Source organism: Pelophylax lessonae (genome assembly GCF_965119305.1).
Source record: "Pelophylax lessonae genome assembly, chromosome: 3".
In the NCBI taxonomy this organism is placed as follows: Eukaryota; Metazoa; Chordata; class Amphibia; order Anura; family Ranidae; genus Pelophylax; species Pelophylax lessonae.
In genome coordinates this window covers 639,177,329-639,249,417 of record NC_138770.1, presented here as the reverse complement: position 1 = coordinate 639,249,417, position 72,089 = coordinate 639,177,329, and positions in this window count along the sequence as shown.

Here is a 72,089-nt window from a genome sequence, read left to right as displayed (position 1 = left end):
GTTTGTGCAGTGCTTTACATAAACAGTATATTGTATATTTACATTAGTCCCTGCCCTCGAGGAGCTTACAACCTAAGGTCCCTAATTTACATTCATACATACACATACTAGGGCCAATTTAGACAGAAATCAGTTAGCCTACCAGCATGTCTTTGGAGTGTTGGGGAAAACCAGAGGAATCCCATGCAGACACAGAGAGAACATGCAAATTCCAAACAGGTAGAGCCACGGTTGGGATTCAAATCAATGCCCCTAATGCTTTTAGGCCGTAGTATGAACTAGTGATCGTGATCGACCGTATAGTTTTTTAATGCCGATACCGATATTATGGTCATCGGATATTGGTATCGGCCGATATCGGCCGATATTTTCAGACATGTAAAAAAAATCTATATATATATATTTTTTTTCAAAGGTACTCCTTGTGGAGGGATCTGGGGGTCTAAAAGACCCTAAACCCCTCCTCGGCACTGAAAAGCATTCAAAACACCAAGTTTGGCTGTTTTAAATGCTGTCAGTTTTTTTTAATTCGGCGCCGAGTACCCGGAAGTGATGTCATGACATCACATCCGGGTTTTTTACATAGAGACCCAATCAGAGCCGAATGCGGCTTTGATCGGGTCTTCTCTTCGGTGGCGGTGGAGGTAGGATGCCCGGGTCTCCCGGTGGGACAGGAAACCCGGGCGAGCTGCGGAAGGCGGCGGGAGGGGGGACATCCCCTCCGGCACCTTGTATTGACAGCCAATCGGCTTCTCAGCCGCATCGGTTGTCACTACAAGTCTGCCAACCGTCAGCTATGGACACCGGTACCGGGGTGATGCCTCTAGTTGCAGGCATCACTCCGGTACAAGCTCTTTCCCAAAATATTGGCAATATCGGTAACCTCAGGGGCCGATTCCGATATATCAGGGAAAGTACATATCGGCCCCCGATATATCTTTGTTGCCCATAATCGGTCGATCTCTAGTACGAACCACTTAGCCACTGTTTTGTCTGCACAAAGAACATTTTTAGCAAGTACAGAAAATACCTGTTGATATTTCCGGAAATGCAGTGAGAAAAAAAAAAACTGAAAAATAGTTGCAAGGGAGATGGGAGAGTGGGGGTTAGGGGATGCCAGATTTAAATTGAGATGCGATTTTTAACAAAACTGTGCCATATATGGCAAAGCAACAGTTAAATTGTTAGACCATTCCTGAGTGGAAGAGGCAGCCCTGTGCATCCTTTGATTAGATCCCAGTTAGAGTTTAGACAAAGCAAGGACTAAAACCCCGTACACACGCACCGATTGTTGGCCGTAAATTTTCGGCCAACGTCCGATCGGCCGATTGTCGGCTTGTTAGTATGATGCTTCCGACAACCGACTGCGACTTTTCGGCCGAACAAAATCTGGTGTGCATGCTATAAAGTTTTTGTTGGCCGTCACCAGAACGGCCGATTGTTCGTCAGTCAGTACAGATTTCGGCGGACAAAAGTCAGATGAGCAAGACTGGGCATGCTCAGAGAAGAAAAAACACACAAAAAGTAGACCAGAACATGACATCACTTCTGCAGTTGGTTGTTGTTGGCCGACAAAATTTGTGTGCAGTCTAGAGCACATTCCAACCAACACAACAACACTGGACAAAAGATGGCCGATCGGTCGGCCAACAATCGGTGCGTATGTACGAGGCTTTATGCTATATGACAACACTGGGTGCCTGACCAGCCTATCACCAATGCTGTTACATGTTAGGAAGGAGAGCAAGTTAAATGGTCCACTATGTAGCAGGTATTTCTCCTCACATCCAGCAGAAAAAGATATACCACTGAGGAAGGAGTTTAGGGCAAGGTGAGTATATGCAGAAGACTGTTGCCTTGACCTGTGTTCAAAAAGTCTTCTGCTAGTATGATTTCATTCCATTATACTTGCCATTAAAAGGTAAAATGGCACTTGTACAAAAACATATCTGAATTTCCTAGCATATACTGTGCACATGATTAAGTAACTAGATGATTACTGTTTGCTATTTTGCTGTAAAAATCACTTAGACGTTTTATTGATTTATTGATTGCTGCAATTTTCTATAGATGGAAAAAGTCCTTTGGAGAATAGGTTCTGGATAATATCCCCGCAATTCATTAAAGAACGTCAGCCTAGTGGAAAAGCAGGAAACCAATGGCTCTTATATAATCGCTATCACTAAAGGTAAACACTTAAAGGGCAATTCTCCCAAGCCTGATATTTCATCTACAATCACGTGCTGCTATAAAGAAGGACGGATTCACTCCAGTATAAAGAAACCAGCGTGGGCTCATGAGTGTATGCATACTGCTACTCATAGCTCTGTGCATAGAGCAAATGCCAGATGTGTAAGGCTCCATGTACACGGGACATTGTTAAAAGTCCCTTTGAATGCTGGCATTTTTAGGACATTTGAAACGTCCGTTAGGTCGCGTTTGCACCCGCGTTTAGCGGGCGTTTGCAGGCGTTTGCGTTTAGAACCGTTCCTAGAGGTCAAAAAAATTATTCCCCTTTAAAATGGAAAAACGCGAACGCTAAACGCGGGTCATCGCGTTTGGTCGCGTTCGGTCGCGTTTTTGCGTTTGAAACGCCGGGAAACACACGTTCGAACGCAAATAATTGCGTTCCAAAAAACGTCCCTGAACGCAACTGCCTGCAAATGACTGTAAACGACCTGGTGTACATGGACAGATAAGATAAAATATAGATGGGTTCAGGGGCTTCTGAAAAAAAAAACCCAACTGCTCCTAAACGGCCATTTCCAGCGTCCCGTGTACATGGAGCCTAATGCTTGTGCAAACTCAACATTGTTATTGGCATCCAGCAGCATGCCTCCTGACCTGCCTCTAGACTTTAGCCTCTTTTTTGTGACCTCAGGTGTCTGTCGTGTCCCCCCCCCCCCCCACCATAGGCCCTCAACCTAGTTCCCATAACCTGCTCTGGTACCCCAGTGATCCTGCACTTGGTTCTTGTTCCTTATCCTCATCCCTCACAGTCTCTTTCATCACTTTCAGGAGTGTTGGGCAGAAGGAACAAGAGGAGACCCCATTTAGTTGGTCTCAACCTCAATAATAGTTACCTCTGACTACAAGGCAAGGCCCATAAGACGTTAAATGCTCCCCCTAAAGAATCTCAGTAATGCAGAAAGAGAGACTAACTGCAAGAGTGGGACATCTTATTTTGGCCTTGTCAGAGCATGTTATTTGAAGGAATAATGCTTGCTTAGTCTAAACCTAAATGCACCAAATGGCTGGTGGATATTTTTAAAAAAATGTTGTTTTTGCATTGGTATGGTCCTGGACGGGGCTGCAGTCTACCACATCTGGGTTTAATAGCTGGAAGTGATCTGATGTAATCTGTGTACGGCTTTCTGCTGTGCTGTTAAGCTCCCTTTGGACAGCACTCAGAGTTTCAAGGGCAGAGGATCTCCATATGGGCTGAGAGCAGTGATATCTTTCTACATGTATTAATTTGTGTCTTTTATATTTGCCTGGAATTCAGCTATAACATGTTAAGGATTAAATTAGATAGTTTAAAGCATTTTTACCCCAACACGTCCTGATATGTGGCTGCTGTACCAGGTACTTGTATTAGAAAGCATCCTGTTCTCTTTGTATTGCTTCCTTTGTATTAAATCCCTGCTGTTCCTGCCAGTCCCTCTGCTTTCCTATTAAAAACTGACCACACTAAGCAGGAGAGTACACCATGGTCAGTTTTCTAGCTATGCTGGGAACGCAGTGTGCTCTCCTCCAATGATCAGACATGTCCTGACACGCCCCACGCTGCACAGCCATTCACTGGGAAGTTCAGTGTGCTGCTGCTGCTGCTTCTCCTCCCCCAGCTTTTATGCAGTTGGAAACAGAGGGAATGTGATCACTTATAAAAAAGAGAAAAAAGTATATTAAATGTTTTTTTTATAGCTATAAAAATGTTTTGCCTTTCATTTCTATTTTAAACTGAATGGGTTGTTTTACAAGGTGATCATTTATAATCACTTTTACTTCTAACACGGAAGACATTGAAAGGGCTAGTCCACTAAAAAACAATGTTTCTGTTTTGGTAGACTCCAGAATTGAGCTACTGGTGGTTTATCCAACTTTTAATGGACTCTGCTGTCAAGATCTCTGTGCACAAGTTTCCAGGTCTGCAAAAGTCTCACACTTTCCTGTTAGATTTTGTAATAATTTTACATTTAAAAATGCAACTTCAATAGTAATATTACTCTTAGAAACTCCAAGGTAGGCAGGAAGAGAGCCAATAAACCTGGAAATTATCTCCACAGGAATACCAAAAAGATACATTACCACTTGATGACTTAAAGTGTTACTACACCCAGGAACCTGCATTCACTATATCTGCTCTCCTACAGTACACAGAACATAGAAATGCAATTATTTTAGTAAATATAAACAGATGAATGCCTTTTTTATCAGCTGTATATAGCAATCAGCAACCGTCTTTAATATTGTTTAGACCCTGGGCAAGCATTTTCTTGGGCCCTCCTCCCCATACTTTTTCGCTCTCTAGCCCAAAATCCCAAAAGAACAAAAACATACTTTGTACCCACCTGTCCGCAGCCACCTCTGTACCTCCCAGTCAATAGCCACCTCTGTACCCCTCCCAACCCCATCCAGAGCCACCTCGGTATCCCCCCCTCCAAAGCCACCTCTGTATCCTTCATTCACAGCCTCTTCTGTATCCCCCCTCTCCACAGCCACCTCTGTATCCTCCACCCACAGCCACCTCTGTATCCCCCCCATGTCCACGGCAACCTCTGTACCCCCCCTCCCGTCCACAGCCACCTCTGTATTCCCCCCTGTCCACAGCCACCTCTGTACCACACTGTCCACAGCCACCTCTGTACCCTCCCTGTCCACAGCCACCTCTGTATCCTCCATCCACAGCCACCTCTGTATTCTCTCATGTCCACAGCCACCTCTGTACCCCCCTCCCCACAGCCACCTCTGTATCCTCCGTCCACCACCACCTCTGTATCCCCCCCTGTCCACAGCCACCTCTGTACCCCTCCGTCCACAGCCATCTTTTTACCCCTTGTCCACAGCGACATCTGTACCTCTCCATCCACAGCCACCTCTGTACTCCCCCATCCAAAGCCACCTCTGTACCCTCCCTGTCCACAGCCACCTTTGTAACCAATGTCCACAGCCACCTCTGTACCCCCCCCCGGCCACAGCGCCACAGCCAACTCTTTACACCCCCTGTCCACAACCACCTCTGTACCCCCCCATCCAATGCCACCTTGGTATCCCCTCCCCCTGTCCACAGCCACCTCGGTATCCCCTCCCCCGTCCACAGCCACCTCTGTATCCTCCATCCACAGCCACCTCTGTACCTCCTCTATCCACAGCCACCTCTGTATCCTACGTCCACAACTAACTCTGTACTCCCCCTGTCCACAGCCACCTCTGTGCCACCCTGTCCACAGCCACCTCAGTAACTCTCCTTTCCACAGCCACCTCTCTACTCCCCCATCCACAGCCACCTCTGTACCCTCCCTGTCCACAACCACCTTTGTACCCCCTGTCCACAGCCGCCTCTGTACCCCCCTGTGCACAGCCGCCTCTGTACCCCCTGGCCACAGCCAACTCTATACCCCCCGTGTCCACAGCCACCTCTGTACCCCCCCTTTCCAATGACACCTTGATATCCCCTCCCCCTGTCCACAGCTACCTCAGTATCCCCTCCCCCTGTCCACAGCCACCTCTGTATTCTCCATCCACAGCCACCTCTGTACCCCCTCTGTCCACAGCCGCCTCTGTATCCTCCATCCACAACTAACTCTGTACTCCCCCTGTCCACAGCCACCTACCTCTGTACCCCCCTGTCCACAGCCACCTCTTTACGCTCCCTGTCCACAGCCACCTCAGTAACTCCCCTTTCCACAGCCACCTCTGTACCCTCTGTCCACAGACACCTCTGTATCCCCTCCATGTCCACAGCCACCTCTGTATCCCCCTGTCCACAGCCACTTCTGTATCCTCTGTCTACCGCCACCTCTGTATCCCTCCCTTTCCACAGCCACCTCTGTACCCCCCCCACCTGTTCACAGCCACCTTTTTACCTCCCCCTGTCCACAGCCACCTCTGTACCCCCCCTGTCCACAGCCACCTCTGTACTCCCCCATCCACAGCCACCTCTGTACCCTCCCTGTCCACAGCCACCTCTGTACCTCCCCTGTACACAGCCACCTCTGTACCCCCCCTGTGTACAGCGACCTCCGTACTCCTCCATCCACAGTCACCTCTGTACCCACCCATCCACAGCCACCTCTGTACCCCCCCATCCACAGCCACCTCTGTACCCCCCATCCACAGCCACCTCTGTACCCCCCCAGGCCACAGCCACCTAAGTATCCCTCCAGACCCCAGGCACCTCTGTACCCCCGTATCCACAGCCACCTCTGTATCCCCCTGTCCACAGCCACTTCTGTATCCTCTGTCTACCGCCACCTCTGTATCCCTCCCTGTCCACAGCCACCTCTGTACCCCCCCCCACCACCTGTCCACAGCCACCTTTTTACCCCCCCTGTCCACAGCCACCTCTGTACCCCCCCCAGGCCACAGCCACCTCTGTACTCCCCTGTCCACAGCCACCTCTGTACCCTCCCTGTCCACAGTCACCTCTGTACCTCCCCTGTCCACAGCCACCTCTGTAACCCCCCTGTACACAGCCACCTTTGTACCCCCCCTGTCCACAGCAACCTCCGTACTCCTTCATCCACAGTCACCTCTGTACCCACCCATCCACAGCCACCTCTGTACCCCCCCCCATCCACAGCCACCTCTGTACCCCCCCATCCACAGCCACCTCTGTACCCCCAGGCCACAGCCACCTAAGTACCCCTCCAGACCCCAGGCACCTCTGTACCCCCGTATCCACAGCCACCTCAGTACCCCCCCCTGTCCACAGCCACCTCTGTACCCCCACCCCACTTTACAGTTCTAACCTCTTTTCACAAATTCACCCCCCTCCTTCTCACAGTTCTCATCCTCACAGTGATGTTGCATCATTCTGTTATGTGTGTGCATGCTCTTTTTCCAACAAACACACACACTACAGTCTCCCTGTCCACAGCCACCACTGTACCCCCAACCCCCCCCCCCCTATCCACAGCCACCTCTGTATCCTCTGTCCACAGATTTCTCTATATCCCTCCCATGTCCACAGCCACCTCTGTATCCCCCTGTCCACCGCCACCTCTGTATCCCCCCCATCCCCAGCCACCTCTGTACACCCCCCTCCTGTCCACAGCCACCTTTTAACTCGCCCTGTCCACAGCCACCTCTGTACCCCACCTGTCCATAGCCACCTCTGTACTCCCCTGTCCACAGCCACCTCTGTACCCCCTCCACAGCCACCTCTGTACTCCCTCCACAGCCATCTCTGTATCCCCCCCTGTCCACAGCCACCTCTGTACTCCTCCGTCCACAGTCACATCTGTACCCCCACATGCACAGGCCAATCCCTCCTTTGGTCTGCGGGCGGGAAACAAAATATAGACCAATATTGTTCCACAGTATTTTCCATACAGCAAATGGGATTGATAAAAGGTCTTTGATAAAAAAAAATTCACACTGCCTGCATCACATAATTTCTACTCTTATGTCCTTACCACTGCTCCACAGTGGTATGAAAACAAGATGGTGGAAGATCTCCCCACCTCACATACTGTAAGTGAACGAGGAGGTGACTTTTGTGAAGGAATTATCCCATTATGCATGTGTTGAATTTGTTCTATTGCATCCCCCAAGTCTACCAAGAAGCACTGCAGTGTTATTGAGCAGACTCATCACATGTGTACCTATTGAGAGAGCAGGTGCTTAAAGAGAAAGAATCCCAAAATATTGAGTATTTCCTGAATTTCCCTTGAAGACTTACCATGCATACTCTATTTATAATAAAAGCATCACTTTTGGATGAATAATCCTTTAAAATGCTTAAACTTCAAAATCAGTATAGATTCCATAAAGCCATATGTCTGAGCTGTGTACAGACAGTATGGAATATCTTCACTTCTAGGCTCTGTTAGCTTTTTCTTCCTGAATTACATTGCTGTAAAATAAGATGATGACCAAAACATAGCCATTCCGCATGAATATTTGCTATCCTGCTGCTCTGTATATTTAGCTCTTATCATCAATATGTAACCCTGCTGGGTTCCCATCTCTATCTCAACATATATTTCATTCAAATTTCTATTCACATTTATCTCCTCACCAACTGTGTAGCTTGGAGGCTCTTTTCATAGCACAAATAAGGTTTTATTGAAGTACAACTCTAAAATCTTCAGCTGACCATTAGAGCCTCCAGCGTTCATCCATGATCTTGACTTCTTTATTATTATTTTTTTTGAAACAAAAAATATGTAAGTTGAGTTAACCTTAGGGTAAGAAACAATAGGAGACTGAACAAGTGTAGCCCAACACTTTACCAACCTCAGAATGACCTTCTTCATTTAAAAAGAGGAAACACAATAAAAATAAACAGACAAATGACATTCTTCTTTCTTAAATAGCTGTAACCCACTTGGCAAACATCCAGATGGATTGGGAATCTATTATTAGTTATAAGGGTCTTTTCAGGGGAAAATTGTACAATAGCCATTACACTGCACATTTATATTGTATATGAAGAGTATGCAGATGTTTAAATGACCCCATCATTTAGTCGAAAAAAAAAAATTCTAGATTCAATTTTCTGCAATAGAAGAATATACGCTTATCTAATGTTTTTTAATTTCTGTTTGGTCCAGCACTGCAGCCTCAATTAAAATGTTAGCATTTGTAACTTCCAGGAGTGTCAGGTACCTGTGTTCCCCAACTTCATCCTCTGATGTCTACATCACCATCATGTCCTATAGTGATGTGGGGATCAAAGAGTAGAAGCATGGAGGGAGCATTGGCTTCTGATACTACTGGAAATGTGGAATGATGAAGAGTCTGATAGAGGCTACAGTGCTGGAAAAAAGAGGAGTTAAGCCCCGTACACACGTACCGAATGTCGGCCGAACGATCGGCCGTCTTTTGTCCGGTGCTGTCCTGTCGGTTGAAAAGTGCTAAAGACTGCACGCGAATCTTGTCAGCCAACAACAGCCGACTGCTGAAGTGATGCCATGTGATGGTTAACTTTCCATGTGTTTTTTCTTCTCTGAGCATGCCCAGTCTTGCTAATCTGCTGTTTGTCGGCCGAATTCTGTACTGACTTGCGAACAATCGGCTGTTCTGGTGACGGCCAACAAAAATTTTATAGCCTGCACACCCGATTCTGTTCGGCCGAAAAGTTGCTGTCGGTTGTCGGAAGCATCATACTAACAAGCCGACAATCGGCCGATCGTTCAGCGGCCGAATATTTACGGCTGTCAATCGCTACGTGTGTACGGGCCTATAGGAGACACGGGTGGCCCAGAAGGTGATCATAATATTTCTTCTATTCTAGGGAACAGTTTTCTGGATTTTTTTTTATACAACTGCCACATTCAAATAAATTACAGTAAACCCCCCTCCATTGCGGGGGTTACGTTCCGGACCCAGCCGCGAAAAGTGAAATTCCGCGAAATAGAAAAACCCTATTAAAATGCATTGTAGGCATGTTTATTTTACTGTCACTGTACATGTAGAAGCATTTTAAGGTCTTTAAACACACTTTTAAAACAATAGAAACTCATTTAAACACATAAAAGATACTGAGAGACATAGCAAGAGCTATGGAAAACACAAAAATATTTCATTTTTAATGATTTATATAGTAAAATAACATTACAAAAAAAAAACGCGAATTACCGGGACCGCAAAAACTGAACCGCGATGTAACGGGGGATTACTGTACAATTAAAATTAAATTAAATTAAATTAATCTCAATTAATCTCACTTTTCTTCTTTTCTTTCTGGTGTGTGTAATAGCTGTGGACTGATAGAAGTAAAAGTTATTTCCAATGGATCTACCTTATGGCCCGTACACACGATCCGAAAATCGGACGAAAAATAACGCTTGTGAAAAGATCGGACGATAATCTGATCGTTAGTACACAGCTTACGAGAGGCGATCACGACAGTTCGCCCGATATTATCCGATCGTGCAAGCATAAAAATTTTGATCGTATTATAACACATCGTATGATAATCGTATTATCAGTATGTTGTTCGTCCGAAAAAAATGGTGAGCAGTAGACAGCGCATGAGCAGTAGACATCATTTCCCCTCACACGCTACAGCGTGGTTACGCATACCGGCAGCTTTTGAATCATGGTCCGAGAAAATTCGTATCGTAAGTAACCTCTTCCATTTGCGAATATAATTGAGAGTTCCTAGCAACCAAACAAAAATGGACGGAACGTCGTCCGATTTTCGGATCGTGTGTACTGGGCATTAAGGGGATTTTTTGCTTCAAAGAAGCAGATCCATTGCTGAACCATTGTATAGGTGGACCCTGTTCTAGCCTTAGGCTGCTACCTTTCTGATAGCAACAAAGGAAGTGTTTGGCAAATGGTAAATACTTAGATATGTTCTAAGGAGCGCGTGGTACAAAGGTACATGTCACTTAACCACTTAAGCCCCGGAGGATTTTCCTGCTAAAAGACCAGGGGGTATTTTGCAATTCGGCACTGCGTGACTTTAACGGACAATTGCGCGGTCGTGCGATGCTGTACCTAAACGAATTTGACGTCCTTTTTTTCCCACAAACAAAGCTTTCTTTTGGTGGAATTTGATCACCTGTGCGATTTTTACTTTTTGCGCTATAAACAAAAAAAGAGCGTAAATTTTGCAAAAATAACAATATTTTTCACATTTTTTTATATGAAATTCCCCCCAAAAAAAATGTAAAAATCAAAATTTTTTAACATTTTCGGCCAATTTGTTTTATCCTACCTATGTTTGGTAAAAAAAATCGCAAAAAGCGTATTTTTATTGGTTTGCGCAAAAGTTATCGCGTTTACTAACAAAGGGAAAGATTTTTGTCATTTTTGTTGTTTTTTTTTAACGCGTAATGGCGGCGATCTGCGATTTTTTTTGCGGTACTGCGACATTGCGGCGGACAGATCGGACCCTTGACTGACATTTTTGACACTTTTGGGGTTACCAGTGACATTTCTACAGTAATCAGTGCTATATATATGCACTGTTACTGTAAAAATACACTGGTAGTGAAGGGGTTAACTTTATTTGGGAGGGAGGGGCTGTGTGTGTCCCTAGGGGCGTGCTTTCTACTGTGATTGGCTGTGGCTTGAGCTGTATGGACACTGATCAACGGATCTACATAGTAGATCCGTGTGATCAGTGTCTTTACACCGAGGAGAATGACAGGTGGCTTGTTTACACAAGCCGCCTGACTTTCTCCCTCTCCCCCGCCGATCGCCGAGTGACCGGCGGACATCGGGTCCGCCAGTCACACGCGCGGGGGGTCCGTGACCGCGCGGGAGCGCGCCTCCGCGGGCGCGCACTCGCTCCCCAGACCCTCCCAGGCTAGTGACGTTAATTAACGTCACTCTGCCTGGCAGGGGCTGACCGCCGCAGTAAATCTACTTGCGGCGGTCGGCAAGCGGTTAAAGGACTTTTTGTAACATGTATTGGTTAAAAGCAATAAACACAGCAAACTCTGCTTCTCACAAGGAGAGGAAGTGAATCTCTCCTCTCCCGTGGGACTGACTCTTATACCGCTTTATTGCGGTTATCATTGGACTCCCCCTTTTGGATGTACACTTGTAGGAACAGTATTACATAATGGAACATTCCAATACATCTCATTTTGCCCCGATCAATATTGGGTGAAAAAAGTCTCCACCTTGCGGTCTTACTGGGATGTGGTATTACTCTTTTTGGTGGGCTAAGCCCCTCCTATATCCCCCAACTTGGCAGAAATGTTGTGCACTTGGTAAAAACTTTGGAACCTATATACTATGTGATTGAATTCTGGATGGGTCTGTGTTATAGAGACCTCTACTATACGAAATGGGACAACAATACTCCCCTGATGAAGAATTGAACTACAAGTTCATTTAAAATATTCGAAACGCGTTGGACACTTCCTCTTATGGATATCTCCTCCCTATGGAGGTGTTTTGAGTCCCCTTTAACCATCTGGTACAAACAATTGTTTGATTTTATGGTTGTACTTTAATATTGATGTTGTCAGCACCATTTATACACTTTTTTGTCTTTTTTGATACATGATTACCTCCAAAATCCCAACTAAAGAGGAGAAAAAATGTGTTTATTTGTAACTGTTATATGGGATGATGGCAACTTTTTACCACCGCTGATCTGAGATATTATTTGTATTCTATAACCCGTTTCGGGGGGCTCATTTTTTTTCCAGGGCTTTAGCAGTCAATGTTGATAAAATCCCAAAATAATCCATTATGGGGCTTGTGTTGAAGCAGAACTATAGGCAAAACATTTATTTTTCTTTTTGGATAGTAAGGGAGGGTTATATCCCCTGTAAGGTTTATTTTTGCCATCTTTGTCCTATCGGAGGGGGAGATTTACCTTTACATCTTGTCCCATAGCCAAACAGGAAGTGATAGGAAATCTCTGCAGATTAAGGGAATCTCTTGGGAACCCCCAGTTCACTAGAAGTAATGTCCCCAAAGGAATACTTTCCCTTTTTTACTTTTTGGAGACAACCCAAAATTTGGGATTTTATTTTACATTCACTTTCAATGAAAATGGTAAAAAGGACAAATAGAGAGATTGAATTTTCCTAACGGGGGCATAGAGAGCAATAAAACCTGACAAGGTGTTCTAATCCATCTCCCCTCTATCCAAAACGAAAAAAAAAATGTACCTTTAGTTATACTTTAAGGCTTGATGAAGACTAAGTTCTCCTGTTGGCATTAAAGGCAGCTGGCATTGACCATGAAATGTTTTTACCCAATAAATGTTCTAAATAGTCCCTGAAGGAAGATTAACTTTTGTACCTGTTGCTCCTCAATATCAGTGTTAATTTTGGCAGCAAATTTCAATTTAGTTTTAGTCTTAGTCTTAGGACTAAAAAGGCATTTTAGTTTTAGTCCCATTTTAGTCTTCTGCAAGTGTTTTAGTTTTAGTCGTATTTAGTCGACTAAAACTCCAGTACATTTTAGTCGATTAAAACGTCCTACATTTTAGTCGACTAAAACTCATTTTAGTCATCTATAATCAAATGGGTGTAGTTCAATTGTAATTTGTAATGCATTATTTAAGCATTTCTCTACAATTTCTCATTATATACTACTGCTGGTCCTGGAGTGAAAAATCTAATATGTTATTATTGATGGTATTAAGCTTTAAGCATGCACCAGTGTTAATTTTGGCAGCAAATTTCGATTTAGTTTTAGTTATAGCCTTTTGACTAAAATGCCATTTTAGTTTTAGAGATATTTTAGTCTTAAGACTAAAATGCCATTTTAGTTTTAGTCGTATTTTAGTCATCTGAATTATTTTAGTTTTAGTCGTATTTTAGTCGACTAAAATTGTGTTAATGTAGTCGACGACAACATTTTAGTCGGTTTTAGACGACGGAATTAACACTGCTCAATACACATCATGTTTTTCCAATACAAGGAGTCTAACCATTCTACAATACCATAGATAATATCTGCTCTACTAAAAATGATTATTTTTAATTTAGTTTGCCTCCCTATGGTAGAGCTATCCTGTTACTTATTGGCCCTCTGCCTCTTTGTCACTGGGCCAGGAAATGAGGTCAAATCTCCCCAATGGGAACACAACAATTCTAGTGAAAATAGTAGCCAAACTAGCCTATTCCTACTTTAATAAATGTAATATAATTTCTCTGATGGCTACTTCGTTATGGCAGGAAAATCAATGCTCACATACAAGTAAAGTAGCAGTAAAAATGCTTAACCACAAATTAAATTTATTTAGCTTTATTTTCCTTCTAATATCGTTCATGGCCATTTAAAAGACGGCAGGGTCTTGCAACATGCATCTGTCATTAAATCATCAATAAAGCTGTTTTTCTTTGGTGATGGCTGTTATGACTGTATTGTGGATTATCTTTGAAGGGTAGATCAATACCAGCTATTTATTCATAAATTACCATTGCGGTGCACAGAGAAGTAAATAATCCACTTGTGATATTTTATTTCCTAATAAGACGGTACTTTTGGAAGTAATGCCTGCTGGTATATAACTGTTTCCCTGAATTATCTCTGTATAAGTACTGGTATGCTGCTAGTCCACTTTTTACCCATGCATAGACCACCCTACAATGCAGACTAAGCTGGTATATGGCACGGACACCTGGAGTGCGACCTAGGGGGATGTGATTGTTAAAAACATTGTGAGGCTAAAGATCTTCATTGTGTTACAACACTCATTACCAAAGTAATAATGCAAACTTTTGCAAGTGGTTGAATGAATAACCCTGGGGGCAATCTTAAGTTTGTCAGAATTATAGTGATGCTCAGCAGAGAGTGAAGCTGGCTGCTCCTGTCATTGGAACAAATTAGACTTTTTTTGTTAACCTGTTTTTCTATCTTACCCTAATTACCAGGAATCATTGCAGAGTGAACAGGACCTCTTGTAACAAGCAAATACTGTACTTAGTAATAAAGGAAAACTAAAGGAGCCCATTTGTTTCTTTGCAGTTCGTTAACGCCTCCTATTTCACATGTTAACATGCATTGCATTTAGGCTGCCCATTCAAACGGCAACACAATGCAGTGCATTGGCCTGTGTTGCATTAAAAAAAGGGTCATGTCTGATTTTAAGCACATTTGGGTGTGTTAGCAGCCTATTTAAATCAATGGGCTCCCAATGCACTTTAGATACATACATATTCCAAAAATGATATTCGCTAGCACACCATTGATCTTGCAAAAGCAGTCCAAAAACATTTTATTGCAGAAAGGATCACATCAGAAACAGTGCAACGTTTCGGAGTCACGTAGGACCTGTGACTCCGAAATGTTGCACTGTTTCTGATGTGATCCTTTCTGCAATAAAACATTTTTGGACTGCTTTTGCAAGATCCATGGTGTGCTGGCGAATATGTATGTGCCTGTGATAGATCCAGTGTCCAGCTGGTGATCGCTTCAGCACCCACAACATATGTGCCTATATTCAGGAAGGTGTGCGATGGGAATATGAACTTTACTTAATATAACATCCCATATGGAAGAAAAATATATTTCCAATATATTAAGGGAAAAAAATTTAGAAATATATTGAATATGGCCAAAATTGTAACATTTCAAATATATTTCCAATATATTTGGGAAAAATAAATTAAAAATGTTTTTTAAAATATATTTCAAATATATTTTTCTTCCATGTGGGCTATGACACTTTTTTGTTACACAATACAGGGTAAAGTGTTGCGTTGGCATTCAAAATGAATGGCTATGCAACACAATAACACTGATTACTTGCTTTACCACACTTTGAAGTAATGCACGCTGTAACACTCTTCATTGCAACATGAAAATGGGAATTCAGCCTAATAGTGTGGGTGAATTTATTTATTTATTTATTTTTTTAACTATACAGGGAAGGGGAACATGGATGAATTTTATTTTTAAAATTCTCACTTCAATGGTTTTTGGACAATTTTATTTTGAAGGTAAAAAAATCTTTTTGCCAATTTAATGGCAAGTTTAAATGGTCAGAGATTGTTTAGAAGTGCATTTGTGAGGTCAGGCACTGATGTGGACAAAGAGGCCTGGCTTGCAGTCTACGCTCTAATTAATCCCAAAGGTGTCCTATCGGGTTGAGGTCAGGACTCTGTGCAGGCCAGACAAGTTCCTCCACCCCAAACTCACTCATCCATGTCTTTATGGACCTTGCTTTGTACACTGGTGTGCAGTCATTTGGAAAAGGAAGGGCCAACCCCAAACTGTTCCCAAAATGTTGGGAGCATGAAATCATTCAAAATGTCTTGGTATGCTGATGCCTTAGGAGTTCCCTTCACTGGAACTAAGGGGCCAACCTCAACCCCTAAAAAACAACAATACACCATAATCCCCCTCCACCAAATAATTTGGACCAGTGCACAAGCAAGGTCCATAAAGACATGAATGAGCGAGTTTGGGGTGGAGGAACTTTACTGGCCTACACAGAGTCCTGACCTCAATGCGATAGAACACCTTTGGGATGAATTAGATTGGAGACTGTGAGCCAGGCCTTCTTTTCCATTATCAGTGCCTGACCTCACAAAATGTGCTCCTGGAAGAATGGTCAAACATTCCTATAGACACACTCCTAACCTTGTGGACAGCTTTCCCAGAAGAGTTGAAGCTGTTATAGCTGAAAAGGGTGGGCCAACTCAATATTGAACCTTACAGACTAAGACTATGATGCCATTAAAATGCATGTGCGTTTAAAGGCAAGAGTCCCAATATTTTTGGTAATATAGTATATATATATATATGCAAAGGTTATGGGCAGTAGAGCAGTGTTGACAGTATGATAGCGGTTAGTAAATCCAGAAAAAGAGCGTGAGTGCAGAGGGTATCACAGGAGAAGGATATGGAGTGTTTAACAAGAGGCAGTATGGGCAATAGAGCAATTGCAGACAGAATGACAGCGGGCAGTATGTGCAGGAGAAGGATGTAAAGGGTATAACAGCGAGAAGTATGTGCAGGAGAAGGGTAAGAAGAATATGACAGTGGAAAATATGAGCAGGAGAAGGATGTAAAAGGGTATGATAGTGGTCAGTATGCACAGGAGAAGGGTGTCAAGAATATGACAGTGGGAAATATGTGCAGGAGAAGGATGTAAAAGGGTATGACAGCGGGCAGTACGTGCAGGCGAAGAGTGTGAAGAATCTGACAGTGGTAACAGTGGTGTACCATGGGGGGGCACCCTTTTAGCTATATTGCCTGACTCCCAAACTGGTTGCTAGCCACCTGCCACCTGGCATCTAGCAACCAGTGACGTCAGGCACACAGACAGACACAACATGAGGCCGTGGCCCAAGCATTCACAGTGGAGGAGGATTTAACTTCCTTTTTCTCCACACCAAGTGCTTACCTTCACCTACCGCCTACCCTTCACAGGGTAGGCGGTAGGTGAAGCTGCAGGTACTTGGGTTGTGTGATCATCTTCCTCTGCTGACAGTGTTGAGATGGCTGCCTGTGCCAAACTTCTCCTACCCGCCCGAGTCCCGACTGAGGGATCTGAGAGTGAGAGAGGACATGATCGTTCTCATCACAGGGTGGGGGGCGTCATCACATGCCCAACTCCTCTCCACATCCAATGCAGGTTAACAGCCTGTTTTGTGTCAGTGATTTAGAGTAGTTTAAGTTTAGTTTAAGCATCGAGCTTAACATGACAGCCAGGCTACTAGTACCTCGAAAAAAGGTCAGCATTGGTATTTTAATGATGCGTGGTCAGTAGGCAGGTGTATTCTCATGTACAAACCCTATTAAAGTCTATGGAACTGGAATTTGAAAAATCAAAAGTCCCCATTTTGAAGGCTTATATGCAAGTTATTGGGCATAAAAAGGGTACGGGGGCCCGGGTACTCCCCTGGAGGACATGTACCAATGACATTTTTTTAAAATAGATAATTTTTAAAGAAGTAATTTTAATGATACTTAAAGTGAAACAAGAAAAATGAAAAATTCCTTTAACCATAGTGCCTGGTAGTCCCCTTAGTCTGCCTGTAAAGTGGTGCATCTGTGCCATGTATAGAACCTTCTGCAGCAAAAATGACATTTTGTTATGAAAAAAAATGACATTTAAAATGATTTTCCCAGCAAGCTTTTTTTATTTTGTAAACAACGGCTTGGGGAGCCAGTCTGTATGATAAGGCCACAAATGCTCTCAGAACAAGATTAGAGATTTTTTAAAATACATTCTTGTGTCTCTTTTGCAAATGGAAATAACAACGTTTTGCACCACAGTGAGCAAGCCTTATGTGAAGAAGCCAAATTAAAGGTACACTCAGGCACCAAGATTAATTTGATGCCCCTGACGAATAGTTGTGTAAAATTGGTCTTTGGGTGTTGGTGGTGCCTTCACACTGTAGCCCTACTGAGGTACTCTTGATGAAAGCAAGAATTGGCCTTGCTGCAAAAAATAGAAATAATATGCCCCGGTTAAACAGTTTGGAAAAATTGGTCTTTGGGTGTTGGTGGTGCCTTCACACTGTAACCTAAAAGAGGTACTCTTGATGAAATCAAGAATTGTTTTTGCTGTAAAAAAATTTAAATGATATGCACCTATTAAACAGGGTGATAATGGGTGTTAATTGTGCCCATGAACCTACACCAAAATATTACCGACCACAAAGCTAGGCAGCCTAGACAGTCTTTAAGAGATTTCAGATCCCAAAAACAAGTAATCAGAGACATCGGCATCAGGGGCTTGATAGCTGCTGCTAATCCAGGACTGATTCATTTTGCCAAATGGACAGGCACGCTCTTTAACCTGTCACAAAACTTCCTGCAGCCCTGAATGCCCATTTGGAAAGCACACTGGATGCAAGGCAGCCCAGTAGCTCATTTGCATACTGGGCAAGTTCTGGCCGTTGGGCTATTCTCATGACCCAGTAACCCAGTGGATTGTCTACTGGAAAGCTCTCCATGTCTGTTTTCGCCCCTAGATAATCTTCCACCATATGATGCAGATGCTGCCGATGGGATGTTGAAACTGACAACCATGGTCAGAGTTACCCAGTGTGCTGTGAACTATATATATTGTCCTCCCCCATGCTTGCTGGACTACAAATCAGAAGTACAGTAATGTGGACCTTGCTGCTTTCTGCCTTGCCCAACAATGCCAAAACATTGCCTTCCACGTAATGGTACAGAGCTAGAATGGCCTTACGTGCAAAGAAATAACGACTGGGAACTTACCATTGTAGTACAGCACATTATGCAAATTCCCCAAAGAGAGCAGAATCCACCAGATGGAAAGGTGGGAGTTGTAAAGCAAGCAATTTGGACAAGCTGGAATTTAGACTCTGGGCATGTGGGTGGCAGGGATTGTATTTTGGGGCAGAGAAATTTGCCTGCTATGCTCTACAGCTGGTGATGTACTGCTGGAAAATGTGCTGCAAGGACCTGTGACACCCTTTGCTATACCATCATCCCTGTCAGTTAAGGCTGCTAAGAGGTCATGAGATATAGCAGGGATAGGCATGAAAGGTGAGAAGTGAGGAGGAGAAGAATTGTGTCCCTTTTGTGTGGCTTTCAGGTTCTTTTGCCAACAGGCTAAGTGGTAGGAGGTTAAATGCCTTTGCAAGCATGTGGTACACAAATGGCTGGTGTTTTGCCGCTCTTAATCTGCTTGCGGCAGAGAATGCAAATTGCAACAGTGTGATCAGCTGCACATGTGCTAAAAAAGGCCCACAAAGCTGAGCTTTGGGAAGTGGGCCGGGAGATAACAGCTCCACAATCTGATGGAATAGGGTGGCTGCTCTCTACTCTTCCATACTTGCTGCTTTCTGCCTTGCCCAACAGTGCCAAAACATTGCCTTCCACGTAATGGTACAGAGCTAGAATGGCCTTACGTGCAAAGAAATAACGACTGGGAACTTACCATTGTAGTACAGCACATTATGCAAATGCCCCAAAGAGGGCAGAATCCACCAGATGGAAAGGCGGGAGTTGTAAAGCAAGCAATTTGGACAAGCTGGAATTTAGACTCTGGGCATGTGGGTGGCAGGGATTGTATTTTGGGGCAGAGAAATTTGCCTGCTATGCTCTACAGCTGGTGGTGTACTGCTGGAAAATGTGCTGCAAGGACCTGTGACACCCTTTGCTATACCATCATCCCTGTCAGTTAAGGCTGCTAAGAGGTCATGAGATATAGCAGGGATAGGCATGAAAGGTGAGAAGTGAGGAGGAGAAGAATTGTGTCCCTTTTGTGTGGCTTTCAGGTTCTTTTGCCAACAGGCTAAGTGGTAGGAGGTTAAATGCCTTTGCAAGCATGTGGTACACAAATGGCTGGTGTTTTGCCGCTCTTAATCTGCTTGCGGCAGAGAATGCAAATTGCAACAGTGTGATCAGCTGCACATGTGCTAAAAAAGGCCCACAAAGCTGAGCTTTGGGAAGTGGACCGGGAGATAACAGCTCCACAATCTGATGGAATAGGGTGGCTGCTCTCTACTCTTCCATGATGACTGCCTCTGGAGGACATCCTGACTCGTTGGGGTTGTCTCCCCCCTCACTTTCCTCCTCTGCATTATTCAGGCACCCAAGTCGCATCAGTGACCTCATCATTATCATCTCCGCCATCCTCATCATCACTAGAGCCAACTTGGCAAACGATGCGGCTGGGGGAACATGACTGCCAATTTGTTGTTTATCAGTCTTCTCCCCTCTCTGTAGGCTCATGTTCCTACCTTCTTCTACCTCAGAACCAACATCTGAATCAAGAAATGTCTGTGCATCACCAAGAAGCACGTGGCTGATGCTGTGTTTAAATATTTTAGCTGACTCCTCCATGCATGATGCTGGGGCTATGGCAGGAGTAGCTATGACAAGGAGGCAGAATAAGCAACCCTGGCAGCTGCAGTGGACTGCTCACTAGTGTCAGCTTGGGTCATAGAGGATGAGGAGGATGAGGATGGTTTAGTATCCATGCTGTGGCTGGATAGCACGGGCAACATCACTAAACAGAGACAAACATGCCCTGCCTGAGGACGGACCACGTCCACCTTTGCCTGTGCACACAGATGCTGCTGGCCCCCCATAGTGGCATTGGAACATCTGCCTCTCCTTTTTTTGCCTCTTAGACATAATGGGTGAGGGGGGTTATCACCCAAACTTAATAGAAACTGGGAAATGTGTGATTGGATGCACTTTTTTGAATGAAAAGTGGTGTTTGGTGCACTTTTAATGTAAAACGCATAAAATTAAAAAGGGGGAGCACCAGCGTCGTAGTCAGAAAAGCTGCGACTGACAACTTAAAAAAAAGTGGGCAGGCATAGGACAGAAAAAAAAAGGTAAACAGCACTCTATACAGCACTAAATGTTATTTAATGCTGTGGTAAACACTGTACTATCCTAACACACTACACTGACACTATACTATACTCACATTTTACTGACACACGATACTGACTCACTATACTGACACACTACACTATACTCACACTATACTGACATACTACACTATACAAACACTATAGGTTGTGGAGGGGAAGATCATGGCTTATTAAGAAAATATGGATATAATGGCACCTTCCCCCAATAGGAAAAATTGCAAGAAAAAAGGGGTTTCCAGACCTACCATGGAAAGGTAGGGCTGGAAACAGGGGGGGGGGGGGGGTTTAAATGTGACTCTAGAACAAATATATGAAAAATACAAAAAAGTATAAAAACGTTACAAAGTTTATTAAATATGCATCAATAAAAAACATACATTACATCAAAAAACAAACAGTCTGAGTATGTCATGAATAGGACCAGAGAATCATTGTATTTTGATTAGCACAAAGGGGGCCTAATATAGATTTATCCATTGCTGGAACTACACGTTTCGCTACTACTGATGCTTCATCAGGGTCCAGCAATTTGTTTGGAAAAATTCACAATGTATATATACACATAATCCTTAAATACTGGCCAAAATAGACTCAAACTTATTCATCAGATGTTATATATTTATATAGGTTAGTATCAGATAAACGGAGCAGCCACAAATCCCCATGTGGTGACTGAAAAAAATAAAAAAATAACTTGGTGTCATGTATATGACAGTGAGAAACTGTTCATAAGGACTCACTGATATATCCGAAGAAAGGGAAAGAGGGAGGGGGGTGTTGAAACAGGGATATGCTAAGGGAAAATGAGCAAGTAAGTACCATCGTGTGGTTGTTCGACATATATCATGATTTGAACTCCAACCCTTTTTTTTAAAAAAAGAATCTCTGTAGATATTCTGTTAGTCCACAGCCCTGCTGCAAGGGTGAACAGACTGTTGTTATAACAGAATATCTACAGAGATTTTTTTTTAAAAAAAGGGTTGGAGTTCAAATCCTGATATATGTCGAACAACCACACGATGGACATGACTTTTACTTGCTAATTTTCCCTTAGCATATCCCTGTTTCAACACCCCCCCCCCCCCCCTGAATTTTTCCAAACAAATTGATGGACCCTGATGAAGCATCGGTAGTGAAACGCGTAGTTACAGCAATGGATAAATCTATATAAGGCCCCCTTTGTGCTAATCAAAATACAATGATCCTCTGGTCCTGTTCATGACATACTCAGACTGTTTGTTTTTTGATGTAATGTATGTTTTTTATTGAAGTACATTTGATAAACTTTGTTACGTTTTTATACTTTTTTGTATTTTTCATACATTTGTTCTAGAGGCACATTTAAACCCCCCCCCCCTGTTTCCAGCTCTACCTTTCCATGGTAGGTCTTGAAACCCCTTTTTTCTTGCAATTATACTCACAATATACTAACACTATACTCACACTAACACTACACTATACTCACACTATGCTCACACTACACTAATACTACACTAAAGCCCCGTACACACGTACCGATCGTCGGCCGAACGATCGGCCGTCTTTTGTCCAGGGCTGTCGGTGTCTGTTGAAAAGTGCAAAAGACTGCACAAGAATTTTGTCCGCCGACTACAGCCGACTGCAGAAGTGATGTCATGTAATGGTTAACTTTCCCTGTGTTTTTTCTTTTCTGAGCATGCCCAGTCTTGCAAATCTGCTGTCTGTCGGCTGAATTCGGTACTGACTGGCGAACAATCGGCCGTTCTGGTGTCGGCATACAAAAATTTTCATGCTTGCAAGACAGATTCTTTTCGGCCGAAAGTGCGCTGTCGGCTGTCGGAAGCATCATACTAACAAGCCGAAAATCGGCCGATCGTTCGGCGGCCGAACATTTTCGGCCGACAATCGGTACGTGTGTACGGGCCTTTACACTCTACACTCAGAGTCACAATATTACACTAACTTGCTAGTAGCAAACTGAGCGCTGCTCTATCTCTCTCCACTCTTACAACACAATGCATTGCTTCATCCAATTAGGGCCCTAAAATGCACCGTGCAGCGCACAGTGCATTGTGGGGACCTCGGCGGGCAAACATCCCTCTTAGTGCCCTGCAAATTCAGGGTATTCGCTGAATAGGCAAACAGACAATGTTTGGGCCGAACTTTTGCTCAGTCCAAACTACTCATCCAACTCTAGTTCCCATCTGTTCCAATTGGTACTCCTGTAGTTTGCAAATGTGAAATATGAAATATTTATTCAGATAATACTTTACAACTAACTTATTTTAAAGAAGCATGAAAAGATAAATTTTGCAACACAAAATATAAAACATGGAAACACAGCGATCAGCCATAACTTTATGACCAACCACCTAATATTAAGTTGGTTCCCCTATTTGCCACCAAAACAGCTTTGACCCATCGCGGCATGGAAACCACTAGGCCCTTATAGGTATTGTGCGGTGTCTGGCACCAAGCTGTTGGTAGCAGATTCCTTGAAGTCCTGTAAGTTGCAAGGTGGGGCCTACATGGATCAGACTTGTTTTCAAGCACATCCCATAGATGATCAACTTGATTAAGATCTGGAGAATTTGCAGACCAATTCAATACTTTTAACTTGTTATTTTCCTCAAACAATTCTTCAATCATTTTTGCACTTTATCTTACTGAATGAGACCACTGCCCTCAGGGAATACCCATTCCATGAAGGGCTGCACTTGGTCAGTAACAATGGGTAGGTAGATTATTCATTATTTCCCCAATGCCAGGAAATGGGGTTAGGCTATCAGCGCTCAACCACTCATGGAAAGTATGAATGATGATGAAGTTAAAAAAATAACCTATTGAATAAATGAAGACAATAATACAGACTAAAAATAATACAGACTAACATTGGGGGGGGGGGGGGGGGGACTTTATGAGCGGTTTGCCCTTAAACTAGACAAAAAGAACTGACGACCTAGGGGTGCTGCTGTCAAAACGGAGGTAAAACAAAGAGAGGGGAAGGCAGGGAGACGGTGCGACTACTGTGGTGTAGAAACTTCCAACAAGGCTTAATTACAAAGAGAAGTCAGAAATGAATACTTACAAAAATATAAAAACCACACATATATATATTGGAGTCCACCGGAGAGGGTGACCCTGTGGTGAAGGCACAGTGCTGAATGGGTGCAGCTGGATGGTTGGATGATGACATCAGTCAGTGGCACAAAGTCCGGATCTCTGTGCCACTGACTGATAATAGGGAAATAGCTCTGAAAGCCCGGCAAGTATGTGAAGTGCTGCGGCTTCCTTCTTCCCGGTGTCAATGTAATGTCCACCTGGAGTCCAGGGTCACATCCATGTATCCAGCTGCACCCTTTTAACCACTTAAGCCCTGGAAGATTTTACCCCCTTCCTGACCAGGGCCTATTTTGCGATTCGGCACTGCGTGATTTTAACGGACAATTGCGCGGTCGTGCGACACTGTACCTAAACGAATTTGATGTCCTTTTTTTCCCACAAACAGAGCTTTCTTTTGGTGGTATTTGATCACCTGTGCGATTTTTTGATCATGCGCTATAAACAAAAAAAAGAGCGTCAATTTTGCAAAAATAACAATATTTTTCCCATTTTTTTATATGAAATTCCCCCCAAATTTTTTTTAACATTTTCAGCCAATTTGTTTTATGCTACATATGTTTGGTAAAAAAAATTGCAAAAAGCATATTTTGATTGGTTTGCGCAAAAGTTATCGCGTTTACTAACAAAGGGAAAGATTTTTGTCGTTTTTTTTTTTTATAACGCGTAATGGCGGCGATCTGTGTTTTTTTTTGTTTTTTTGCGGTACTGCCACATTGCGGCGGACAGATCGGACCCTTGACTGACATTTTTGACACTTTTGGGGTTACCAGTGACATTACTACAGTAATCAGTGCTATACATATGCACTGTTACTGTAAAATGACACTGGCAGTGAAGGGGTTAACTTTTTTTTGAGAGGGAGGGGTTATGTGTCCCTAGGGGCGTGATTCTAACTGTGATTGGCTGTGGCTTGAGGTGTAGGAACAGTGATCAACGGTCCTACATAGTAGAACCGTATGATCACTATTCCTACACAGGGGAGAATGACAGGCGGCTTGTTTACATTAGCCGCCTGCCTTTCTCCCTCTCCGCCAACGATCGCAAGTGACCAGCGGACATCGGGTCGCACGCGCGGGGGGGGGGTCCGTGACCGCGCCGGGAGTGCGCCTCCGGCGGCGCACGCTCGCTCGCTCCCTAGACCCTCACAGGCTAGCAACGTAGTACTACGTCGCTTTGCCTGTGAGGGGCTGACCGCCGCAGTAAATAGTCGTGCGGCGGTCGGCAAGCGGTTAATTAAAATTTTTATAATTATACCTTGTATGAACTTCCTACACCACAGTGGCGGTCTCCCTCCCTTCCCCTCCCTTTGTTAGGTAGATTGTACGTGCCAAAGAAACATCCACATAAATGGCAAGACCCATGATTTCCCGGCGGAACATTGTTCTAAGCATTACATTGCCTCCACCAGCTTGTCTTCTACCCATATACATTCTTGTACCATCTCTTCCCCAGGAAGAGAGCGACACACACACATGGCCATCTACATGGTGTAAAAGAAAATGAGATTCATCAGACCAGGCCACCTCCTTCCATTGCTCTTGAGTCTGATGTTCTGATGCTTACTTACCCATTGTAGGTGCATTTGGGTGTGGGCACGGGTCAGCATGGGCTCCCTTACCGGTTTGCCACTACACAGCCCCATACACAACAAACTGCGTAGTCCATTTTTTCTTCTTTCAACACATCGGCTTCATGGCCAACATGTTTACTTGCTTCCTAAAATATCTCACCAACTTTCAGAAGCCATTGTAACGAGATACTCAATGGTATTATTGCTGATCAATGTATAGTGACAAAAGCATAAGGTTCCGTTTAATGTCCATGGCCTGGAAGTTTTTCCATTGCAGAAGAATTGCTTTTCTTGCATAGAAGATGAACAAAAAAAGTAATATCCTTGAAAGAATTCACAGTGTATAAAACCTTTTCATTGCAAGGAAACATAAATAAATAGACTTAAAATAGACTTGAAACTGTGAGACACAGTCTGGAGACTCGAAGACTTGAATGCAGGATAAGCCATTTGTGTTTCATGATCACTTCAGAAACATTTAGCACTAGAACCTTTAGGGCCCCGGTGCAAGAAACCATGAAGGGCCCCCCGGACCCCTGGCCGGGGTCCTTCCCTTCAAGCCTGGGGCTCTTCCCACTGATCCTGGGGCCCTTTACTCTCATTGCAAGGCCCTTTATTACGGTCCCCTTTCACATCTTGGGGCCTCCCCACAGTGGTGGAATGCCAGGGCCCGGTCGCAAGTGTGACCTTTTTGATCCTGGAAGTTCACCCACTGGTGTCAGTAGTTTTTATTTTTTGGTATTTTAATTGTTTTATTTTTATCATTTTATTTTATTTTTTTACAATGTCACTGACTATGACTCTGTCCATTCAGAAAAGGAAGGAGCTGGTAATTTACATATTTACTGACCCCTTCCTGGTTCTCTATAGTGACACATCCCCTGCAGCAGCAGGAGAAGGGAGGGAGCACAGTGGGGGGGGGGGGTCCAGGGGAGCACACAGGGGCCCAGAGACAGCAGGACACAAGTAAACTGGATAGGAGGAGCGGCGGGGGCAGCCTACAGAGGAACCAATCTCCTCCATTTTCCTCTTGCAGCTACAGGAGGAAAAAGGAGGACAGTGATTTATTTGCATGCTGCCCCCGCCGCCCCTCCTATCCAGGTGTACAGGGGAGCCGCACAGGCCCGTTGGAGCATGGGGCCTGGTTGCAATTTCAAGCCCTACAACCCCTGTAATTACGCCCCTGATTTAGCAATAATTACCATGACTGTTTTTTGCAAGGAATCCTGTGGTGTATAATACATTTACAGCATAAACGATTGGGGCATTGAGGGCATTGAGAGCATATTACTGTGTGGAGAATGTTTCTTTAACCACTTGCCGACCGCTCACTGTGCTTCTACTGCAGCACAGTGTCTCCCCTGGGTCCAGCGACGTAGACCTACGTCGCTGGACTCCTAGCTGTCTCCGTGGCGCGCGTGCCACCGGAGGCTCACTCCCACTGTGTTTAGACACAGAGGGAGTCGGGCTGGAGGAGGAGAGGTGGCAATCACCATCTCTCTTCCCCGATCATCGGGGAAAGTGTGAGAAGATCCGCCTGCTTGCATAAACAAAGCAGGCGGATCTTCTCTGTGACAGACAGGAGGAGATCACAGGATTCAGCATAGCTGAACCTGCGATCTCTGTCAGTGTCACAGAACCCCCTCCACCCACACATGTCAGTAAGCATGAGGCATACATTTACTTGATCCCCAACAGTGTTAACCCCTTCCCTGCCAGTGTCATTATTACAGTAACAGTGCATATTTATAGCCCCAAAAGTGTCAAAAATATCAGTTAGGGGTCCAATCTGTCCGCCGCAATGTCGCAGTCCCACAAAAAATTGCAGATCACCGCCATTACTAGTAAAAAAAAAAAAAAACAATAAAAATGACATAAATCTTTCCCGTAGTTAGTAAATGCGATAACCTTTGTTTTTTTTCTTCAAAATTGTCGCTCTTTTTTCAAAAATTAAAAATTGCACAGGTGATCAAATACCACCAAAAGAAAGCTCTATTTGTGGAAAAAAAAAGACGTAAATTTAATTTGGGTACAGCGTCGCACGACCGCGCAATTGTCTGTTAAAATAACGCAGTGCCGAATCGCAAAATATGGCCTTGTCAGGAGAGGGGAGTGGAAAAAATAGAGATTTTTTTTGTCAAAGACATGTAGCTAAATATATATGACACAAATTGAATATACAGTATTGTATATTTTTTAATAGTCAAAGTAGAAAATTGAAAAAAATAAAAATCGCACAGGTGATCAAATACCACCAAAAGAAAGCTCTGTTTGTGGGAAAAAAAGGACGTAAATTTTGTTTGGGTACAGCGTCGCACGACCACGCAAGTGTCAGTTAAAGTCACGCAGTGCCAAGTTGAAAAAAGTGACCTGGTCATTGAGCAGCAAAATCTTCCAGGGCTAAAGTGGTTAAAGTGAATGTAAATGGTGTAGACATGTGCAGAACAAAAAAAATTGTTTTGTTTAGTTTCGATTCGTTATTTGAATAAATTTGTTTAGTTTAATTTGGTAAATCTGTTCAATTCCTCTTCGGAATTCGTTTAGTTTTTTTGCATTCGAATGCATTCAAATTTTTCTAATTCGAATAGTTTTGAAATTATTTTTGAATAGCTTTTGAATTTGAATAGTTTTCGATTTGTTTTCCAATTTCCAAAGACAATAAAATAGCAAAGAAGATAAAGGAATAAAATAGAAAAAAATATAATATAATAGAGTAAAACAGAACAAAATAGAATAGAAAATAAAAGAACAGAATGGAATAGAATGAAAAAGAAAAGAATAAAATAGAAAGAAAATAACCATCTTCTGAAATTCGAATAGAAAACAATAGAATCCAAAAGAATAGAATTAAAATAACAATAGAATAGAATAGAAAATGAAAATAACAGAAAAGTTTAGAAAAAACAATATAATATAATAGAATAGAAAGAACATAATTAATTCTATTTGAATTTTAGAAAATGGTTATATTCATTCTAATCTATTCTATTCAACTGTTTTTTGAATTCTATTCTTTTTCTATTTGTTTATTAGATTATATTATTTTCTATTCTATTCTGTTCTTTTCTATTCTATTCTTTTCTATTCTAAAATTCTAAAGATGGTTATATTCCTTCTATTCTATTATATTCTATTCTATTCCATTTGATTCTATTCTATTCTAGTTTGTTGTTTTTTCTATACTATTCTTTTATTTTTCTATAATATTCTAATCTATTCTTTAAAAATTCGATTCAAATTTGAATTGCTTCTATTTGAATTTTGGGAAATGGTTATGTTCCTTTGATTCTATTCTATTCTGGTTTATTGTTTTTTTAATTCTATTATTTTCTATTATTGTATAGTCTATTCTATTCTTTTTTTCTTTTCTATTCTATCCTTTTCAATTCTATTCTTTACTTATGTTCTTGAATTATAATTTATTCTATTTGAAATCCGAATTTCAGAAGATGGGTATATTCTTTCCATTTTATTCTATTCTATTCTGTTTTATTTTTTTCTATTATTTTATATTCTCTTTGGAAATTAAAAAACAAATCCAAAACTATTTGAATTTGAAAACTTTTCAAATTCGAAAACTATTTGAATTTGAAAACTATTCAAAATGTATTCGAAAACAATTCAATTTGATTCGAATTTGAATTTCATCTGAACTTTTTTTTCGTTATTTTTTGGATTCGTGTAAATTCGGTGCTATTGTAATTCAAAAATTCTGGTTCATCCGAATTTCCGAAAACTGAAAATTCACCTGCATTTTATTTTGGAACGAAACGAACTGCACATGTTTAAAATGGTCACCTTGTAAAACAACCCATTTAGTTTAGCATAGAAATGAAAGGCGAAACATTTGTGTGTGTATATATATATATATATATATATATATATATATATATATATATATATATATAAAAAAACCTTTATAAACACCTTTTTTCAATTTTTTTTATAAATAATCACATTCCCTCAGTTCTTAGCTGCAAAAGAGCTGGGGGGAGGAGAAGCAGCAGTACACTGAGCTTCCCAGTGAATGGCTGTGCATGGGGGGGCATGTAAGGACAAGTCTGATCATTGGAGGAGAGGACAGTGAATTCCCAGCATAGCTAGAGAACTGACCATGCTGTGCTCTCTTGCTTGGTGTGGTCAGTTTTTTTTTATAGGGAAGCAGAGGGACTGTCAGGAACACCAGGGAATTCACCAACAGGAAGAAACACAAAGAGAACAGGATACTGTCTCATACAAGTACATGGTACAGCAGGCACATATCAGGAATAGGAAATATTGGGGTAACAAACGCTTTAAGCTTTCTAATTTAAGGTCAAGTGATTGACTTTTCTTGACCAACAGGGTGAGAACATTTCAGTTTCAAAATTTGGCTGCATTTGTAATTAATAACATTTTTTTTTGGAAAAAATGTCTGACTGGGCCTAAGAGGACTGCTGATGGTCTACAGCTAAAAACACGATATAGTCAAAAGTATTGGGACGCCTGCCTTTGCACACACATGAACTTTAATGGCATCCCAGTCTTCGTCCGTAGGGTTCAGTATTGAGTTGGCCCACCCTTCGCAGCTATAACAGCTTCAACTCTTCTGGGAAGGCTGTCCACAAGGTTTAGGAGTGTGTCTATGGGAATATTTGATCATTCTTCCAGAAGCGCATTTAGGAGGTCAAGCACTGACGTGGAAGAGAAAGCCTGGCTCACAGTCTCCACTCTAATTCATCCCAAAGGTGTTCTATCAGGTTGAGGTCAGGACTCTGTGCAGGCCAGTAAAGTTCCTCCACCCCAAACTTGCTCATCCATGGCTTTATGGACCTTGCTTTGTGCACTGGTGCGCAGTCATATTGGAACAAGAAGGGGCCATCCCCAAACTGTTCCCACAACGTTGGGAGCATGAAATTGTCCAAAATGTCTTGGTATGCTGACGTCTTAAGATTTCCCTTCACTGAAACTAAGGGGCCAAACCCATTCCCTGAAAAACAACCTCACACCATAATCCCTCCTCCACCAAATGATTTGGGCCAGTGCACAACGCAAGGTCCAGAGTGACAGAGAAATTAGCTCATCAGTCTGTTGGTTCCCCTTTTGTCCAATTACAGACTGGGGCAGGGAAAAGAATTGTAAGTGATATTTTTATGCAGATGGTACTGTGTTGCATGGCAGAGCTGTGTAAATCTCAGGAATGAATGGACATTAATGCAAATCTTTTTTTCAGGTAAAATAAAATCTTCAGTATGGTTATGTATTTTTTTTCTTTTTAATACATTTTTATTTTATTTTCATGAAAAAAAAAAAAAAACTTACACACATTAAAAAAGAAAAAAAAAAAAAGGTTATGTATTTAAACTGTGTATTTGGCTGTTAACTTGGAGTTATGCTTTAAATTCACATGGTGACTGGGGTTTACCTTTATTAAAATCAGATCAAACATATTTTAAGTAAATCTTATTTTTTTGTGAAAATATTTCAAATGATTAAATACAGCACGACAAGCTGGCATGCATACCTATTAAATACATAGATAATATTGGAATTTTTTTTTTTTTTTAAAACAGAGCTTAGGGAAAACTCAAAGTGCTGACCTCCCTTTCCCAGTGCTTTTGTACAAGATCCCATATAAACAAATAGGTCATTTTTTATTTTGGTTTAATTTAAAAATAATTTTGTTTTCAATAATTATGTTGGGTTACTGCTCTCATTAACATTAGTTCATTTTATAGAATCATTTTCATTATTATTTTTTTGAAAAATATTATTTTCATTTCATAATTGATCGTTTTTGACTCTAAGGCTACGTTCACATGTAGGCGTTTTGGGGTGTTTTTCTGCTCTAGGATCAGCTCAAAAAACGCCCAACAAGACAAATTCTATTTGTTTCAATGGCCCCTGTTCACATCTGAGCGTTTTGACATTTTAAGCAAAACGCCCAACGCTCAAAAAAGTACATGAGCTTCTTTTTGGGCAGATTACAGGCGTTTTTATTTTTTTCCATTGGTCCCTAGTCAACCTAAAAACACCTGCGCAAAAACGCCTTTAAAAACGCCTGTAATACGCCTGAAAAAACATTCCTAATTAGATCCCTGTACTAGATAGATAGATAGATAGATAGATAGATAGATAGATAGATAGATAGATAGATAGATAGATAGATAGATAGATAGATAGATAGATAGATAGATAGATATCGTTTAACTATAGCCAATGTTGAGGACTCCTATCTTCTGATACACCCAGGCTGCTGATTCACCCTGCTGCTATGCAGGAATTTGGATTGAGTCTCTTTTCCCAAGACGACTCAGTGAACAGACAGTTATCTTCAGGACACTCTCCCCAGTATCCTCTTTCTCTTCCTCTGCTGACACCCATCCACTGACTATCCTACTAGCAGGGGTGGCCCCCCTCAGGTCAGGCCCCTTGACACGAGTCCCTGTATTCACAATACTGTGGTCCCAGGGTCTCCAGTGTTTCCCCTCTCACACAGCTTTCCTGGACCTCAGGGTTCAGCTCCTCTCAACTGCTCCTCTGGTCCTCAGGACGACCTCCTGACACCTCTACAGAGGAGGAGGCAGCCACCTCCCTCCCCCGGGACTCCGCTCTCCAGCCAAAGACCCCGCAGCACATGTGCTCCTGGCTTTTATACAGTATCCCAGAATGCACCGAGGTGACCTGCCCTCTGCCAATCATCAGGGCTGTATCAAAAGCCTATGCACCCATTCGTCAGGTTTCCTCCCACTGTCCAACATGCCTCCCTATTGGACCAGCGTGAAACACTCTTCAGACTGAATGAATCGCATACTGAGCATAATGAGCAGACCTCACTAACAGATCCTGCTCTCTGGTAGGCAGAGCACAATATAGATTTACCTGCAGCCCCTCTGGTAAGCAGACAGAGCTCAAAACTATGCTCTCTCACCAGCACCTACCTAGGAGGGGGCTACATAAACATACAAACCCATTATATAAACATACAAACACACTATATATAATACATGTATAATGCCGTTTAAATACCCAATTGAGGATCAATAGGTGTTATAAATAATTGAACAGGTATTTTCTTAAGTCTTTAATTACAGTGCAAAGCAATGAAAATTACATTAAACAGACTAGCCATTAATATTTATAATGTTAAGCTTGCCTTTACTTGCTTTAACTTATTCATTTACAATTAACGACTTCTACAGTCTGGACATAAATCCAATACCGGACATACAGTAATCCACTAAGAAAAACTCATACAATCAGAAAAACACACTTAGGCCTGTATGTGGATGATTATGAAAATGAGTGATTGTGATTTTTGAAGTGACCAGTGTTTATTCTCCTTAGACCCAAACCCAGCCATTTACACTAAACCTTTACCTAATACCCAAACAAAAATCATATAGGGACTAATTTACTTCTCTCAAGCACACATCCCCAAACTATACTGCAAAAAAAAAAAAAAATAAAATAAAAAAAGGTACATTTAAGATATAGTATATTTTTATATACCCATAGGAAAATAGATATATTTTTTATATACACGCGTCCTGAACCTTTGCCCAAAATTCATCCCCTAGAATTATAAATGCTGAAAAAAAAAAACTATATATATATATACATATACTGTATATAGTATTTTGATAATAATTCTCACAAAATAATTTGTTAGTGTGTCCCTGCCTTTCTGTCAAAGTTTCAATAATGAACTTATTAGTGAGAGTAGCCACATAACCCCACTGACCAATGGGAAACGTGTCTGACGCTTCCTCTTTCAGTAAAATGTCCCAGAAGCAGTGATCATTTTTGCAGTAAGTTTCAATTTAGTTTTAGTGTTTTGACTAAAATGCCATTTTAGATTTAGTCCCATTTTAGACATCTGCACTTGTTTTAGTTTTAGTCGTATTTATTCGACTAAAATCTCCAGTACATTTTAGTCGACTAAAATCTCCAGTACATTTTAGTCGACTAAAATCTCCAGTACATTTTAGTAGACTAAAATCTCCAGTACATTTTAGTCGACTAAAATCTCCAGTACATTTTAGTTGACTAAAACTAATTTTAGTGGTCTAAAATTGGATGGGTTTAATTAAATTGTAATGCATTTTTTAAGCATTTCTCTACAATTTCCAAACTCATTATATACTCCTGGAGTAAAAAAAAAAAATATATATATATTATTTCAGATTTAGCTGCTCTGGATGGTCTAAGGAGGCCTGTAATGCTGCACAGTGCTCTTGAAGGTGATTTGAGAGGCCTGTAATGCTGCACAGTGCTATGGACAGATAGTGGCTGTAATGCTACACAGTGCTCTGGACGGTGGTCTGAGCAGGCATGTAATGCTACACAGTGCTCTGAATGGTGGCCTGAGGAGGCCTGTAATGCTGCACAGTGCTCTGGATGGTGGTCTGAGAGGTCTGTAATGCTGCACAGTGCTTGGGATGGTGGTCTGAGGGGAAGGCCTGTAATGCTCAGTGCTCTGGATGCTGGTGGTCAGGGGACGCCTGTAATGCACAGTGCTCTGGATGCCGGTGGTCAGAGGAGGCCTGAAATGCACACACAGTGCTATGAATGCTCCAAGTTGGAGGGGCTTTTAAACTAGGAGACGGGGGGGGGGCTCAGAAGTAGAGTCAGTCAGGAGGGAGCAAAGGACTGAAGGCAGTTGTAGAGTCAGCAGCGACAGTAGGTCCATAACGTCAATTGGTAGGTCTGTGCGGGAAAACCTCAGACCAAACAGGAATAAACATAACCGCCAATCACGTTTAACTTCCGTAAAACTAAGAGGGGTATATGCTAATGCCAGGAGCCTAGCTAATAAAATGGATGAGCTGGAAATGTTAGTACATGAGGAGGACATAGACCTTGTGGGAATAACGGAGACTTAGTTCGACCCCTCACACGACTGACTGGCCAATATCCAAGGGTATTCGGTGTACCGGAAGGACAGGGTAGGAAAAAGAGGGGGAGGGGTATGTCTCTATGTCAAGAACAATGTAAAGGTGATAGAGAGGAGTGACATTACGGAAGGGATGAGCATGGATTTAGAATCTGTGTGGGTAGAACTCCATAGGGAAGGAGAAAAGGGAAAAGTAATTGTGGGGGTTTGCTATAGGCCACCTAAACAAGGGGAGGAGGTAGAGCTGGAATTTTTAGCACTACTGGGTAAAGTGGCAAAACTGGGATCAGTCATCATATTGGGGGACTTCAATTATCCCGACATTGACTGGGAACAGGGGACTACACACTCACAGAAGGCCCGTCTATTCACAGAAACCTTACAGGATAATTACATGTCACAGTTGGTGGATTCTCCGACTAGAGAAAATGCAGTCCTGGATCTATTGATCACTAATGATCCAGACATAATCTCGGAGGTAGGAGTCCAGGACAACCTGGGCTCTAGCGATCACAGGATGATCACATTTAGTGTAAATACCAATATAACAAAGCAAGTGGGGAACATAAGAACCCTAAACTTCAGAAGGGCAAACTTTCCAAAATTGTACTCATTGATGGAAAGGGTAAACTGGGAAAAATGGGAATGCTTTAGGAACATATTAAGCAAATGCATCTTGCAGTGCAGAAGAAGAGACAAAGCCAAACCTGGCTGGCTAAACCGTAGCGTTAAAAAACGTATTAAGGGAAAAAAAATTGGCCTTCAAGAAATATAAATCAGAGGGCACAGTATCGGCTTTCGAGCAATACAAGGAGGAAAATAAGAAAAGTAAATATGAAATCAAGATGACTAAAATCAACTTTGAGAGACAAATTGCGGAGGATAGTAAAAAAAACCCAAAGAAATTCTTTAAATATATCAACAGCAAAAAAATTAGGTCTGAGCATATTGCACACATAATTAACGATGATGGGAGGATGGTTACAGAGGACACTGAAAAATCAACCGTGCTGAACACTTTTTTCTCGTCAGTCTTTACACAGGAAAAGGAGGGGTACACTGACCTTGACTGTATGGCTAGTAGTAATACACAGGACTTGCCACTATGGCTAACAGAGGGTGAAATCAGGGAAAGGCTGGATAAACTTAACACAAACAAATCACCAGGCCCGGATGGCGTACATCCGAGAGTACTCAAGGAACTCAGTAAGGTTATATCTAGACCACTGTTCCTGATCTTTGCTGACAATATTGGGACAGATGTACCAGGGGATTGGAGGAAAGCTAACGTGATTCCGATATTCAAAAAGGGGCAGAGGCATATCCCGGGAAATTATAGGCCTGTCAGTTTGACATCAGTAGTATGCAAACTTCTGGAGGGGATGATAAGGGACTATATCGTAGAGTTTGCTAAAGACAACAACATCATCAGCAGCAGTAACCAGCACGGGTTTACAAATGGGCGTTCTTGTCAAACCAATCTCTTAACATTCTACGAGGAGGTGAGCTGTGAGCTAGATAGGGGCAGACCAGTGGACGTGCTGTACTTGGATTTCGCTAAGGCGTTTGATACAGTTCCCCACAAGCGCTTAATTTATAAAATAAGGTCTGCAGGTATCGACAGCAGGGTTTGCTCTTGGATACGGAACTGACTAAAAGGGCGTGTCCAAAGGGTGGTAATAAACAGCGCATACTCAGACTGGTCTGAGGTAGTAAGTGGGGTGCCCCAGGGCTCAGTCCTGGGACCAACCTTGTTCAATTTATTCATAAACAGCATTGAGGTTGGGATCAGTAGTTCGTTATCAGTTTTTGCAGATGACACAAAATTGGCCAGGGCAATAACTGCACAGCATGAAGCAGATATCCTACAGAATGACCTGGACAAAATAACAGAGTGGGCAACGACATGGCAAATGAGGTTTAATGTGGAGAAGTGTAAGGTTTTGCACTTGGGGACTAAAAACATAAAAACACAATACACGTTAAGAGGGGAACCCTTGAGGGAATCAAAAATGGAGAAGGATCTGGGAGTCTTGGTTGATGATAGATTAGGCAACAGCATGCAATGTCAAGCGGCAGCTGCCAAAGCCAGCAGAATATTAGCATGCATAAAGAAAGGGATGTATTCCAGAGATAAGACTATAATCCTTCCACTTTATAAAACTCTGGTCCGACCGCATCTGGAGTATTCTGTCCAGTTCTGGTCGCCAGTCCTCAGGAGGGATGTGTTGGAGCTGGAGAGAGTCCAGAGAAGGGCAACTAAACTTATTAGGGGATTGGAGGACCTTAATTATGAAGAGCGTCTGCAATTGCTCGATTTATTCTCCCTGGAGAAGAGACGCCTGAGGGTGGACATGATAGCAATTTATAAATATCTCAATGGGGATCTCAGCTTAGAAAAAAAGCTGTTCAGTCGAAGGGATTGCATGAGGACAAGAGGGCATACAATGCGATTAGAGGAGAAGCGTTTTAACCTCAGGCAACGTGGGGGGTTCTTTACTGTTAGGGCTACAAGATTGTGGAATACTCTACCACAAGAGGTGGTTTCTGCGGGAAGTATGGTGGCTTTCAAAAGACTCTTAGACGTACATCTCAAGGATCAGGACATTCAGGGCTATGTGAGATGATTACAGCCACACACACCTACACAGGTTGAACTGGATGGACTATTGTCTTTATTCAACCTCACCTACTATGAATGGGTGGTGGTTTGAGGGGAGGCCTCAGGCCTGTAACTTTAATGTACACACTCACAGTGCTCTCTGCTCTGAACAGTCGCCATCGTAAGTTGGAAGTGGGACTTTCGTCGGGAGGCCTGTATTGCACAGTGCTGCTCTGGAAGGTCGTCTGAGGACTCAGAGGCCTGTATTGCTGGATGCACAGCCTGCTAACTGCTGCTAAGTGAAGCATGCTATGGACTCGAGGTGCTTGCTTGACGGAAGGGGAAGCAGGCGGAGCTCCGTAGAAACCGGAAGTTCACAATGGTAAACGTCCCTGCCTCACATTTTGGTTTCGTTAATTAAAATGGAATTGATTTTCATCAAAGTTTTCGTCAGTGGACGAAAATGTGGTGTACTTTTAGTTTTGTTTTGGTGACTATAAAAAGGCCGCTGACTAAAATATTGACGAAAATATTTTCGTTGTGAAAATGAACACTGCCCAGAAGAAAGAAGTGCCACTCACCTGGTTGCTTACTATTGTTATAATTATTATAATGGATACTCACTCCTGTGTAATAAAATGGACAGTGTGCAGGCTGTTAGCATGGGGCATCACAACCACTCAGAGCAGCAATGGTAAGGCAGGTGACCCCAACCTAAAAACATAGAAAAATAGACGGCACAAAAAGACTGCGTAGTCCATCAAGTCTGCCTGGTTTTTTTTTATTGGTTTTGTTTGTTTATTTATTTATTTATTTATTTATTTATTTATTTTTGGAGGGGGGTTTTGTTAACCTATTTTCTGAGTATAGATCTATATTTGTCCCAAGCATGTTTGAAGCCATTTACTGTTGACTTTTCACTACCTATGCTGGAAGTTTATTCCAACTACCCTTTCTGTAAAATAATTCTTTCTAAGAATAGTTTTGAACTTTCCTCCAGTTAATTTGAGGTCATGTCTCTGTGCTCTTGATGTTGTTGAAAAAACAGCCATTCTGAACCTTATTCACCCCCTTGATGTATTTAGTTTACAGTCATGTCTCCCCTTTCCCTTCTTTCCTCCAGACTGTACATATTAAGTTCTTGAAGTCACTGTCACTGTTTTTTTCTCTAAACCTTTCACCATTTTTGTTACCTGTCTCTGGCCTTGTTCTATTGGATCAAGATCTTTCTGTAAGTGTGTTCTCCAGAAGTGGACACAATAGTCTAAGCGAGGTCTCACTAAAGACCTATATAGAGGAATCAGAACCTCCTTCATTCTGTTGGTGATCTCTTTAGTAATATAAAGATCTATATAGAGGAATCAGGACCTCCTTCCCCCTGCTGGTAACCCCTCTAGTGATATAAAGATCTACCGTATATAGAGGAATCAGGACCTCCTTCCCCCTGCTGGTAACCCCTCTAGTGATATAAAGATCTACCGTATATAGAGGAATCAGGACCTCCTTCCTCCTGCTGGTAACCCCTCTAGTGATGCATCCTAGATTTCTTGCTTTCCCCATTGCCTGGTCACACTGTTTGCTTATTTTGCTCATCTGAAATAAGTACCCCCAAATCTTTTTCTTCTACAGTGCTGGCTAATATCGTACCCCCAATGTTGTACTCTCTCAGTGGATTCTTTTTCCCTAGGTGAATTATTGAATTGCTGTCTCCACTGCTTTGCCAAATCATGTTCCATGCTACAGACACCTCCAGAGATATTAACCCTATTACACACCTTTGTATTATCCAGGCAAGGGTCTGGACAGGCTGAAGTCAGAGAGATAATCCTTGTCTAGGCAAGGGGTCAAGCAGGGTCAAGCAGGCTGAGACAGATCAGAAGTGCAAATACAGGAGCCAGGTAGCAGATTGCTTTCATAAGGTAAAAAAACCTGTGGTTGTGATGCTCAAATAGAGTGCTATAGTGTCACAGAACAATCATTGCAGAGAAGGTGGGTAAGGCAGGGCCAGGCTTCTGCCAGCCAATTGGAGTGGAAGAGGTATAGCTTGCAGGGCAGTTAAGTCTGAATATTGGCCAGTATTGGCCTGTTTAACAGAAACCTGGAGACATTCAGCCCGTGTGTGCGGCAGACTGTCCAAACTGTCAATGGGGCATGTCCGAAAAACACCTGCCGATCAGCATTCGACCAGCGCTCTCAGTCAATGGATGGCTGCAAGTGCTGACCTGTGTGTTCTTGTGGGGGGGGGGGGGACCCTGAACCCTGAACCCTGAACCCTGTCAGAACACAATAGCTCAACAGGGAGATCGCTGTACTAATATTCAATAGTTAAGCGCCACACACATGATGAGAATATCGGATGAATGATCATACGTTTTTTGCATGCTAGTCTCATATCGAAAATGAAGAAGTTTCTCAACTTACGAAAATTCCCATACAACAGAATACAACTTTGGAAGTGATGCATTGTTTTGTATAGTAATGTATTCTTTGTTTCCGAGCATGCGTAGTCTAGTTCTTCAGATTTTTTCCAGATGAAAACTGTACTGATTAAACGAAAACCATATGATTTGGAATCGTACGAGAAACATTTTTTTGTTTGTCCCTATGGATAATTTCGGATGAACTGTTGTGATTGGTACTAACGATCAAATTATCATAGAATCGCTTCTAAATCGGTATTTGTCATCTGATCGTGTGTACTAGGCTTTAGTACAGAGAGCTCCTCTCGAGCACCTTCGTTTTTGTTTTTTGTTCAGCCCTCTTGGTTGAACGAAAAAAAAAAAAAAACTGTATACCTGGCATTAGAATGCTAGCTGAAATCACACCACCCTTAAAGTAGTGCATGCATCATTTTTGGAAACTCACTGCAACCACATCTTATGGTGCTCCTGTACCATGCAAACTGTTGTGGGCAAATGCCATCAGGCCTGGACTGGCCATAGAGCACACGGTGCATTTGCCCAGTGGGGCGGGAACACATGTCTCTCTCATAGTTCACCAGGCTGCTGAGCCCTCCGCACACAGCGCCGCAATCTCCTGACCAGGCAGTTTCACCACGCAGCAGTCGCCATGTTTCCTGACACTGCGACGGCAAAAGGCAGGAGCTAATAATCTCCCTTTCTGATTGGCAGAGGTCAAATCCAATAGAAAAGTAAATGTCTCCTGGCCAATGGTGATCCACGGTTCGGAATGTAGACTTGACTTGCCAGTCAAGGAAAACAGGTGTATAGGTGCTACATATAAAAGCTCCCCCCGGTGCTCAGACCTTGAGGCTGCTGACATCTCCAATGTACCAAAGTAAGGCAAGGGATGGTCGGCGCCGAGGATGACATCCAAAAAAATAATATTTTGTTATTCAGTAAACATGTACAATGCTGTAAAACAGCCTATGCATTTTGGATGTTAGTCCTTAGTCATGGCTGATAAAAAACAAAATAAGTAACAGATAAATATATACAAAGGTCCCATGATTAACTAACACAGGTGAATTAAAAATGCAAAAGGACATTGTATGGTGCTTCTGTACCATGCAAACTGGTGCAGGCAAATGCTCTGTTTTTGGGGTGTCATCAGGCCTGGACTGACCATAGAGCACACCATGCATTTTGTCACAAGTTAGCCTATAATTTTGTCTGTATATTCTTACCTCCTTGCTGCAGTGCTTCTGTCTTGCCTCCCTTCACATGTGGTGTTTGGGCTTCTATGGGCGTCGCCTGCTCCACTGTGGGTTATATCCTGTTCCTGTCAATTACTTCCTGGGTCCCCTCCCTGTGTGCTTCCCTATATATACAAATGCTCCTTGCTTGAGCAACATTGCTGTTCTCTGAGCTCCCATCCATGTATCCCTTGGCTATTGTATCTGATCTCCTGTGTACCGACCCGGCTTAGTTTCTCCGTCTATGTTCGTCTGCTACCTGTCCTGACCTCGGCTTGTCTCCTGGATCTCCTTATAGTCTCCTGTTTACTCTGCACACGCCAGCGGTCTCCACATCCTCAGCTGGGCCTACCTGGGGGCCGCGACCTGGTTCCAGTCTGCTGCAAGTCCATCCCCACCATCAGGGGCCCTGGTGAAGAAGCAGGCTGGGGCTTAGACTCCACGCCCTGAGGAATCCTGAGCTGGGGATCTATAAGGGCTCACTACCACAGACTCGTTGACACATTTGCCCGGTCAGCTGGGATCGCATGTCTCTCTCATAGGTTACCAGGCCGCTCCACACTCAGCGCCTCAATCTCCTGGCCGGGCAGCTTCACCACACAGCAGCAGCCATGTTCTCTGGCACCGTCGTGACCAAAGGCGGGAGCAAACAATCTCCCTTTCCAATTGGCAGAGGTCAAATCCAACAGAGAAGAAAATGTCTACCGGCCAATGGTGAACCATGGTTCAGAATGTAGACTTGACTTGCCAGTCAAGGTGAGTGCCATGATGTCACTGGAAGAGAAGCCAGAAAATGATGATCACTGGTAAATGTGTGGGGACAGGTTTGCTGTGAAGTGACCACACACTTGATGTTCTAGTGCGGGGTCGCCAGCTGTGTTTTTCAATGACAAGTCGCTCGGACCGCACCATTTATGTTTTGGTAAATAGTTTTGGTATTGAATGCAACATTGTTTTGGAACGTGAAAGGAAATCTGTACTGAGAGATTTGTGAGGCTGCCTTTACCTCTACTCTACTACTACACTTGAAAATGCTAGTTGATTGGCTGTGTCTGGGTTCAATACTTGGCGTCACTGATCCAGCTCAAGCATGCAGCAAGGGAAGGCTGAGTGCCTGAATGCTCAATTAAAATGTTTTTCCTCTCTCAGTAAATGTGTGATAATCAGCTTCCCTGCCCACGGTAACTAAATATTACTAAAGGACAGAGAGAAACCAGAAGTTATCATTATCTGTAAAAAAAAAAAAAAATGGGCGGCTCAGTCAAAAAAGCCTGGGCCTGTTTTTTGTCCCAGTCTGGACCTGGGTGTGTAATATTAATATTGCAACGCGGTTTGAAAGCAGTGCCAGAAATGTGCACGGAACACGGGTTTCCCACACTGCGTTCTGGTGTGAACTGGCCCTTAATGCTGTGTGCATTCCCATTTGGAGGACCTGTCTGCCCTTCCATGCACATCACAAGGGAGAACCTCCATATACACAATCCAATACTCACAGTTGATAGAGAAGAAGGCAACCATAACCTCTAAAAATCAAGGGCAAATTTTGCTCCTGCAGAGGAAAAAAATTATTTTCTTGATCCCCTGAAGGCAATTGGATATTCCTTGGATCATCCATCTCTGGTGTTATATAATATCCAATGGTAGGTTGTGCATTTAGAAGCAGTGACATCAAAAGGCTCTTCCCCTTTCCCCCCTCCCATTTTTATTTATTCCTCCTTCATGTTGGGTTTACTTGTTTTTCCCCTCTATCTCTGTATAATAGTAAAAATGTGATGAATGGACGAGATTACTTTAAATATAGTAATGCAACTCTTACTACAACCCGTACAGTATAGTAGCGAACACTATGCATTCATAGTATTCAATTACATACAGTAGCTTGAGATTTGTATAATTTGGGAAAAGGTGAGAATCACTAGGTCGGACTTTAGAGGCAAACTGGATCACATTGTTTATTTAAAATCCATATTTTAGAAAAGGAGAATGCAATGGTGGCATTTTAACGGCACAAGAAAAATTCATATAAAAAGTACAAAAAGTTTATTATGAATGGTATTTTAAAAGCAGACACAAAAGATTAAAAGCTGTACATCAACTGTATACATTGATCCCATGTATTGATACATATGTAGCAAGGTTTCCAGGCCTATGGCCTGATGTGGGTCTGCCATTAGTACCGGTAATCTCTACAGCCCATGTGAGCTGTGACCCTGGGTGTGATAACTGAAGCAGCGACAACTCCGGCATCTTTGTTTGTGGTTTTTATTGGAATTAGGGGATGGGAGAAGGGAATGAGTGGTATACTCCTTGAGGCTTAACTAATTACAATTGGGACTTTTACTTTTGAAATGCCCGTTGGCGCTTCCTTGACGCCAGCCGGCGCCAGCCAACGCTCGCTGACACTGAGAATATTCTGTAAAACAGAAGAAGTGCTGAATCCTCGACTTATAGTCCAGAAGATCCAGGACTGAGAACTGTAGAACTCCTGACACTGTTGTGAAAGTCACTTAAATACTTTCCCCCCCGCCGGGCACAGCTTGAGGTAGTATGTAGTAGAACTCTGTATAGCTGTCACTGTATAAAGGAAAAGGAATTGGCAGCACTCCAGGTTGAGTCAAAATCCAGATTTATTGACTGGACATCCAAATATGACAATCGTGACAAGGTAGACGCGTTTCACACACTGACTGTGTGCTTAATCATTTGGTAATGATTAAGCACACAGTCAGTGTGTGAAACGCGTCTACCTTGTCACGGTTGTCATATTTGGATGTCCAGTCAATAAATCTGGATTTTGACTCAACCTGGAGTGCTGCCAATTCCTTTTCCTTCATCAAGTTTTCATGTAGGCGAGCCGGGGCATGCATCGGCGTGAGTCATCAGGCAATTACACCACCTTGAGCAGTGAGTTCTTGTCTCTTCAATAGCTGTCACTGTAACTGGCATGCTCTGTACAATTCAGGGCCCAGACTGCAGGTGCCCCCTTTAACCTCAAACTCTTCAGGGTCCACTGACTAGGTACCCCCTCTGTACCTTCAGGGTCCTCAAACTAGGTACCCCCTTTGCAGCTAGCTGACACTGGATCCCAGAACCTCTTCCAGAGTGGTCCCCTCTAACTTCAGGCAGACCCCCAGGGGCAATCCTCAGTACTCACGACCTGTGTAGGCTTTCCTGGGACTGGACCCCTCTCTCTCCGCAGGCTCTCGGCACACTGGATCCCCTAAGCTCAACTCAGCACTCTCTGGATACTCAGATGACACCCTGAGACATCCACCTTCCTCAGACAGGAGGAGAGATAGCCGCACTCTCCCTCCTGGGACTCTGCTCCCACCAAAGACACCGTGCCACGCACTTCCCCCCAGCTTATACCCACTCCCAGAATCCTTTGCAGCCTAATCTGCCTTCTGGGGTAGTTACAAGCTGGGATGTGTCCCCTGATTGGGCTTCCCACACTGCCCTATGAGAAGCCTCTCACAGGAGCCAGTGGGGATACTTCCCCCACTCAACAGGCACATCTGGAAGCCCTGACACCCTAACTAACAAATAACAGCCCTGCTGTTAGGCAGACAAGGCCCACTATACATTTACCTAGCACCTACCTGCATACATATATACCCCAGAGGGTCACACTATATGATGCATGTGTGAAGGTGCACCCGATGCGTTTCGTCTTCTGTAGTCTTTAGAGGGTAGTGCACAACAGTAACTTTCTACAAAAGACCAATATATTACAAAAACAGTATAGGGAAATAGATATACCACAGTTCTTTATATTCAAAACAATGTCATAGCATACTGCAAAAGTATACAAACAACTTACAATATGGAAAGCAAAGGCCAACCCACATCTATAGAGCACCATGATGAATCAAATGTATCAGGTAGGTGAAATTTAAGTAACTTAAAATTTGTATGATTTGGGAAAAGAGGAGAATCATTAGGTTGGGCTTTAGAGGCAAACTGGACAACATTGTTTATATGAAATCCATATTTTATTTATAGACAAAAAATAAATATAAAAAGTACACACAGAATAGACAGACGTCAATTAAAAACATATTTTCACATACATACAATACATTGTCAGCTAAGTCCAAAAAGCTTTTACGTAGAAGTTGTTGTTACATGGTATTGAGTGAGTGGGCCCCCATGCATCAACGCGTTTCGCTGACCTGCTTCCTGAGGACACACAAAGGGGGGAGAAGAGAACAACAGGCCTCACTATGCAATTTTTTAAATTGATGTTTGTCTGCTCTATGTGTACTTTTTGTATATATATATATATATATATATATATATATATATATATATATATATATATATATATATATATTTGTCTATAAATAAAACATGGATTTTATATAAACAATGTGGTCCAGTTTGCCGCTAAACTCTGACCTAGTGATTCTCCCCTCTTTCAAAACTATATTTATGGATGTGGCAAGGGAGGGACCCCAGCAGTTGTACATACAGTAAAACCTTGGATTGCGAGCATAATTCTTTCCGGAAACATGCTTGTAATCCAAAGCACTCTTATATCAAAGCAACATTTCCCATAAAAAATAATGGAAACTCAGATGATTATTACAAGTCCTTCAGTTTATAGTCCAAATAAAAAGATTATAGCAATGTGATAGGTTGTGTAAACCATAAAATGTCCATCCACAAATGGCACCTCCACGAGGGGATTAGAAGGAGCTACAGAGTATAAAAGAGATGAGAGGCGCCTCTAAGTGTAGCAATATGGTTACATTTAATGAAGGTTCAATATTTAATTAAAAAAGGCACATCTAAGAATGCAGGCATCCCGGGGTAAAGCTGTCCGCATAGACCGTCCTCCGCACTGCCGGCTCTCACCGCTGTCAGTCTGCAAGTAGAAGACTACCCTGCAGTGGAGTGATCTGAAAGCGAGGCTTGAAGCACTCGTGGAGCGCAGTGTGGAGGGGATGATGTTGATGGCGGTGCGGAAAACGGTCTATGTGGACAGCTTTACCCCGAATGCCTGCATACTTAGATGTTCCTGTGTTTATCAACCATGTGAGTTGCTAAATGTTGAACCTTGATTAAATGTAACCTTATTGCTACACTTAGAGGCACCTCTCTTCTCTTTTATACTCATTTGGGACATGATGCTATTTATATAGCAAGACAACGCTTGTTTATCAAGTCTAAATTTAAAAACAAATTTTGTTTGTCTTGCAAAATGCCCTCAAACCAAGTTACTCTCAATCCAAGGTTTTACTGTATTTGTGTGATTAGCAAACTTCCTCTATGCCTGGCACAGGCCATCCCCGGGTTACAAACACTCAACTTACAAACGACTCCTACTTACAAACGGAGGGAGACAACAGGAAGTGAGGAGAAATCTACCCCTAGGAAGGGAAATTCACTCCTGTAAGGATAACCCTGGGAAAAAGGTGTCTCCGCTGAAGCTTTATCACCAATCCTTGTTTCCACAACCCAAAATTTTCAAAATCCAGTTGTCATAGGGACAGAAAGTGAGGTGACATCTTCTGAACAGGGCTACAGACAGCAAAACAAATGGTAGAGGGGTGTTAACCCTTCCCTATGCTATCCAAAAAACTTAAAAATTATTCTTTTGGCTGGAGCTAAACCTACAAAAATGTACCTGTTCCGACTTACAAACAAATTCGAATTAAGAACAAACCTACAGTCCCCATCTTGTTTGTAACCCGGGGACCGCCTGTACATGCAATTCTCTTTTCAAGAATTTGTATAACTACAGGGAGTGCAGAATTATTAGGCAAATTAGTATTTTTGAGGATTAATTTTATTATTGAACAACAACCATGTTCTCACTGAACCCAAAAAAAATCATTAATATCAAAGCTGACTATTTTTGGAAGTAGTTTTTAGTTTGTTTTTAGTTTTAGCTATTTTAGGGGGATATCTGTGTGTGCAGGTGACTATTACTGTGCATAATTATTAGGCAACTTAACAAAAATCAAATATACAGTATACCCATTTCAATTATTTATTTTACCAGTGAAACCAATATAACATCTCAACATTCACAAATATACATTTCTGACATTCAAAAACAAAACAAAAACAAATCAGTGACCAATATAGCCACCTTTCTTTGCAAGGACACTCAAAAGCCTGCCATCCATGGATTCTGTCAGTGTTTTGATCTGTTCACCATCAACATTGCGTGCAGCAGCAACCACAGCCTCCCAGACACTGTTCAGAGAGGTGTACTGTTTTCCCTCCTTGTAAATCTCACATTTGATGATGGACCACAGGTGGGGTTCAGATCAGGTGAACAAGGAGGCCATGTCATTAGCTTTTCTTCTTTTATACCCTTTCTTGCCAGCCACGCTGTGGAGTACTTGGACGCATGTGATGGAGTATTGTCCTGCATGAAAATCATGTTTTTCTTGAAGGATGCAGACTTCTTCCTGTACCACTGCTTGAAGAAGGTGTCTTCCAGAAACTGGCAGTAGGACTAAGAGTTGAGCTTGACTCCATCCTCAACCCGAAAAGGCCCCACAAGCTCATCTTTGATGATACCAGCCCAAACCAGTACTCCACCTCCACCTTGCTGGCGTCTGAGTCGGACTGGAGCTCTCTGCCCTTTACCAATCCAGCCACGGGCCCATCCATCTGGCCCATCAAGATTCACTCTCATTTCATCAGTCCATAAAACCTTTGAAAAATTGAGATATTTCTTGGCCCAGTCTTGACGTTTCAGCTTGTGTGTCTTGTTCAGTGGTGGTCGTCTTTCAGCCTTTCTTACCTTGGCCATGTCTCTGAGTATTGCACACCTTGTGCTTTTGGGCACTCCAGTGATGTTGCAGCTCTGAAATATGGCCAAACTGGTGGCAAGTGGCATCTTGGCAGCTGCACGCTTGACTTTTCTCAGTTCATGGGCTGTTATTTTGCGCCTTGGTTTTTCCACACGCTTCTTGCGACCCTATTGACTATTTTGAATGAAATGCTTGATTGTTCGATGATCACGCTTCAGAAGCTTTGCAATTTTAAGAGTGCTGCATCCCTCTGCAAGATATCTCACTATTTTTGACTTTTCTGAGCCTGTCAAGTCCTTCTTTTGACCCATTTTGCCCAAGGAAAGGAAGTTGCCTAATAATTATGCACACCTGATATAGGGTGTTGATGTCATTAGACCACACCCCTTCTCATTACAGAGATGCACATCACCTAATATGCTTAATTGGTAGTAGGCTTTTGAGCCTATACAGCTTGGAGTAAGACAACATGCATAAAAAGGATGATGTGGTCAAAATACTCATTTCCCGAATAATTATGCACTCCCTGTATATCAGATTTGAGTATTATATGTTACTTCTCTGTAAGCTTGTTCAAGTCCATAAAGAATTAAAAGAAACCTCATAAGCATGTTAACCCGTTCCCACTATACAGCGAAACCAGCTCTAAATCTTCCTATAACATGAGCAACAGAACAAAAATCCTAAAGCTAGGAATTCTGAAAAGTCCTAGAAGAATTGCAAAAGTTCTATTAGTAAACTTTACTTTCATGCCATCTTTTAACAGACATCCCCAGCTGTGAAACACTAACTTAAAACACCTTTTTCAAAATGTCATATTTATACTTTTCATGACTCGCCAATGTAGGAAACCACCTGCTGAGTATAAAAATTATATCTGACCAAATGCTCAGAAATTAAATGCTGACAAACTAATAGCAAGTTACATAGGTTGCACTTATGGAAGAAGCTTGTCTACCCCATGTTGTTTAATTGTAGAACAAAAATATACACGTCGCATTGTTCCAAATATCACCAGTTTTATACAATGTTTACTGGGAATCTGCTGACTGCGTGTAAAATGTCCCTCAAATTTTCTGTTATCATAAAGTATTATTATGTTTTATTTATTGCTGTACATTACATCACACAATCTGTCATGTATTAACAAAGGAATATTCTTCACTCTAAATTAACAGTTTGCAGGGTGAAATATTCGAGCTTTAAAGTACAAAGGAGCGGAGAGACGCATGTAGGTGGCGTTTGCTGAGCTCCATATTCTAGTTATCTGGTTGCCTCTGGCTTCTTTTTGACAAATACAGGTGATTTCAGCAAAATATCACCTGTTTGATGATATTCATTGGAGTCAAAGGGGAAGACTGAATTAAGGTGGTTTTGGGGGAATTTTAAAGGGTACAATTGGCTTTCAATAGCTCCTGAGGATTACAAAAAATAATTGTATTCCTTTTGCTGCCAGAGGCGTTTTTTGCACACATATTTTCATGTTAGGCCTGAAGATTACATAAAACCCTCAAATATAATACAAAAAGTTGAAACAAAATAAACACAATGCCAAACATAGGAAAATATGCTCGTGATTTGGAACATAAGACCAACTATATGTTCTAGACCATGAGCATATTTTCTTATTTTTGGCATTGTGTCTATTTTGTTATACCATTTGGGTGGGTCTATCCCCCACTCTTTTACCCTTGTGTAATTCTGAATAAAAATGGTTGAATATTTATATACTATCTACTACTTTTACTTTACCTACATCTTTGGCTGGCCCTGTGGCACTTTTTGTGCTTTTTGTATTGTATAATTTTGGGATGTGGCAATTGTGCCGCCATCAGCCTTGACACCTACCTACTTGCAATTGTTTAAAACCCTCAAAAATTATATAAAAGCAGACACCTTAGAGAATGAAATAATGGTAGTTTCAATTTATTATGTCACATTATTTTGGAGCAACAGTTTATGAAATACAAAGATTTAGTGAAAGAAAAAAAATTGTACAGTGAATTTTATGACACAGAAACATGATATATCACTCATTCATTTATTGGTAAAATATAAAGCATGAGGTTGTGCTTAGTAAATAGATACCCAACATGTCAAGCCTTGAAATTGTGTGTGCCCATGAAATGGCAACAAATTTCGGTACCCTATATTTTCCATATTTTTTTATGGTGACACTTTAAAAACCCCTACAGGTCATTAGAAAGATGTAGCTGGGTGTTGCTGCCTGTATGGATTGCCCGCTAATCCCCCCACTTCTGTGTGGTGCCTGGTATGTCCCCCTCCCTTCCCCCCACAGCCAGTGTACTGTGTTGGGAGAACGGTCTGGACTGTCTGTGAGTGATTCCTCTCCCCCACCACCACTGCAGAATAGGGAGACTGAGCAGCTTTCAGTGAGGATCATCCCCCCGCTTGCTGCCTGCTCCTCCTTACTACTGACAAGCAGCAGCAAGGGGACCAATCAGCAAGGAGAGAAGAGGATGATGGCATGTGTAGTACCCTTGAGAGTGCTGCTCATTAGAAACTATGGCAGGAGACTACGCCCCCCACCCAGCCCTCCTTATGAGAGAAGGAGAGAGCAAGAAGTTTTGCCCAAGCAAATTCCACTGGAGTTCGGGGCAGTGTGGGGATACCCTGTGAGAGGAATGTGCTCTATATTGTCATCCCAGAGAGTGAGAGACTCAGCCATTGGAGGGCCACTACGGAGTGAAAAAGCCAGAGAGGGTAGAGCTATGACCTGAGTGTGGAAAGACGTAGCCACTGCTGGGATACAGACTTTGCTGTGCTGCCCAGTGGAGTATCCATAGACAACCAAGAGCAAGGGGACGCCTAATCAGAGGGACCACTGCTACTGTGTCGTTTGGTCTAGTAAAAGGTCCTTAAGGCGGGCATTGCTTGTTACCACCAATAGAAGTTGAGCCTTTAGGAACTAACTAACCAGCTACCCTATAGCTATATTACTGTCTGCAGGCCTTGTTGACTCTATGTGAGCGCACCAACGGTTACTGGGCCCCAATGATTAGCTGGCTGAAGAGTCAGGACTAAAGACTGCTCCTTGACAGCTGCTACCCAGACACCTGTTTCCCCTTTGCTTGGTTAAAGAAGTACCTCTTCCCCATACCCCATCCAATCCGTTAGAGTGCACTCTAAACCAGTGTAGTATCATTATCACTCATACTGCATTAAACACTCCACCCAGGAAGCCTCCTCAGATGCTTTTGACTCTGTACTCATATTTAACTGCGGTGTGTTCATTTATGTTATACTACTACTACTGCTATTTATTCAAACCCGTATCAATAGATTAATAATTTATTCTGGTCATTGTAATGAAACTAGCGTTAACATGTGTGTACACACATCAAGCATTTTTAATGCGAAAATGATGCTTCTCCTAGACGCGCTGACTGTGTTTTTTTCTGCTTCTAAACTCCTATGTGTGCATCAACGCATAGGCTATCATGCAGGGGTGTATAAAGGCAGAAAAAACATGCCAGATGCCCCTAACAGCCACAATAAAAACGTGTGCTTAACCTCCCTGGCGGTATGATTCTTTCGGATTTTAGGTGCTGAAAGCGGTACCATTATTTTGCATGTAATTCTTAAGAATGAGCAGCCCAAACCAACCATTTACATATGATTTTTTTTTACTGTGTATTCTTCTTTATAACATCTCGGGTATGATAAAGTTTGAAACACAAAATCATAAATTATAATATAATAAAAACTATAAATAAGTTAAAGTATGTATGTATGTATACATATATATATATATATATATATATATATATATATATATATATGTATACATATATTATATATATATATATATATATATATATATATATATGTACAGTATATACAGTGTATATATATATATATATATATATATATATATATATATATATATACGTATATATATATATTTATATACACGTATATATATATATATATATATATATATATATATATATATATATATATACATACATAAAAAGTACAGTAAAACTGCAGGAAAGGGCACTGGGGGGCAAACTAATGTGATTTTTTTTTTATTTTGCATTGTATCAGTGTGTTTGGTGTGTTTTACATTTGAATTTGCCTCCGGTTCCACCCCCCTGTGAACGCCACGTCGCAGGAGACGGAAGTCGGGGCACACAGAGGATCGGGAGGAAGATCCGCCGCCAGACACCGCCGGGATACATCGCTGGATCCCGGTGACAAGGTAAGTAACCACTCTACCAGGATCCAGCGATCTTCCTAGCGGTACCCAGAGTGTGGCTCGGGGTTACCGCTTTTGGCTCTGAAATTTAACCCCGAGCCACACTCAGGAATACCGCTAGGAAGGTTAAGGCCTCATTGACTTTGTTATGTTATGTTATGTTTTTGTAAGAAAAAGACAGCGTAAAACAACATTGTATACAGGGGTATACAATGTACGGCTAAAAGCAAACACACACACACATCATAGGTTGAACTGGATGGACTGATGTCTTTTTTCAACCTCACTAACTATGTAACTATGTAACTATGTAACAAAATGCAATAAAAGATTAAAAGCGACATTACCTAAATAACAATGTTATACAAAAGAAAAGTGCAAATACTAAATGAGTAGATTGGTTTTTCATTTTTCTTTTTAAGCTTCTTGAAATGTCACAGTTGGTGAAATTAGTCGTTTCACAATCATATCACTCTACTCATCGCTGTTGAGAATTTTTAGCCAGCCAAAACACAATTGTGTCATGTGAAGTCAGAGCAGTTCTAGGACCTAAGCTGACACTTACACAGTGAACCAACTCATTAGACTGACTCCACCCTTTTTGGACAGCTAGGTCCAATGTTGCAATTAGTCAAATCATGGCGCAAATTAAGAAAAAGCATCAAAGAGATGCTTGGGCTTTGATGTGAGTCCATACAAAGTAGTGAGAGGACAAAAACATTGAAGAGGTCACTGGTTTACAGTAGATTACATTGTTCAAAACGCCAGTAACTTTCCTGATCCAGCTATTAGCTTCCCTACATTATTCACACAGGAAAGCTGTATTTTGAGTCCATTTAGGATTCTTAACTTAGTTGAAGCCCTGATGAAGAGGGAGGTTTTTTTTTCTGACCCCCGAAATGTGTTGGCTGTTTTTTTAAATTTTATCCTTTGGTCCAGCATGCCTTCCATTAGTGCTTAATTAATGTTTTTTTCTGGAAACCCTGACTCAAGGCAGGCTCCTACTGCTCTTTAGCTGACTATCACGTAATTGGTGCTGGAGGCCAATGGAGAAAGGATCTCCCTTGTGGCTAAACTCCAGACTCACCTGAAGATGGAACAGGAGGAGTCAGGCTCAAAGAAGCATGGGTCACCTGCTGAAATATCTTGCAGGGTTGTTCTGACTGGAGTGTTCTCAGATGAGTTGTCCAGGCACTCAGATGAGACACCAGGATAGTATCTGCAGACAGGTGGCGCTCGTGGGAAGTAGCAGGCCTCAGGCAGAGCAGGATTCAGGAGAGAAGCCAGTTTAAAGCCAGGGTCAGGTACCAGGTGTGGACAAGAGCACCTGTCCCTATATTTCATCTAGGTATCGTCTAAACTTTTGTAATTTTATTTACATTACATTTATCTAAATTACATGACTTTATTACATTTATATTATTTATGTTATAATAATTTATTATTAATAATTTAATTAATCATTTTAATTTATTATATTTATTACATTTATATTTTATTTTTTTTACACAACATTATTTGACTGTGTTTGTGGAGCTTCACTACTTTTGCATACTCACAGGCCCCCTTTTGGCCCTAGAAAGTGGTAGAAATGGTTCTGTACTCGGAACACAATGCGGTAGCCTGGAGGTGTGGAAGCAAAACAGAACAGGTTGTGTTTCATTTCTACAGAAATAGAGAGAGCTGCTAAGCATTCTACTTTAAAAAAAGTATTTAAAAATGTTATATGATCTGCAAGGAATGACTGTCGCCACTAACACTTTAATCAGACATACTATGCGTCTTGTTAGTCTGTCAGGTATGTAAATTGTCAAATGCTGCTGATGGCCTCACCTTAAGCTAAGGAACTGAATATATTGTACTGAAAGAGCATGACTAAAACTGGAGCTTAAAGCTGAACTCCACATACAAAAACAATTTTTATTTATTTTTTAATATATACTTCAATAGCCACATAGAGTATAAATAACTTTGTTTCTATCGAACGTCTTTGCAAACTCAGAAATAACCTTGTAAGGTTCACTACAGAAAACTAGAGGAGGGGTGAATACAAAACCAGGGTGGGCAGGAAGGGCGACTGCCCCTGGTGCAGTGAGCTCACATGAGGAGGGGGGGGGGGAAGCGTCATATGGTAGGTTCCCACTCTTGTAGCATTTTAGGTCTGTAAGTTTCTGGGAGGACCAGGGGATTGAATGGGAACATGGGTTGGGGTAATGGGAGAGGGTACTAGATTCATGGTAGGAGGGGGAATTTGACAAAGTCATTTGACAATTGGTGACAAGGCAATTTGTGCTAGGAGGGGGGATTTGGCGAGGTGATAGATTTTGTGCTAGAAAGGGGGGATTTGTGCTAAAAGGGGAAAGGGAATTTGGGGTGGTATTTGAGCTGGGAGGAGAGGGAATTTTAGCATTATTATTTGGGGAAAATATTGGCTTGCAGAAGGAATTTTTGCTTGGTGGGGACAAGCATGCAGATCAGTACTCAATATTTTGTTTTGGTTTTTTTTTGGGGGGAGGGATTTTAGCTGAGAAATGATTCTCACATGTTGCCGGGGACGGGAGCACTGTGTCATCTTTGCCCTGAGCACTAGATTACCTTGACTTGGTCCTGGCCAGCGGCACCTTTAAGCCGTCCAAAAGAATGTCACTTGTTCTAAGAGAACATTCCGTCCTCCCTGCTTGGAGACACAGCGCAGAGAGAGGGAGGCTGGACTTAAAGGACACATTTGGGTGCTGCTGTAACCAAGGGACTATGCCTGCCCCTAGCAACAAAGCAAAGAGAGAACCTGGTTGGCCACCATGACCAAAAGGACTTTGGATCAACTGCCGGTCTTACCCACTGCACCCAATGGGGGAAAAGGAGTTTGGCCTGGACCCCCAAGGAGCAGGGGCTTCCTAAATACCAGGTTGAGACCCTGATTTGATTCTCTGGAGGGGTGACTGTCTGCTACTGAGAGCCAGTTGGACTGTACTGTGTAGACTACTCCAGCAGAGAGGAAAAAAGACTGCAAAAGCGGGGCGATGTGCTGCTGTTGAAGGTTAATTTGCTCCACTGACTACAGGGAAAGTTGGGATGCTGCTGTGTGAACTGAGTTTCAGAGAAGGAAGAGGCCCAGTGCAAATGGACAATGAGGTTGTGCTGCCGCGTCTGGGAAGATGTAAACTAAAGCCCCCTTCCCCGCGCTACATGTTTTCGACTGTGCTATCACTGCAATGTGTTCTTTTCTGTTGTGCCAACCAACATTATGGCTGTTCCAGTATCCTGCTGCTCCAGTATCCTCTCATACTAGTATTGTTTTGCTGTGTGACAGACTTCCAAAGATTAATACAGAGCTGTAGAAAGACTGTTTGTTGAGGTGGCAGAGTAACATAGGGCCCAAGTACTAGAAGGGAATCATCGTCCTTCAAGGTCTGCTTTGTTTTACTATCTGACCACCTTGGGCAAGAGAGCGCGATTCTGGAAAAGATGGCGACCAGAAAGACTGCATGGAAATACCATAGTTTTAAGAGAGAGGCTATTTAGTCATTTAGGTTGCTGTTCTCGAGCAGAGACTGTATACCAGCAGAAACTGAGTAAGTCTCACCAGCCAGGGGAGTAGGTAGGGCCTCTTTCTTTGAGTTGGTCTTGGTCAGGCTAGTTGTGCCATTAATTACTGTGGTGCTTGATATTTTTGCTACATTGACAGTTGTATATCTTGGGATTAATGCATTATTTTCTTCACCCTTTACACCCACAGGGTTTTTTAAGTTAATAAAGTCCATATAAACTGTTTTCAGGTGCATTAGTGTCACTTGTAAGGGCAGGTCATCACTGGAGCAGGGCAGGAGGGCCTAAGCCAGGGGTGTCCAAACTTTTGACGTTACTGGGCCACATTGGAAAAGGAATTGTCTTGGGCCACACATAAAATACACTCATAATAAGGATAGCTGATGAGCAGAAAAAGTCGGGCAGATCACAAGTTAACGATCCCTGATACAGATAATGGGGTTTATTTACCAAAGCTGAAGAGTGCAACATCAGGCTCATAAAAACCAATCAGCTTCCAGGTTTTTTTGCCAAAGCTTAACTGAACAAGTTGAGGTTAGAAGCTGATTGGTTTCTATACAGAAGTGAGCCTGATTTTGCACTCTCCTGCTTCAGTAAATAAACTCCAATGTACCTATCTGAGTAATAAAACTTCATTTCTTTGTAATATTTTTTAATACAAAAGTTAAAGACATAAAACTAGTGTGATATTCAATAATGTTTTTGATAAACTAATGCATTAGTATCTGGCTGGTTGGATGTAGGAGCAATTCTCAATCAATTCTTAAGGTGTTCATCAAATATATTTTTGTTCCAATTTTGCCCTTCGTGTGCTCCTTCCTTGAAAATAGTTTCTTACAAATATGCTGAAAACCGATGACATGAATAAGGCGTGATTGTGAAGAGTGGGATATTTTTCTTTGGGAAGATAAATGTTTAGTAAAGAGACACTGTCAAATATTTTTTTCAGCCAATTTCAAAAATTCAACACAGTAGTGCAGCCTTCTCAGGTTTAAAACAGGCAGTGGGAAGGCGACATATCATTTCCATCTACCTGTCCACTGTGGATTGCTTTTCAAAGGAGTGGAAAGGTCTGCCACCCATGTCAACAAGGCCTAATAAATCATCTTATCTTCTCATTCTGCCTGTGCTCACTCTGCACTGCCCCTTCCTCTTCCACTCTGAATGATGACATGAAGATAACAGCAAGCTGAAATGAAGACAGATTCAGTCACTTATACTAGCTGTATGCAAAAATACATGTATCACCCTCTAACGTGTGCTAGATATAGAGTAGGAAAATTTAGTTTAGCTCAGGGCTAAGCCTGAGCTATGTAGTCTGGGTCAGGATTTACGAAAGTTCAGGGCTGAGTGACTCCTCCTTGCAGCTCTCTGGTGCCTCCCCCTGGTCCAGAAGGTTTAGGAATTTTCTAGAATTAGTGGGTCAAGGTTAGGAGGTTAGCTGCTTTGAATATTTATGGAGCTTCAGTTAATCCTCAGCGGTAGGCTGGCAGGGGGCTGAGACCACGCCATAAATAGACAGGACAATGCCAGCAGGGGCAGTCAGAAAAAAGATGGAGATGCTGCAGTGTTGAGGAGGCTGTCAGTGGCCCTTGAGGCCAACCCCCTAGGCTGGGGGGGGGCGGTTGTCCTGCCTTGGGCCACTGCTGGAAGGATCCCGCCATGACACACGGGAGGAAGCCCTTCCTGGAGTCATGGGAGTAAGAGAGGACAGAGTGGGTAGATCAACACTGTGGGGACCTACAAAGGGGGAAGATTGCCACATGTAGCCAGTCTCCTTTGAAAACAGCGATGTGCTTAAGTCTTGAGCCTTTCACTAGAGATCTCCTGAGAGTCAGCCGGGTGGGCTGGTGAAGAGTCAGTCTGGATGACTGGTGTGAGAGTTAGCCTGGAGGGCTATTGAAAGGGGCAGCTGCAGCCATGTGGTTTGGCAGTACAAGTACAAGCTGTTTCACTACATTTGTTTTGCTACAAATCAAGGGGCTTCGAGTTCCTGCCTGTAAAGGGCTATTGCTAAAATCTAACTGGGAGTCTGTCAGAATATTCTGCAGTGATTCAGCTGGAGCAAGCAAGCATGTGCAGGAAGCAAGTGAAGGAGACTGTATGTAGGCTGTATATACAGTAGAACAATGTCCCTAAAGTTGTTGAAGTTTTGCTAAAGTCAAGTGAGCATTCCATAACCTCCCATCCCTACCCAAGTTATTAACCCTCTAATAAATAACAAAAACAAAGTCACAGACTGTTCTCTGACTCTGTGTAAAGTAATACACAGCTGCATTAAAGAGGAATCTGGGTCATTTACCAATCAAAGAGCCCGCTCTATCTTCCCCTGGAACGGGTCTTTACTGACATTTTGGCTGAGGGTCAGTGGCACTGGTACTTCCTGCTGTTTTCCAGATGGCTCCCCTGTGGGCATGTGTGAAACTCAATGCACTTTCACCCTCGTCTCCTGGATTATGTGACATGTCCTAGGTCAGGGGTGTCAAACTCAATTTCGTTGCGGGCCGCATCAGCATTATGGTTGCCCTCAAAGGGCCGGTTATATCTGTAAGATTAGATGTCCAGAGCACCCCGCGCCCCCTTACACCCTGACATGAGATTTCAAGAGCCCCCCACTATCATAAGAGTCGCCCACCCTTCCTTACATCACAATGCACCCCCTTACCTTGTGCTACTGCCAGGAAGAAGATGCGGGTGGATCTGGGATGAAGAAAGTGCAAGGTCTGGAGGAGGTCCAGAGGAGGGCTAGAGTCAGTATACAGAGTCTGCTGAATGTTGAGACCAGGGGAGGCAGAGACAAGGTGGTGTTGTGGCTGCACAGAGAGGTGCAGGATCTGTAGGAGGAGTTCTGCCCTCCTCTCTGCTGCAGACTACTAAGACGAGGTGGGGGCAGAGACAAGGGGGGTGCCGCATCTGCAGGAGAGGTGTGAGGGCCACATGAAATGGCCTGGGGGGCCACATTCGGCCCGCGGGCCTTGTGTTTGACACCTGTGTCCTAGGTGATTGTGGGCAAGGAGGGGGGGGGGGTGAACTTTCCCAATTCTTGCCTAGGCAAGAAATGCAAAAGTGGGAGAAGATACCTGTCAAAAAAAAGGAGGAGAATAGGGGAGGATGAGCGGAGCTTTTACTTTAACAGGAGGATTAGCGGAGCTTTCACTTTAAAATGATGTTCCACTTTAAATAGTGTTTTATATCTGCATGGAGTTCAACTTTACATAAAAGGCTCCAAAACCATTGAATTTCTATTATTCAGAATTTTACAAAATAACAACAATTTCCTCTTTGTCTTGTAATCTCTGTAGCGCTGTCATCCTTCTTTATGTATGACAGATTCCCTTTAGTTAAAAGTTAAAACAAATTCCTGTGGCACCTATCTATTACTATTATGTACCAGTGCGATTATGTTTTTCATTGTGCACCTCTTGTTTCAGTCTTGCTTGTTTAAACCATAATCCTCCCATCCTACGCCGCGCGCGAAAAAAAAAAAAAATCATGTATAGGGCTGCATTATGTTCCTGACTGATAGCTAACATGTTTTCTAAGAAGACTTACATGGTAGAAAAACATCCTTAACCCTTTGCCGACTGGAGAGCAGCATCAGAATGGTGGCAATCCAAGCCCCACCCTTCCTCCAGCTTTGAAAGGATTAGGAGCGTCTCCAGCTTCTCTTATCAAACCTACACAAATCGTATTGCGAGCACATTTATTTTACCTTAATGAATGTAATCTTTCATTTAACAGCTTGCTCTAGATTTCAGTGTGCAAACAAAGGTAATGGGAATGACAGGGTCCACAGGAGCCTACCCATCTTCGAACAGTGGTGGAAACCATCCCGGAGCTTTTTTTTTTTTTTTTTGGTGGGGCACCTTGTGAAACTGTCAAAAGCAATAAATATTTTCTTTCTTTTCCATCATTAGACTCTCCTAAGAATGCATCTCTTTTGTCATCCGTCATTCCCAGAACCCACTGGGCAGGAGCACCATTGTGTCAAATGAATCCTTAAGTGTGAAGAATACTTGCCAAAGCAGCTACCTCTTTTTTTTTTTTTTTTTCCCAAAGGGTGTAACGGTTTGGAATGCAGTGCTTCCCCATAGACAGCTCCACCAAAAGAGCACTTGTGTATTTTAACACGGCTTTTTTCAGAAGGATGCTCAGGTTAAAGCATTATGGCCCACCGTAAATAGATGCACTCACTAGAATGGGGCTTCTTCATCCCTAATTAGGGAAGTAACTCCGGGAAGACAGAATGCCACTTGCAAAGACTGGAGACATTGTCGGGATTGTGCTTCTCCCCACAATGTGAGGTAATTGGAGTTGTACCTTTTAGAAAGCTGCTACTTTCACATAGGAAGTGCTAAAAGGACCTTTGTATGGCATGTTTTCCTTCTTCCTTTTTAAGGAAGTTACAGAGCTCGAGTACTGGGAATGGCTGGGCCAAGGCCTGGAGGAGGAAACTTCAGTAATGAACCACTTCAGCTTGCCGTTAGCAAAAGGAGGCCTAATTTCCAGGCCTGAGAATACCGCGAGCAACAAAAGGTTCTGTTTAGGCTTATTATAAGGGACATTCTTCCTGCCTACACAGCTTTCCTTGAAATGATCCTCTCCAAATAAGTGCAGCAAGTTTTAGCAAATAGAAACACACAACTTTTCGGGGCTCGATGGTATAGCTTTCTTCACAACACGAGGGGAGGCTGAAAATTGAAACAATAGGGAGTTAATTGGAATGGATTGTAGGAAAATGGTTTTAGTTGGTGTCACAAAAAAAAAAAAAAAATGATCATTTCCAAAGTGAAAAAAAAAAAGATTTTTTAGAAATGAAGCACTTGATCCTTGCCTGTCTAGTGAATGATTGTATTTCTTGGTGGTCTGGTCAACTTGAATGCCAAATCAGCCACAGTGGGGTTATTTACTAAAGGCAAATAGGCTGTTCACTTTGCAAGGGAAGTTGCACTTTGCAAGGGAATTTTACTCAGAGCTTAGTGAATGAGGTGAAGTTCTGCTGACTTCCATAATCCAATCATGTGCAAGAAAAAAATCTTTATTTTTTTTTTGTATATGATAGCAATTTATAAATATCTTAATGGGGATCTCAGCTTAGAAAAAAAGCTGTTCATTCAAAGGAATTGCATGAGGACTCAAGGACATACAATGCGATTAGAGGAGAAGCGTTTTAACCTCAGGCAACGAGGAGGGTTCTTTACTGTTAGGGCTACAAGATTGTGGAATTCTCTACCACAAGAGGTGGTTTCTGCGGGAAGTATGGTGGCTTTCAAAAGACTCTTAGACGTACATCTCAAGGATCAGGACATTAAGGGCTATGTTAGATGATTACAGTCACACACACCTACACAGGTTGAACTGGATGGACTAATGTCTTTATTCAACCTCACCTACTATGTAACTATATATTTTATTTTCCTTCAGTAACATTTGCAAAGTGAAATGAGACCACATTTACTATTTTCTAGGGAAAACTTCCTTGCAAAGTGAACAGCCTTTTTGCCTTTATTAACCACTTAAGCCCCGGAAGATTTTACCCCATTCCTGACAAGGCCCTATTTTGCGATTCGGCACTGTGTGACTTTAACGGACAATTGCGTGGTCATGCGACGCTGTACCTAAACGAATTTGACGTCCTTTTTTTCCCACAACTAGAGCTTTCTTTTGGTGGTATTTGATCACCTGTGCGATTTTTTGATCATGCGCTAAAAACAAAAAAAAAGCGACAATTTTGCAAAAATAACAAGATTTTTCACATTTTTTTATATGAAATTCCCGGAAAAAAAAAAATGTAAAAATCAAAATTTTTTAACATTTTTGGCCAATTTGTTTTCTGCTACAAATGTTTGGTAAAAAAAATCACAATAAGCGTATTTTGATTGGTTTGCGCAAAAGTTATTGCGTTTACTAACTAAGGGAAAGATTTTTGTCATTTTTGTTGTTTTTTTTTAAACGAGTAATGGCGGCGATCTGCGATTTTTTTTGCGGGACTGCGACATTGCGGCGGACAGATCGGACCCTTGACTGACATTTTTGACACTTTTGGGGGGTACCAGTGACATTACTACAGTAATCAGTGCTGTACATATGCACTGTTACTGTAAAAATGACACTGGCAGGGAAGGGGTTCATTTTATTGGGGAAGGAGGGGTTAAGTGTGTCCCTAGGGGCGTGTTTCTAACTGTGCAGGGATGTGGCTTTACATGTAACATCAGAGATCAACGGTCCTACATAGCAGGACCATTAGATCTCTGATGTTACACAGGGAAGAATGACAGGCGGCTTGGTTTACATTAGCCACCTGCCTTTCTCCCTTCACAGCGGACGATCGCGAGTGACCGGCGGACATCGGGTCCGCTGGTCACACGTGCGGACTTGTTAGGGAACGAGCCGGGGCGGGAGCGTGCCTCCTGCGGCGCGCGCTCGCCCGCTATTGGCTCACAGGCTAGTGACGTACCGTTACGTCACTTTGCCTGGCCAGGGCTGACCGCCGCAGTATATGTACTTGTGGCGGTCGGCAAACGGTTAAATGAACCCCACTGTGACTTCACACACAAGTTGCCAAGACCACCAGGAAATACGTCCTATTATTAATAATGTAATGTGTAAAAATATGAGGGCAACTTTCTTGATACCCCATGGACTTATACCACAATATTATCACAAAAGTATAAATTTGATTAAAAATTTTAAATTCATTCTTCTGTAAAAATATTGAGTCCTTGAAGAACCAAGTAAGGTCACTCATATTTTTTTTATTTATTAGATTTTTAATCATGGGACAGGGCCCCCCCTAACCATCTTGTATTGAATTGTACCGTTGCTGTATTGTCTCCCTTTATATTGTAAAGTGCTGTGCAAACTGTTGGAGATATATAAATCCTTTATAATAATAATAATAATAATAATAATAATAATAATAATAATAATATTAATAGGACATATTATCCATGAACTTTTCAAGTATTATCCCTATTCTGTATTTCACCAAGAAATAAGATTGTTTACCAGACACGCAAAGATCTTTATTAGATTAAGCCATATACTATACATATGTATTGCCAGAGCTGTAAGATCTAGTGGTTTGTTGCTCCTGCATGGTTACCAATGTAGGTACGGCAAAATCAGATGATCCTGCCTGAGTATTATGGGACCAGTTAATGATAAAGGCCTTAATTCATCAAGCTGGTGTATCACCTAAAGTGGTTCTAAATGCTGAAGGTTTTTTTTACCTTTATGCATTTTTTTTGCACGAACCTAAAAAACCTTCTTTTTGCAGCTTCCCCCCCAGCCCCCCACAATACTTAATACTTACCTAAGCCCAATCCCCATCCAGCAAAGTCCACGAGAGCAGCTACTCCTACGGCTCTTTCCCTCCTCATTGGCTCAGACACCGCAGCATAAGCCATTGATTCCCACTGCTGTCAATCACAGCCTGTAAAGAGGGAGTGGGGGGTGGGGCTGAGCCCCATTCTGTATGTCAATGGACACAAAGAGTGGGGCTCGGGTGCGAGCACACACAAGTGCCCCATTGCAAGTGGCTTGCTATTGGGGTACTCAGCAGGGGGAGGAACCCACAGTGCCGACGGAGTACCCCAGAAGAGGAGGAGCAAGTAAGTATAACATGCTTGTTATTTTAAAAATAAATAATCATTTAGTATCACTTTAAAAGAGAAGTCTACAAAGTGCCTTTATTCTTGTTGCCCCCTTTTCCTTACCCAATATAACTCCATTCCTGCAAGTGCATACTTATCTTGACCCAAAGGCCATGGTTTTGCTATTTACATACATCAAGAACAAGTCTTTTTTTTCCTGGCCCAACCTGTGCATTACAGTCCCGTGGACTTTTTTTTAGGACCATCACCATCCTTGGGACAAAGCCCTATAGAAGTTTATGGGCCACTAATGTGCAGATGTGCCCAGCACAGTTAAGACTTACAACACTGGAACGCTGTTTGAGTCTTGGGTGAAAACATTGGGATGGATTTACTAAAGGTAAATAGACTGCACACTTTGTGCAGTTGCAAGTGCAGTTGCTGCAGAGCTTAGTAAATGAGGGGAAGCTTTACTTTGCAGATTTTTGCACCCTCCTAGTTAGATGCTAGACTGTCAGGTAAATTTGGTTGTTTTTGTGCTCCTGTAATCAGTCAAGCAATTGCTGATTGCTCGGGACCTATTCAGGGACCCCCGGCTGAAGGCTTGATTGCTTTTTCCTGCTTTCTGGAAAGATCCAGGATGTAGGAGTGGAGCAGGTCAACAGAGCAACTGGAATAATTATTGGATCTCAGCCAATCCCTTGGGAGGCATGCCCAGTAGATGTTTACAGATCACATAAATAGACTGGGGCTTGAGCAGTGTGAGCCCTTGTCCAGCAGTAGAAGTACCCAGCCTGGAGGGCTACCACCCTCCTAGGCAACCCAAAACCTCTATCAAGAGCTCTGCAAGGCTCGGCTAATCTAGGGCTGTGGACCCTACTTTCAGAAAGACTTCAAGCTAATGCCCAGTACACACGTGCAGATTGTCGGCCGAAAAATGTTCGGCCGCCGAACGATCAGCCGATTTTCGGCTTGTTAGTATGATGCTTCCGACAGCCGACAGCGCACTTTCGGCCGAAAAGAATCTGTCGTGCAAGCATTAAAATTTTTGTATGCCGACACCAGAGCGCCCGATTGTTCGCCAGCCAATACAGAATTTGGCCGACAGACAGCAGATTTGCAAGATTGGACATGCTCAAAAAGAAAAAACACAGGGAAAGTTAACCATCACATGACATCACTTCTGCAGTCGGCTGTAGTCGGCGGACAAAATTCTTGTGCAGTCGTTTGCACTTTTCAACAGACACGACAGCCCGGGGACAAAAGACGGCCGATCGTTTGGCCGAGGATCTGCACGTGTGTACGAGGCATAAGGAAGGGAGATTTCACCTAGAATCCAGTCTGGAAAGTCCACTAAGCAACTGTCTGCCTATCTCTGACGGAGGCATCCAAGTACTCAAGGACTTGTGAGTACAGACCTGAGATCAGGATCTGGGTGAATGCTGCTGTTGTTAACTCTGCCACCCTCCTAGGCAACCCAAAACCTCTATCAAGAGCTCCACAAGGCCCCGGCTAATCTAGGGCTGTGGACCCTACTTTCAGAAAGACTTAGAGCTAAGGAAGGGGGATTTCACCTAGGATCCAGTCTGGAAAGTCCCCTAAGCAACTGTCTGCCTATCTCTGACGGAGGCATCCAAGTACTCAAGGACTTGTAAGTACAGACCTGAGATCAGGATCTGGGTGAATGCTGCTGTTGTTAACTCTGCCACCCTCCTAGGCAACCCAAAACCTCTATCAAGAGCTCCACAAGGCCCCGGCTAATCTAGGGCTGTGGACCCTACTTTCAGAAAGACTTAGAGCTAAGGAAGGGGGATTTCACCTAGGATCCAGTCTGGAAAGTCCACTAAGCAACTGTCTGCCTATCTCTGACGGAGGCATCCAAGTACTCAAGGACTTGTAAGTACAGACCTGAGATCAGGATCTGGGTGAATGCTGCTGTTGTTAACTCTGAGGCTCACCTGGTCTGGAACAGTGCATATGCCGACCCAGAGCTGTCTATTCCCAGAGCTAATGCTAAGGGACTTTTCTAAGGTGCAGCTGCAGAAGAAAGAGCATCCTCTAGCTTAACATTCTGGAATATCCCACAGCTCCTTGTACTCTATCCAAGTTTTTCCCGCAATAAATGTTAAAACAGCAACCCCTAGGCTACTCACTAAGCCAGAAGTGTGGATGCTGCTGTGTGCCTGGCTGCCATTGACTCTGGTGCGAAAAAGAACCTTGGACAAGCTAGCGGGACCAGTCTGGAGGGTCTGCGTTAGACAAAGCATACCCAATCTTGTGCACGGAAAATAAAAATACAGCATTTTTGCTTGCACATGATTGAATAATGGAAGTCAGCAGAGTTTTCCTTATTTACTGAACTCAGGAGCAACTGCATTTGCAAAGTGCACAGTCCATTTGCCTTTAGTAAATCCATCCCATTCATAAAAAGACCCCATTAAAATTGCCATATGACTAATAATTCACTGCTCACCACAAATTAATTAAGTGCTACTGACAAAACACCTAACAGATATGGAGATCCCTTTTTGTGTGCTAAAACGACAGCAAAATTATACAAGGAGTTTATATAAAGAAAAAATATAACAATTCACAGCTGATTATACGATAGCGCGTTGCACATTTAATTAATTCTGATTTTTTTTTTTTTTAATCCTTGATCTATAAGGTTCAGTAAAAGTAGGTATTGTAAAATAAAAAAAAATCTGTCAGAAAAGATGTAAGGCTTTGATTGTATTCACCAAATTCAAATAAATTACCTTTAATCCATTGCCAAATTGCATTGAGTAGAGAATAAAAAAATGACCTTTGCAGCCTAATAGGAAAAATTAACAACTTTAGAGCAGATGAAAAATAAAAGTCAGAAGTGAAAATTACTTTGGATGCCATTTTTGTTCTACTCCTTCAATAACCAGGGCAAGGTTACAACAGACAATAGAGAGCATGTAATATCTCCTCTATTGTATAAATCATGTAACTTTTGAAAGTCAGTGAATAGATACGTAAACATGTGACCTTCTATTGGGCTTTTTACTAATCTAACAATAAAAACTGAGAGAAAAATACAGACAAAAAAGCTAAACTATCGTTTAAACAGGAATGACTTCCATTTTGATAAATTCATTAAAGTGAATATTGATACACAAATATGACCTTTACAAAGTGCATGAACCTTTCTCATCCTTTAAAATAGTCTAAACACTGTTCCGAAGGTTTATGTGCGTTTTTCTCTTTCAAGACTAAATAAATGAAAAGCCACAATCTGCTCACAAAAGACAAGGACGACTGTCTCTAATTACTAGAAAATGGCTAGTAAAAAATACAGTATATAAATAAAAACATTAACAAAAAAAAAGAAAGAAGATAATTAAAAAAAAAAAAAAAAAAGGAAAAATAACTGTTTTAAATAATTAAATAGGTAAAATATATTGACAAATAGAAGAAAAAAATAAAAAAAAAAATGATTTAAAAGAAAAAATGAAAAATAATCATTTTAAAATACAAAAAGTAAAATAATTAAATAAACCCTTTTCTAATGTGTACTTTGTTCAATAAAGATTTTTGGAAAAAAAAAATAAAAAAAATAAAGAGAATATAAAAAGAATGAAAACAATATTATAAAAAACAAAACCAAAACAAAAAGTAATCATTTAACAATAAAAACATATTTTCATGATTATTTTACCCTTCTATTCAAAATTGATCCAGTCCATAGTAAAGAGGCCGGTGGCACCACTATGGAACTTGGCTGTATTGACAGGAACTGTGAGGTCCTCCAAAAGTTACTTTAATTTCCGCCACGCTTTTGTCTATCAGTTGCCCTCACTGAAAAGCCCAGTTAGGTATTGTTGCAAAAAAAAAAAAAAAAAAAAGTCTACGTCCACATCTATTCCCCTCTAATTCATACTCAGCATTGTAAGTTTTGCTTTTCAGAGATTGATTAAGAAACAGCACAAAGAATGGACAAGTGATTAGCGTCTCAGCAAGGGTCTGGATTGTGGCTATGAACCTGGGGATAGGTTTAGAATTCACTGTGGCATTTGGCTTCCTCTGAGTCCCCCTCTGGATCCTGATATTTTCTGCCTCCTTGACTGCAGGTAATACATTCCGACATACCAGGAATGAGAATCCTTATAATTAGTCTGAACTCCCACTCACTCCCTTCCCGCTAGCCTAAATGTAGAAGGCTTGTACCCCCTGGAAGGTTTTTCCATTGAGGCCTTTATATGTGACTCCTGATCAGTGCAGGAAGGGTAGAAGCCTTTTGACACTTATCTAACTTCAACTGCTTCATTGTCTCTGGCTTTATGATTTTTTTTTTTTGTACATATTTACTACAATTTCCTTTTAGTTCAGATTTCTCACTGTTTTCATCTCTTGTGGACTATTGACTTGCAAAAATATTGAAAGTCCTTCTAATTCTGTCAGTCTTCACTATAAGAATCAACCATAAAAAAACAGACCATTAGCTTTCCTCTAGCAGTTCAAGAACCCCTATGTTAGCCACAAATTTATTTTTTATTCATTTTTCCCATCCACTGTAAATGTTTACCTGGATAAGATCCTTTTAGCGATTGGCCATACACAAAAAATGTCTGTGTTCGTATGTTGAGTTAAAAATTAGTCAGTGCTGTTGACATTTATTTTTTATTACCTTGCAGCTTTAGTTTCTACCAAATAGGATGAATCTAAATTTAAAAAAATGTGATCTCTATTAAAGTACTGTATATCTAAAGCTAATCACTAAAATCCTATATAAGCTATCACATTATTATTATTATTATTATTATTATTATTATTATTATACAGGATTTATAAACTGTTGTAGAGACAATGTGAGCACCACAAGGAGAGGCTGTTGGTAGCATCATCTGTGACCGGGTTCCTTCTTTGGCAACACAATTTTCCTTTTAGCATTCGCTGCAAAGTGAGGGACGCTTTGGACAGACCAATTCCTCTGCAACAAACGGATGTTTTTTCCATTGCCTTACATGTAACTATTAATTGATGCTTGGCGGCTAATAAGGGTCAAACCAGTGGAGCCACATGTGATACGTTTTCACAGAAATTGGATACCTCATTCTGATCTAGAGGTGAAGCATTTAAATAATGCCTGCTCTATAGACAAGTTTACAGGAATCGTCTGAGGAAGCGACCAAGCGAAACGCGTCGCGATTCCAGATTTACCACAAGTGAACCCCATATCTGTATGAATTGGTATCATGGTTCATCATGATTTGTCAGATATTATATATGGGTTGCCTTAGATTTTAGAGGCATTGGGGCTCCATGTGGTTAAGCAACTTTGTCTTATGACTTATTTGTGCATGTATTTATCATGTTTTACTGAACATATGTCTTTTGATACACATTTTTTGTATGTCTATGTGAAATAAATGATTCATATTTTTAGAGAATTGTTGTATTTATTTCCATCGGGATCAGCACTCACTACTAGCCTCTAAAGTCCCAACCTGTTCGAGAGGTTGAGAGATCCCAATGGTTTGTGGGATTCTTTCATTCCCCTCTTCCCTTTTTTCAATTGTACTTACAGGGATGTGGCAATAGTGGGACCCTGAGTATGTCTTATCTTTTTTACATTTATAAACTGTAGCGTCAACAGGTAGCATAGTGCTTTCCAATATAAAGGGAAACAATACAGTTACAATAAAATAAAGTACAAGAGGGTTAACAGGGCTTTGCTCATAAGAGCTTAAATTGTAATAGGGTGGAGCAGGTAGTACAAAAGGTGGGGGATGAGATAATGGAAGTGATAAAAGTTCAGTTAGTTGAAGGCGTGATAGGCTTCCCTGAAGAGATGGGTTTTCAGGGATCGCCTAAGGGCAGCCAGAGTAGGAAATAGCTGAACAGACTGAGGTAAAGAGTTTCAGAGGATGGGAGAAGCTCTGGAGAAGTCCTGGAGAAGAGTCTGGGAGGAGGAGACATGGAACTTGAAAGCAGGAGGTCTCGAGAGGAGTGGAGAGGACAGTTTGGGTGATATTTGGAGACAAGATTGGTGATGTAGTTTAGGGCAGAGCTGTGGATGGCTTTGTTGGTTGTTGATAGCATATTTATTTTAATTTTCTGGGTAAACAGAAGCCAGTGGAGGGATTGGCAGAGCGGGGTGGCAGAAACTGAGTGGTTGGTAAGATAGATGAGTCTGGCAGCAGCATTCATGATAGACTAAAGAGGGGATAGCCTATGGAAAGGTAAACCTAAGAGAAGGAAGTTGCAATAGTCAAGGCGAGAGATAACAAGGGAGTGGATGAGTAGCTTAGTGGTTTCATTAGTTAAAAAAGGGCGAATTGTAGAGATGTTACGGAGGCGAAGTCTACAAGCCTTTTTCAGCAATTGGATTTGGGGGCACAAGGGTAGGTCAGAGTATAGGATTACACTTAGTACCCTGGTGTAAAGGGGGGGGGGGACTGATAGTGCCATTATTGATTTGAAAGGAAAAGTCACGGCAGAGGGCATGAGCAGGTGGGAATATTATCAGCTCAGTTTTAGAGAGATTTAATTTCAGTTAGTGGTGCGACATCCATGCTGATATGTTAGTTAGCAAGTTAATATTGCAAGAGGAGACTGAAGGAGTGAGGCGAAGAGAAGAGAGTTCAATTTTGGTGTCATTGGTGAAGAGATGGTATTGGAAGCTGTGGGAGGTTATCAAGCGGCCAAGAGAGTAGATGAGGTTAGAGAAGAGGTTCAACAACAGAGCCTTGGGGGATACCTACAGAAAAAGGAAATGGAGAGGAGGAGACAGAATTACAGGTAACACTGAGGAAGTGCTGTGATAGATAGGAGGAGAACCAGGATAGAACAAAATTTTGGAGATCAAGGGAGTGGAGTTTATTAAGAAGTTGGTAGTCAACAGTATCAAAGAAGTCTAGTAGTAAGAGTATGGAGTAGTGGCCTTTGGTTTTTGCAGTTAGTAAATCATTAGTGCGTTTTAGTAGGGCAGTTTCTGTGGAGTTCTGCGTGTGAAAGCCAGACTGTAGGGGTCAAGAAGGTTGTTTTCAGTGAGGTAGGAGCTAAGATGGTTGTAGACTAAAGCCGGGTACACACGATCAGAATATCGTACAAAAAATATTGCTTTCAAAGTGATCGTACAATAATCTGAACGTTAGTACACAGCTTTCGTCCGAAATTTTCTGAAGGGATAAGCACACATTTTTTCTCCTAAGATACCAGATCGTACGATTTTCATTTAATCAGTAAAACTTTCTTCTGAATCTACAATACAAATACATTACATCACTTCCAAATTTTTATTCTGTCGTAAGAAAATTTTCGTACTTTAGTAACCAATTCCTTTTTGATATGGAGACTGGCATGCAAAAATAAATGAAAAATAATTTTTACGATAATCTCATCGTGTGTACTAGGCTGAAGTGTTCTAAACGTTTACAAGTGAATGGGAGCAACGAGATAGGTCTTAAAGCGGAGTTCCACCCTAAAATTAAACTTACCTCCATCTTCTCGCTCCGGGTCACCTGAAAAACAAATGGATAATCGCAATTTTTTTTTTTACTTACCTGGTTTAGAAGAAAATATACTTACCTTACTTCCTCTTCCTCCCCTCGGCGGCCACGGCGATTCGTCACTTCCTGGCTTTGCAATGATTCCTGGGAGCTGAACGTCATCGCTCCCAGGAATCAATGCGCCTGCACCGGTCCCGACGTCAGTTCTGGTGCAGGCGCCGTCATACCTTGCTAAACAGCTTCTGGGCATGCCCAGAAGCTGTGCAGGGATGACGCTGTGGAACCGGAAGTGACGGCGGGGCCGATGCAGTGCATCGTGGGACCGAAGAAGACGGAAGAGGACATAGAAGAGGATTGCGCTGGCTTCAAGCTGCCCCCACCTGAAATGGCAGCGCTGGACAATACATTTTCAAGGTAAGTATTTCTTCTTGCAGGTAAGTGCGACCCGGGACAGATCAGAGGCTAGCCATTGTGGAATGCACTAGCCCTGACTGTGCCGGGGGTATTTTTATTAAAAAAAATGTCCCAGGGTGGAACTCCGCTTTAAGTTGTTCAGGTTGGTGGGGTCCAGTGAAGGATTTTTAAGTATGGGGGTGATCAGCGCATGTTTTAGAGTGGAGGTAAAGGTGCCTGTAGAGAGGGAGAGATTGAAGATGTGAGTGAGAGAGCAAAGGATAGAAGAAGAGGGTGACCGTAGTAGTTGTGAGGGAAAAAAATCCATGGGACATTTGGTTAGGTGGGCATCTGAGAAAAGTTTGGTAACCTCTTCAGTAGTAGCTGGCTCAAAAGAGAACAGTGTTGACTATGTTGTTAGACAAGGTATGTTAAGTGGGGAAGATAACTGCAAGATGGAGATGTCCTCACATATTGCATCAATCTTGTTTTTGAAGTGATTGACAATCTCTTGGGCAGTGATTGAGTTAGTGGGTAGAGGGAGTGGGGGGACAAAGCAGAGAGTTAAAGGTGGAGAAGAGCCAAAGAGAACTGGATAATACATAAGAGTGACAAAGTAGGTTTGCTTGGCAGTATGGAGACAGGAATTGTATTTTAGGAGGGCAGATTTATACAGGGTGAAGTCCTGCCGGGATTTGGTTTTACACCACAGTCATTCAAGATCATGACAATTTCTCTTGAGATTTTTGGTGTTGTCAGTTCGCCAGTGTTGTAATGGTCGGGACCTGATTCTGCATGTAGTTAGAGAAGCAAGGGCATCCAGTGAGGACTAGAGTGAACTGTTGTAGACAGAGGTGACAAGGCTAGGACAGGAGAGGGGGAGAGATTAATTAAATAATTTCAGAAGTAGCTTTTAATATTTAAAAATACAATGATCAGCCATAACTATAGGACCACCCACATAATATTAGCTAGCTCCCCCTTTTGCCACCAAAGCAGCCCCTTTTTCAGCCAAAAAAGCCAAGACCTTTCAAGGCATGGATGCCACTAAGCCTCTGAAGGTATGCTGTGGTATCTGGCACGAAGCTGTCAGTAGCAAATTTCTTTAGGTCCTATAAGTTACAAAGTGAAGTCTCGATGGATCAGACTTATTTTTTCAGCACATCCCACAAATGCCCGATCGGATTGAGATCAGGACAATTTGGAGGGCAAGTTAAAACCAAGACAAGCTCATTGTTGAGTTCCTCAAACCGTTCTTGGACTATTTTTTATATTATACTGCTGAAAGAGGTTACTGCCATCAGGAAATACCGTTTCCGTG